General features: G+C 34.6%; 3 protein-coding genes, 1 non-coding gene and 1 pseudogene across 7 annotated transcripts; 2 read left to right on the plus strand and 3 right to left on the minus strand.

Annotated features, from left to right (window-relative positions):
- Positions 1–14509: 14509 nt before the first annotated feature.
- On the minus strand, positions 14510–22067 carry LOC107610174 (uncharacterized). Of its 4 annotated transcripts, XM_088495156.1 has the most exons (5): positions 21446–22064; positions 20749–21069; positions 18972–18991; positions 15835–15900; positions 14510–14727 (listed from the first exon to the last, which is right to left on the minus strand). In XM_088495156.1, the coding sequence occupies exons 2-4, from the start codon at positions 20963–20965 to the stop codon at positions 15853–15855; spliced, it is 285 nt and encodes a 94-aa protein (XP_088351282.1). In that variant the 5' UTR covers positions 20966–21069; positions 21446–22064; the 3' UTR covers positions 14510–14727; positions 15835–15852. The 4 variants fall into 4 exon arrangements, 3 of the variants coding, with proteins under 3 accessions (XP_088351282.1, XP_020961870.2, XP_016167753.1); XM_021106211.2 differs by lacking the exon at positions 15835–15900 and having other exon boundaries at positions 21453–22067; XM_016312267.3 differs by lacking the exon at positions 15835–15900 and having other exon boundaries at positions 21446–22067.
- A 910-nt stretch (positions 22068–22977) lies between these two features.
- LOC107610176 (cytochrome P450 CYP82D47) lies at positions 22978–31830 on the minus strand. The gene is made up of 2 exons (XM_016312274.3): positions 30832–31830; positions 22978–23768 (listed from the first exon to the last, which is right to left on the minus strand). The coding sequence occupies exons 1-2, from the start codon at positions 31750–31752 to the stop codon at positions 23145–23147; spliced, it is 1545 nt and encodes a 514-aa protein (XP_016167760.1). The 5' UTR covers positions 31753–31830; the 3' UTR covers positions 22978–23144.
- Positions 31831–35745: 3915 nt separating this feature from the next.
- On the plus strand, positions 35746–36306 carry LOC148554032 (uncharacterized). Its single transcript, XM_088494953.1, has one exon. The coding sequence runs from the start codon at positions 35746–35748 to the stop codon at positions 36304–36306; it is 561 nt and encodes a 186-aa protein (XP_088351079.1).
- Positions 36307–48741: 12435 nt separating this feature from the next.
- LOC148554033 (small nucleolar RNA R71) lies at positions 48742–48845 on the minus strand. Its single transcript, XR_015893777.1, has one exon. It is a non-coding gene; the product is annotated as a small nucleolar RNA R71 (small nucleolar RNA).
- Positions 48846–69696: 20851 nt separating this feature from the next.
- The window catches only part of LOC110265123 (uncharacterized), a 6186-nt pseudogene continuing 3793 nt past the window's right edge, over positions 69697–72089 (plus strand).

Raw genomic sequence — 72089 nt, forward strand, 5'->3', positions numbered from 1 at the left:
GCATGACGATGTAGCAGTAGTTTGCTTTCTGGGTTAAAAATGAGGTTTTTTTCTTGGCTAGGTGGGTACATCGGGAGGAGACATCCACCAGAGTGTCGATACTTGGGAATGGATAAGGATCTTTTGGGCAGGCTTTGTTGAGATCGGTGTAGTCGGTGCACATCCGCCACTTCCCATTTGATTTTTTCACCAAGACGACGTTAGCTAGCCATAGTGGGTACTTAACTTCTCTTATAAATCCTGCCTCCAGTAGAGCTTGTACTTGCTCTTCCACAGCTTGGGATCGTTCTGGTCTGAGCTTTCTACGTCTCTGCTGTACTGGCCGAGATCCTGGGTAAACTGCCAACTTGTGGCACATTAACTTAGGGTCTATACCTGGCATGTCTGCGGCCTTCCATGCAAAGAGGTCGGCATTGTCTCTTAAGAATTGTATGAGTGACTCCTTTACGTTTCCTTTTAGGATTGTGCCAATATTGGTTGTTTTGTTTGGGACATCTCCGATCTGGATTTTTTCTATTTCGCCTTCGGGTTGTGGACGAAGTTCTTCCCGCCCCCGAACTCCTCCGAGTTCGATGGTGTGGATTTCTTCTCCTCTGCCTGTAAGGTTTAGACTTTCGTTGTAACAGTGGCGCGCCATCTTCTGATCTGCTTTTATCATAGCTATTCCTTCTGTGGTTGGGAACTTCGTGTGGGGTCGAGACTACTGCGTCGAGCTGATTTAACGTTGTCCGACCTATTAGGGCATTGTAGGCTGAACTCACGTCGACCATGATGTAGTCTATGTTGAGTGTCCTTGACCAGTTTCCTTTTCCAAAGGTTGTGTGTAGTGAGATATATCCAAGAGGTTGGATTGGAGTGTCTCCCATCCCGAATAGGTTGTTTGGATATGCTCTGAGTTCTTTTTCTTCCAGGCCAAGTTTGTCGAAGGCGGTTTTGAACAAGATGTCAGCCGAGCTTCCCTGGTCTACCAGTGTGTGATGGAGATTAGCATTGGCCAATATGATAGTGATGACCATGGGATCGTCACGTCCCGAAATGATGCCAGCTGCGTCCTCTTTAGTGAAAGTGAAAGTGATAGTGGGGATGTCGGGTGCTTTTTCTCCTCCCTCAACATGATAAAATTCTTTAAGGTGTCTTTTGCGAGATGATTTAGAGATTCCTCCTCCCACAAATCCTCCGTGTATCATGTGGACATGTCTCTCTGGAGTACGAGGTGGTCGTTCAGTTCATCCGACATCTTCGTCCCTTCTTCTTTTTCTTGGTTCGTCTGCTCGGCTGGCTAAGTACCGATCTAGTTTTCCCTCTCTTACCAGTTTTTCTATGACATTCTTCAAGTCGAAACATTCGTTGGTGGAATGTCCATAGATTCAGTGGTATTCACAATATTCAGTCCGATTTCCTCCTCCCTTTTTGCTTTTGAGCGGGCGAGCTGGGGGTATCTTTTTAGTATAGCATACTTCTCGATAGACATCTACAAGAGACACCCGAAGAGGGGTGTAATTGTGGTATTTGTTGATCTTTTCTCCATGCTGATATTCTTTTTTCTTGGACTCTTTGTCCTTATCCTGGGAGGAATAGGAGAATCCTGATTTTGAGGTCTTTCCTAGTCGAGGGTTTTCCTCCATGTTGATGTATTTCTCTGCTCGTTCTTGCACTTCATTCAGGGATGTGGGATGTTTTTCGATATTGAGTGACTAAAAGGTCCCTCTCGTAAACCATTAATGAGACCCATAATGGCGACTTCAGTTGGCAGACTTTGTATGTCCAGACATGCTTTGTTGAATCTTTCCATGTAACTGTGGAGACTTTCCCGATCACCTTGCTTGATTCCTAATAGACTTGGGGCATGCTTAGTTTTGTCTTTCTGGATGGAGAATCTGGCTAGAAACTTTTTGGCTAAATCGTCGAAGCTTGAGATGGACTTAGGGGGCAGGTTGTCGAACCATCTAATTGCTGTTTTTGTTAAAGTAGTCGGGAAGGCTTTGCAGCGGACTGCATCTGAAGCATCAGTGAGGTACATTCGACTTCTGAAATTGCTAAGATGATGGTTGGGATCTGCTGTGCCATCGTATAGAGTCATGTCGAGAAGTTTGAAGTCCTTTGGAATTTTGGTCTTCATGATCTCTTTGGTGAATGGGTCTTGGTCCTTACGGGAGCTATCTTCGTGGCTAGATCGAGTAGTTTTGGCCTTGAGATCAGCTTCGAGTTTTAGGAGCTTGTTCTCTAACTCGCGACGTCGCCTAGCTTCTCTTCGTAAGTCTCTTTCGGCTTCCCGTTGATACTCAACCTCTTTTTCGAGTTGTTTCAGGCGATCCTGAAGTGCCTCCATGGCTCCCGTGCTTAGGGAGTTCTTGTCTTTGTTAGGTTGAGAAGTATCATCCGGTGTAACCTCTGCATTCTTATGTGGCATTCGGTTTTCCAAATCAGAGTTGTGGTCGATCTCGGACGAGATCTTCTGTGCCGGTCGGTGCTGATATATCCGACGTGTGGGTGGTGGCCAGAGCCGCTGTGTCTGACTTGTTGGACTTGTCGGTGATGCTGATCCTTCGTCACCAGAGGGTGAGGGTATCTGCAAGGGACTCCGATGCTTAAGTTAGCAAGGGTATTAAGCAGGTTTTTTAGTAGAATCAGAGTATGAGTTATACCTGGGTGCTCTAGTGTATTTATAATGGCGTGGAGTGACCTTTCTGGAGATAAGATAGTTATCTTATCTTATCTTTGAGTGAAGTCATCTTATCTTCAAGGGAACCACCCTTATCTCTCTAGGCTTTGAGCTGCCTTTGGATTTGGGTCGTGTTCCTCTGTTTGGGCCCTTATTTGGGCTTTTCCTGGTGACTTGGCCGAACTCTTTAAGAAGAGGTCGGATAGTCCTAACTTGAAGAGGTCGGTCGACTTGTCGCCAAACAACCCGGATCGGAGAGCTCGACCCAGGGTATAAACAATATTAAAAAAAGTGAGGAAAAAAATAGACAACTAAAATTTAAAATTAAAGGTAGTACTTATACAGCTGGTGCGCATTTAGCATTTGGTGACACCCTAAGTCAATGACACGTAACAATCTTGACACAATCGGATGTTGAATCTTTTGTTCAACATCACATGGTAGGGTAAGGCTGCTAATTAACTAAGGTCGCAAAATTGCTTTAAGATAACTAAGAAAAGAAGCCTGTTAGTATTTCGGTTTAGGTTGCGATTATCCTTTGTATTTATTCTCATCTTTAAATGGAACATAAAAAATGATAAGGGTTAGTACAAAAGCATTGAACAGAGGTTGAAAATAGATTTGGAGTGTTAAAAATGATGGAATCTGGTGCCTCTGAATTGCGTTCAGATGTAAAATAACGGCACAAAAAGAAAAAGGGACGAAAACAGGCCACGCACGATAGTGACAGCGGTAGTGACAATGAGAGAGGAGTGTTCGTAGAGGCATGGATGATGGAGTCACCTTCGACCTCGCTTTAGGTGGCAGTTGGAAGGAAAGATGAGAGGTAGTGATGAGGGCGATAGTGTAGGAGGTAGTGGCGGCAAGGTCACAATAATAACGGGTGAGAGGAAAGTGATGAGAATGGATTTATTACGATGGAAATTAGGTGGTGTTTTATTATTGATGGGGTTATTATCGTGAGAATGGTATTAGATACTTTAGGCCTTTAAGTTAGATTTTTTATAAGAGTAAATGTAACGCCCTAACTTTTAATACCTCATGATCGTACTAAAAGTTCAGGCGTTACTTATCTCTAAACCTTTTTATTTTATAATATCTTTATTTAATATTGAGCTTTCGCGAATATGAAATGGAATGCCAAGAAAACGAAGAGTTTGTACTTTAGACCATTTAATCACACACGAGGAAACGAAGAGTTTGTACTTTAGACCATTTAATCACACACACACACATACACACACACATATTCACATAGCATTATATACATATACTTATTTCAAGATCTTCAAATACAAGTCCTACCCCTCTAAAAACAAAATAATAAACGACGAGAGAAAAATAAAGTCTAACAACTCAACTTGTAAACATACTCTTCTATGCTCCTGTAGCTCTGCACTAAACCTTCGCACTTGTAGCTAAAAGGGGTGAAAATAAGGGATAAGAACTGGAGAGTTCTTAGTAGGGTCGGGGTTAGAAGTTTAGTTCGTTTCATTATGTTCACAGTCAATAACAACAGTCAAAAAATATAATCCAACTCAGCAATTACAAAACATAGAATCCATTCCCAAGCACACAAAATCATAGAAACACAATTACAAACAAATATGCGCAAAAAAGTATGATGCATGTCTAGTCCTATACAGGCCATGAGCTCATGTGTCGGTTTGTTGCCTGATTCCCGACACTGGTCTTGAGATAAGCGTTTTGTACCGCCGTCCTTATCTCAGCCAACGTCCCCTCCATGAGCGTTACGCATCTCCGTCCTCATGGGAGAACCTTCCTTTCGGTCTCCAGTGAGCGTTACGCATTGCCGTCCTCACTGAGCCGTCCCTATAGTATCAAGTGAGCGTTACGTATCGCCGTCCCCACTAGACACTTAGCACTAAGGCCCAAACAGCACTCAATTTCTTTTCAATCTTTGCTCTCTACTCTACTGCGGTAGAGACCCCTTTAATTAATACCTTCTTTTCTATCTACTCTACTGTGGCAGACGTTTATTAAAATCTTTTGTCACTGCTCTCTGCTCTTCTGTGGGAAAGAGTATTTTACTTAATACATCATTCTCTTTTTGTTCTTTTTCTTTTCTTTTCTTTCTCATCTTTCTCTTTTATTTTCTTCTTTTCTTTCCCTCTTCGTTTCTTCATTCTTTTAATTATTTATCATAATTCAACTTCACAATCTTCCCTCGCTTTTCTTTAATATCTTATGAAAAAGAATCATAAAGTTCTTAAATCAACTGCATCCTCTAAAGCTTTTAAGAGTTGTTCTGTTTGCTCTTCTCTGACTTAAATATTCTTAATAAAATGATAACAATAATATAAATAAGATAATTTAAATGGTAAATAAATAATATTTATAGCTTTTCTTTAAAAAACTTAGTTTCGTAAAGCTTTTATTCTTAAACTCATATTATCTACGTTTTAAACTTCAAACTTTTATATATTTCATTTTTAACCCAATATTTTTATAAAATTATATTTGAAACCTCACTTATCTCAATATTTATAAAAGTAACCCTAAACTTTTACAAAATACTCATTTTTATTCTTATATTTTATTTATTATCCAAAATACCCGAAAACTTATATAATTACAAATAGTACCTCGATTTTTTATATCCAAATACAATATTACCCTCCAAAAATAAAATTTAATTACTAATCTTTATTTTATATCAAAACCGAAACTCTTAACCTTTTTCTCTTAAAATATTATTTGTGCTATAATCCGTTCTCGAGTTTTTTTATTACTGATTCTTCGTAACTTTTAATCTTTTCTCTTAGCCATCAAACCTTACCAAATTTATCTCAAAATACCACACCACAATAGCCCCAAATTTACCAAAACACCCCAGGTGACTGTTCATACATAGCCGACCCAAATCTCAAGCGAACAACAATAATTCAACATAAACTTAATCAAACTCAAACAGTAATCAATCAAACCAACATTCACTCATCCAATTCACATTTAATTATTATAAAATTATCAAACCCTACCTTTGTACGAAATCAAAATAAAAAAAACTCTGGAGAAGCTTTCTGACCGAGTTGCTCAAGAAGAAAACGTCAGAAATCGCCTGTACCTCCTAGAACACCAATTCGCCGAACTCAAGGGGAAGGGGAGTTACGTCACCGTCGACTTCTACCAAATAAAAGTGATGCCAATGTGTAGAGGAGGAGGATACGAACACTTTTATCAGATTAGATTTTTTATTGGAGTTACAAATCGTAAGAAATCGAAGTCGGAAGCTCTCGGGTTCCATGGATTTTACGTTCCCTCTCTCTCTCTCTTTTTTTTTCTTTCTTCTTGTAACGTTAAAGGAAGAAATGAGATGCTGATGATGGTGATTAATAATGATGAGGATGATTTTTAATGGTTTGGTGACACGTAGGAGGTGGTTGGGTGTCACGAAACCAAATTGCTGAGTCAGCGATTCAAGTTATAAATATCTTAATGGATAATTATGAAAATCGGATATATTAAAACACAAGTAATAATATATATGAGTTACTAATATAAATGACATTAGCAACATAATGATAAAAGATATATGGTGAAGCATTAGCAAAGCTAAGTTCACCGAAGAGTACCGATATTTACTCATCGACGGATATCTAGCTCGATAATAAATTATTAACTAAACTTTATTTTTAAAATTACTCAAATTAATATATATATATATTAATTTTCATTATTTATAAAATACTAAAATTATGGTTTTAAGTATGTAAAATATTTTATCATAATAAAAATATATATAAGAATCTGAATTTAATTGAACTCAAATAGTTATAAAATTAATTTAATTATTTTTAATAAAATAATTTTTAAAAATAAAAAACTTCAATTAATAAAATAAATTATAACTTATTTATATTTAGATTTTAAAAAATGTGGGTCATTATACAGTAAGATTGTGAAATTATAATTTTTTGACTAGATGTTGACTGTCAAGATATTATCAATAGGGATAAAAGTAAAATTATGTCAAACATTAAAGACAAAATTGATTCAAATTAAACATTAGCAGTAATTTTAAAAAATTTTGAACACTTTAAGAATAAAAGGTATATTTTAATTTATTCTAAATTATAATATTTTTAAATATAAAATTTTATAGGAGAAATATTTTAGTTTAATAATTTAAACCAACCAAACTTTTTTTTTAATAAGAAAATTCACTCTTTTTTAATGTAAGAATAATTTTTTATCTAATATATTAGATCTATTTTAGATAAACAACTTAATTAATTTTTTTTTTAAATAAGAGCTTAAACAATAAATACTTATATTAAAAGTAGCTTATAAATAAGTTATTTTGTATTTGATTTTTTAGTACTAGAAATGCTTATTTTAAGAGAAGAGTGATGAAAACTTTTTTATTATAAGAAAAGTCATTTTTTTAACTTCTCCATAAGCACTTAAATAACTTTTTAGAAAATTATAATTTAATTTTAAAAATTGTACCAAACATTAATACTATACTTTTTCATAACTAAAAGTTAAAAAAATTAATGATCTAATCTTGCTAGTATATATATCAATTATGTGTTGTTTTGCTTAAATCATGAATTGTTAATTGAAATCCTCAATTACTTCTTTTTCCTTGAATGATGGCCAATCTTTAAGAATGAAATTTTTTTCTTTAATGTCAAATTTTTCTTTTCTTTTTTCTAATTATATCATCAATTTTAATATTTTTATATGTGAATGTAAGATATATATAATTTTCTTATAAAAATGACCAATATCTGACTACAAGTGAAAATTTTATTTTAATATAAGTATAATATTTTTTAAGATTAAAAAATTATTGATTAATTCTATAATAAAAAATATCAAAATAAAATTATATCCAATACATTAGGAAACAAAATATCAGTATAACAATCTAAAATAAATTAATCACGAGATTTTTATGCATTAATAAAATTTAAAATATTATTCTATTCTCAAAATTTAATTTAAAAATTATGTATGTTTAATAAATTAATTCGCTTAATTAGAGTATATTCATTAGAATTATTTTTGGAACAACAACCAATGAAAATAAAATTTAATCAGGAGCAAGTCTAAAATAAAATACTAGCAATTAATGTGAATTTAATCAAGTACTAAAATAAAATTATGATAAACTATTGTTGAATTAATATAGTGACATCATGAATTTGATTTGTTTATAGATTTGTAACTGAGTTAAGACAGAGCATTAGTCAACTCAAACTTGGTTCGTTAACACTTTGATAAGTTAAAGCCATGATGATGGAGATGGATTTTGAACTATAATTTGAACTTATATATTAATGTGAAGTTAATATACTACTAAAAAGAAATTAAAATATTTTTTATGACGTAAAATAAAGTCCAAGTAAGAAAATGAGAAAACAAAAAAGTTCTAGCATATGTAGTCTCTGTCTTGCTAAGAGTAATTACATGAAGATTTTTTCAAAAAGATATACAATATGTATATTTAGCTACATTAATTTGTTTTCTCTCTTTGCAAGCAAATCAAATATATAATTTACCTTTTCTAACATAAGCGCTGATGAAGACAACGGCGGATATTATCCGATCCGCATTATCACCGGATCGGAGAAGATCCACACTCTAAAAGGATCGGTGTGATCGTAGGATGCGACTATTTTTTGTTGGTCTATGATAGATACCAATTTAGAAAGATCATTTTATCAATGCTCCAATGATATATTTGTCTCTTGAGTATGATAGAAAATTAGAGAAAAAATATGTTTAAAAGAAAGAAATAAATAAAAAATTAATCTAAAAATATATTTGTTTTTTTTTTTACAAAAAGATTAATATATGTAAAAAATAAAAATAAAAACAAAAATAAAAATACAAGATTTTATTATATGATATTCTTTTAAAAAATAGTAATAGGTTTGCTTCTGGTTTCTAAAATTAAAGATTTTTAATTTATTAGCATCCTCTACATTATATTTTAATGACACCAATATATATTCAAAGTATAATTATTTAAGATTTTTATTTCTCTATGCATGACTGAAATTAGAGCTTCTGTCCATTTCTATCACTAAATTCAAATTTTTTGTAAGATTTAGTCTAAAAAAAATTACTCTAAAAGACTATTAGAGATATTTAATTATTAAAAAAACTTTTAATATAATAATTATTAAGTAAGATTAATTTTTATAATATTTATAAAAATTAATTTTTTGGAATTTGGAACATATGTAAAGTATAGCTCATTTTATATGAACATGAAATATATTATTATTATTTCTTCGTTATCATAATTATTTATAAATGTTTTTAAGTTAATTTTGTTATTTTTTAATAAGGATTTAAATTTGATATTGTTGTTAGATAGTGTAAATCTTTTCTTTGTTATTAACCTTGTAAAATTGAATTTGATTATAGAATTTTACGATGACAGATAGAATTAATACATTATAATTGAATTGAGCTTTTTTTCATAATTTCTAAAAACTAATAAATAAAAATATATATTTGAATGTAAATTTTGAATTAAAAAATACTTTATTTAAAATTATAAGTTTTAAATTTTATTATAAATATATATACCAAGTTATGAAGCTACCCACACTACCATCTTCATTCTACTATCATTATATTTTTCATTAGTATTTAACTCTAAATTATAATATGATTATCTTTATTTGATTTTAAAATAAATGTATAATTAAAAAATATATTAATCGCTATGTTCATTTATCAGAAACCCTAATACTAAACATTTCATTTCTACACTCCATGTTTCTCTTTTTTCCCTTTCCCTTAACATACTTTCTAGATCTCTCAATCCCCAATCTACTCATTTGTATGCTACTTTGAGGCGCATTGTGGTTTTATTAATTTCAGCAAAGATTCGGATGAGTTTGACAGAATTTGTGCAGAAGAAAAAGGAACAAAGTGAATGTTATTAACCCTGACCTCCTCTCATTCCAACGAGCATAACTTGAACTATAGAAGTCCAATTGACGCAATTCTAGTAGCATTAGAAAGCCAACTTTCAGATCTTTCTAACGATATATAATAGTCTATACTATTCCTTCGGCATCACGGCACTAAATGCCACGACTCAGCGTTTACCGCCAGGTGCCTCGTAACCAGCACCCAAGCCATTGCCTCATGGGGCGCTAAATGCCGAGCCTGGCATTTAGTTCTAGGAAGACAGAAACCTCACTGCCCCAGGGGTGCTAAACGCTGAACTGGCGTTTACCGACAGTAGTGCGGATTTGGATCATAAAGAAGGGCTTCATGGCTGAAGATTTAGTTAATGATTATTTTATTTTACTTTCTTATCATTACTATTATTTCAAAAACAATCTTTTAGGTTTAGAATTTATTATTCTATTTTATTTTCAAATAAAATTAGGTTAGATATAAAAGAAAAAAAGATTTAGCCCTTCGGGCTATCATCTCTTCTCTCGGATCTCATTCTACACTTTCACACTTCTGAACCCTAGTTTTCTCTCTAAGTCATGAGAAACTAAACTTCCTTGGTTAAGATTAGGAGCTCTGTTTATTTTCATGGATTGATACTATTACCACTCTGTTTTAATTAATGTACTGGTTTAATTTCAAGAATTACTTTCGTTCTTCATCTTATGAAATTGAGTGTATTAGAAAATAACTCTTATTCTACATGAATTCTTGTTGATTCTTGGAAAAATTATCTCACCTGACTACTAGCTTGAAAGTAAATTCCTTCTAAATTGCTAATTACTTGGACTTAACGGGATACATGACATATAATCCTCTTATATTTGGGTAATTAGGGTTTTTGTAACTAATAAACTAGAATTGAACCTAACCCTCTAATCTACATTAAGTGACCAAAGAATTGGCGTTTGATTAGGTTAGAAGAGACTAGATCACTAAGGGATTAAGGTTTAGTCAATTATAGTTTGACATGAAATGAATCTTGCATGATTAAAATAGTTGGTAAGAAAACTTAATCTGGAAGAATAAACAACTCCGAAATCTTAACTATCTTCTCACATACTTTTCACACCAATTTCTCTGAATTACTGTTTTAATGCTTTTGAACCCCAAAACACCACTTTTTGCTTGCCTAACTAAGTGATTCATTCGACTATTGTTGCTCAGTCCATCAATCCTCATGGGATCGACCCTTACTCACTTAAGGTATTACTTGGTACAACCCGGTACACTTGTTGGTTAGTTTGCGGACTTTGAATTCTGCACCAAATTTTTGGTGCCGTTACCGGGGATTGACTGTAATTGACAACTAATCGTTGTTTGATTGCTTACATCAGGTGTTTTTAGTTTTTAAATTTTACTCATTTTTTCCTTTAATTTTCGAAAAAAATATTTATTTTATTTGAAATTTTCTCTTAATTTTTGAAATTAAGTTTGGTGTCCCCTTAGTTGTTTTATTTTTTTTCTAGTTAATTTACTTATTGAATTTGAATTTTATAGCCTTTTATACTCATTAGTTTGAATTTTCTGTTAATCTATTCAGTTATTTTATTTTATTTATTTTACATAGGATACCTTAATGGGAATTCTCTACAATCTGACGTAGAGATTCCCACCTTTTATTCATTTTCTGTTGTTTATGAGCAGGAATAGGGATAAAGAACCTCTTCTAGACTTTGATCCTAAAATTGAGAGGACCTTGAGGCGGCATTTACAACAAGATAGAGCTTACAAAGCCCATGAGAGTCTCAGAGATAATTTTGAAAAGGAAGTTGAAGAGCTCACTATAGATCCCAACAACAACAACCTTGTTAATCCGAATGCTCCTCATAGTCAATTATCTTCTTTGGCGACGTTCGGCCGCGCTCTTCTCTTCTCAGGTCGGTGGTCGTACTGCTCTCTTCGTCGCTTGACGGTTGCATTCAGACCTTCAAGGTGGTTCTTCTCTCCCTCGCCTCTGTTCTTCGTGGATTTCATCGACATTGTTTTTAGTAATTTGATGCAAGAAGAAATTATTTGTGTTGTCCATAACACCACAATTTGACGAAACAAACAAATTTTTATTTAGTAATTTGCAGCATTGCTCAACATAGGAAAAGAGAATGCATTATACATGTAATAATGAAAACAGCAAAATAAGTATCTTAAGCAACTACCTCATGAAGGATGAAGAATATGAATAAATATTAAAGTTATAAACCCCTCAATTTCATCTCACCTTGGGTGAAGAGGTTAACATATTGAAGGCAATGAAAAGCTTATTTCTGGTGAAAATTCTTGGGCTACTAATTATATTGGTCAGTTGGATGCTCCTAAAGCTGATGGCACGCCAGGATACGACACGAATGGTGATGATTCAAGATGCGACACTAATGGTGATGATATTACTTTTCAACTCCAACCAAAAGCTTGTCAACATGATGAACAACATATTTCTCAGGCATAGGAACCCTCAGGTTTAAAAGAAGATGATCTTAAAATGCAAGCTGATTCATAAATGGCTGGATCTGCTATTGAGACACAGAAGGTTTCCAAAAGCTGTTTGGAGCCACTAAATTTATCTCAACAAGGTAGAAATGTCACTTTTCAAAATTTAGCAGAGAGATCTAATGTATGTTTTCCAGCTGATGATGGAATTAGACAAGAGAGCTTTATACAACATCAAAAAGACGAGTTATCTATTGGTTCTACTTCATCGAATGGCTATGGGTCACCAAATTCAGTATTGCAGCTTCCAGAGGCTGACAATAATGCTACAGATACTAGTGCTACATTTGAACCACTAGACTATAAAATAGAATAACGAGTAAGTCTTTTCCAACTACGTGGATCAAAAGATGTCATCCAAGGACTATCAGTCCATCATAAACTGGGCATAGAGTACAGAGAAATGACTAAATTTAAGTCTTCCGTAATAGTTTTGTTTATAGTTTTTGCAATTTGCCTCTAATATACTTAAATTGCATATGTTAAAAGAGATGCCATATAACTAGGATATATTTCCTTTTACTGGTTGATGCAGTTTGCATGCGTGATTTATGAAATGTAACACTCTTACTATCAGAATATCACGCTTCCGGCTGCGCTACTCTGATAGCAAGAATTATTATGATGACTTCATATATTTAATAATAAAATAAGAACCTATGACTCAAAACCGTATCATTGTTTTCTTTGAAAAACTGAAAGCTCGTTTCACTAATACAAACATGCATATACATATATACAAAACTTCTTACACAAGTAACTTATAAATATTATTTATATACATGTCATTATAGTCACGACTCCTATCCCTCTTACAAGAATATAATAATAAAGACGAGAGAAAATCTATAACATATGTATACAAATAGAAACCGCATATCTAAGAACTTAACAATAACTCCGCAAGCTTCCTCGTCTGTCCTGAAAAGAGAAGTCTGTACGGGGTGAGAACATCGTCCTCGCTGATTTTCAGTAGAGGGTTTTTTAAAAATTGTTATAAGAAGATATTTTAAATAAAACCATTTTCAATCGCATTGATCGTCAGTTCATTATCCAAATTTAAAACTCATATTTTTTTTAATAAAAATTTCACGCAAAAAAATATTTCATACATTTCACCGCTTACTAAGAAACCATTTTAATAAAAACTTACCACTAATCCAACCAATCACAGCCTCTGACCCAAATTAGATCAACTTAGCCTCCGGCCCAAATCAATCAACTCGGCCTCCAGCCCAAATCAAATCAAATCACTATCAAAACTCAAACCTAAAACAGAATCAATCACAGGCACAAATAATGCAAGATAGACACAATCAGAGATCAATTACAGCAAATAAAACAGATAACAATTAGACAGAAATTATCAGCACTTAAGCACACCCAGAGAAAGCAAACAAATATAGTATGATGAATGCCTGTCCTACTGGCCGTAAGCTCACATGTCGGTTAAATCACCAGAGCCCGACACATTCGGTAGCTAACCCGGATATTGTCTCTAGGTTGCGAATCCCCAAGAGGAACACAAATGAAGAAAAGTGTCTTTCCACCTTCTCCTGGAGGAATTACGAAGGAGAGTGCATTTTCACGTTGAAGGAGTGTGCCTTTTCACCTTACAACCAGAGCAAGATGTGGGGAAAAACAATACGAAGGAGAGTCCCTTTCTACCTTCCCCACATCCATACCATGACAAGAGAGAGAATCCCTCATCCTCAACTCGCCAAATCCGTGAGCAGGACAAAACCACCGTCCTCACAACATCAACCATACTCACATTTTAATCTCAAGTATGCAAGCGGGATAAGACCACCGTCCTTGCCAATCACATTTCAATAATATTCAAAATCATAATCAAACTCAATTCATAATCATCACTTTATCAAAATTTTCCAAAGACTTAAAACATAATTCTTTTCTTAAATAAATCAAATTCAAAACATAACACTTTTCTTAATAAATAAAGCTCCAAATCATACTTCATTTCTTTTCTTAATAATTTGAAATCAAGTAATATAATTCTTGAATCCAAACTTTTTTTTAAATAACATTTCAAATCAAATCTCTAATTTTTATAAAAATTTCGGCAGCATCTCCTCTAAAACTCGGATTCTGCCACCATTTTCAGGTCCCACCCAAACATTCTTCAAACCCTTCTCAACCTTTTCAAAATATCAAATTATTTTCATTAATCAAACCAAATTCCAGTTTTGAATCTTTTCTAAAATCAAATCATTTCCAAAATTAAACTAAATTCCAAGATTAAATCTCTTCCAGTAATTCAAGAAAAAATCAATTTAATAACATCAGCCAACTATTTCAGAACATTCAACTTTCTCATTCGATCAATCAATCAATCAAACAATTTTATTCATCCAAAACAACTCAATTCAATCCATAAGACTTACGAAATTACAAAATTATACTTTTCACATTAATATCGACTTGTAACAATTCTTGAAATTAAAATAAGTTTAAGTAAAGCGCCCTTAACTCAAATAGTCTAACCCATAAAATCAAACGCATCTAAAAATCTTATTTCTCTTATCTAGCAACAACAGTAGCTCGACGGCGACGCTCCTCACGGTTGTGGTTATGGAAGGTTCAGCGGCTCCCTCTGACAACTTTTCCTGAACAAAAATGACGTCAATGTGAAGAGGAGGAAGATACAAACATTTTAATCAAATTAAATTTTTTATTGGAGTTACAAAGCTCAAAAAATCGAACGTCGAAAGTTTACGGTGCCATGGCTTCTCGTTCTCACTCACGGCTCTTTGTTTTTTTTTTTTCTTTCCTTCCCTTGGTTTTATTGGTTTGTTGAATGAGAAGAAGGAATGAAGTGATGATGATGAGGTATCATCAGGGCCGCGTGTTATGTTATGAGAGTGCTGTCAGCACTTTAAAACATACATATTTTAAACGGATAACTATGAAAATTGGATATATTAAAACACAAGTAATAATATATATAAGTTATTAATATAAATGACATTAGTAACATAATGATAAAAGATATACGATAAAATATTAACAAAGCTAAATTTATAGAAAAGTATCGATATTTACTTATACCGACAAATTTTGAATTTAATAATAATATTAACTAAGCTTTATTTTAATCAAAGCAGGTGATAATAATAATAATAATAATATTATTATTATTATTATTATTATTATTATTATTATTATTATAATTTTATCCTTTCTCGAAATATCTCATTATAATAAAAAAATTATATATATATATATATATAATTTAAACTTTAATAATTATAAAATTAATTTAATTATTCTTAGTAAATTAATTTCTAAAAATAAAGAACTCCAATTAATAAAATAAATTAAAATTTATTTATATTTATATTTTTTTCAAAAATGCGGTTTGTTATATTCTACCCACTTTAAAAAAATTTTTCTCCTCGAAAATTGATACATGATGGAAGAAATTTAAGCTAACTTTACCTTTGAACACATTTGTGACACCTTACCACACAGAGACTTACGCCTAGGTCGTAAATCAAAGGTGATGAGGCGCTACGATCCCTAAAAATAAAATATATACATATATAACAAGGATAATTTATCTAGGAGCCTTGAAAGAAAGAGCGTACGATCAAAACTAAACAGAATATGCACCGTTCACGAAGAAGAATAAGATAGAAAGCTTATACAGAAAAGTAAAGGACATAAATACATAGAGCTCCAACGGATAAGTATACTCAAGCTCTAGACTCGACCTGCGAAGGCAAGGCCGACTAGAAAGTAAATCCAGCACATTTAGCGAGGCGCGTCACGTCCTGCATCTGAAAAGCAACAACATGTATGGAATGAGAACCGAATGTTTTCATCATGGTAGAGGTGCCCACATAGATTATATAAGGTCTCGGAAAAGCTAGAGGTAATCCTAGAACTTCGACACTTGGATTCAAAACTTAGAATTATAATTTAAACCAGAAACAAGGTAAACTATCTAAGGTACTTAGTTTTTAATCAGTAATAACTCAACACCTCAGTTCTCATTCTCCTCCAACCCTCTAAAATCCAGTGGAACTATCCTCATCACTCCTTCGCTAGACGTGAGATCTCTCAGTTGCAAAGATATACAAGACAATCAAAGAAAACACATATAGAATGTAAGTACAAGAAGTAGAACAAATAGCAGATAAGCATGGAAGGTTCAGCGACTCCCTCCGACGACTTCTCCAGAATAAAAGTGACGTTAACGTAAATAAGAGGAAGATACGAATATTTTAATCAGATTAGATTTTTTTATTGAAGTTACGGAACTCAAGAAATCGAACGCCGAAAATTTACGGTGCCATGGCTTCTTGTTCTCTCTCACTCTCTCTCACTCACGGCTCTTTGTTTCTTTTCTTTCTTTCCTTGGTTTCCTTGGTTCATTGAATGAGAAGAAGGGAATGAAGTGATGATGATGAGGTGTCATAAGAGGCCACGTGTCATGTTATAAGAATGCTGACTTAGCGCTTTAAAACATAAATATTTTAAACGGATAACCCTAAAAATTGAATATATTAAAACACAAATATTAATATATATGAGTTATTAATATAAATGACATTAATAACGTAGTGATAAAAGATATACGATAAAACTTTAGCAAAACTAAGTTCATCAAAAAGTACCGATATTTGTTCATACTGACAAATTTTGAACTTAATAATAATATTAACTAAATTTTATTTTAATTAAAGTGGGTAATAATAATAATAATAATAATAATAATAATAATAATTTATCCTTTCTCAAAATCCCTCATTATAATAAAAAAATTATATATAAATCATAATTAATTTAAAATTTAATAATTATAAAATTAATTTAATTATTCTTAGTAAAATAGTTTCTAAAAATAAAGAGCTCTAATTAATAAAATAAATTATAATTTATTTATATTTATATTTTGTTTTTCAAAAGTGCACGTCGTTATATGAAATATCAACACATCAAAGCAATACTCCATCCAATGTTTTGAAAATCAGACCTGACCGATCGGTCGGACCGGTCCAAACCTAAAACGGCAGCTTTTAAAGTTCGGTTTTTAGGTAAAACCTCTAACTCAAAAATCGGCTACAAACTACTAAACTGGCCAAGAACCGGCTAGTCAGACCTAACCATAACCCAGCCGGTTCAAATGAAATGACGCCGTTTCGCTTAGAAAACATTCTGAAAGCATGTGCGTGCCCCCCCAAGCCCTAGAGCCCTTTCTCCCTTCTCCTTCCTTCTCCCGGTCCCCAAAGAAAAATGAAAGCCCTAGCCTCTACCACCGCCGCATCCGTTGTGCTCAACCCTAGCTTCCATCGTCGCTGCCATTCTTCTCATTGTCTTCGTCCCTGTGGTCCAGTCGTCTCTCCATGTCCAACCGGTCGCCTCCAACCCCTTTGTACACTCGCCTCACTTAACACCGCCCGTTGGGCTCAGGCACCACCGTCCGTCACGCTTAGGCACAACAGTCCAACAGTCCAACCCCTCTCCAACAGTCAGTCGCTAGTCTTCCTTTCGAATCCGAAACGACTCTCTTCGTCACCACCATGGTTCGCTTCACTCTTCTTCATCTGCTTCCAGTTTCTCTGCATCCCTTTGCTTCAAAGATTTTCTTTTTTTTTTTCTTTTAGTTTTTTATTTTTCTGATTTCGATTTGTTCTATCATGTTACGATTTGTGTGTGGTGGTGTTGTAGCAGCAAGGAGATCACATAAAATGTCACAGAAAGTAATTTCTGCTCCATGGAACTCTCGCTCCTTGCGATTTGCGATATGCTCGTCCTTGGTGTTCTTGCTCCTTCTCCCTCAATCGCTGCTCTGAAATCCTGAATCTTTATTTTTTAATTATTTTTTTTGTAAGTAATTTCTTGCGGATCTCTGTTTTGAATTTTCTTAGATTTTTTGAATCAATATAATTTAGTTTGTTCGTTCATTATCAATGATTTAATTGCAGAGTGAGTTCTATTACTGGTGATGAGTAATGAACATTATTGAACTGTTCTTGTTATGAGTAATGATTTTCTTAGGTTCTCTGTTATGAGTAATTTATATTATTTTTTTACAGTAATTATGGAACTATTCTTGCTATTCAGATGTTGTATTTTTTTATTTAATTATCTAGTATTGTGTTTATTGTTGTTGCTGATTATTGGTGTTTGTTCTTGATAGTTCTGATTGTTGATTTTTGTTCACTGCTGATTTTGTTCTTATTATTCTTGATTGGTAGTAGTGGTGGAGCAGATGGAGCTTGTAGGGGTAGGGAGCTAAAGTCGCCACATTTGGATTTTGGAAATGCTCCTTTGAGGATCTTGCAGTATATTTTGCTCATGACTGATGATATTTTCTGCCTTGCATTAATTTGAAAATTTGATGTTTATTTGTTGTGCTACTGTTTCTCATGCTGTTTTTGCATTCTCATGCTTTGTGCAGCATAATTTTTTGCCTTTTCTGTTTGTGCTTTGATTATTTAATTAAAGAATTGCTCCTAATAAAATTAAAAGAGATGTTTGAGAGAAATGAATGAATCACCATTGAGAGTGTGTGATCCAACAAAGTAGAAGTAGTTGAAGGTTTTTGAATATGGCTATTCTCTTTTGATTTTGATGATTAATAACAAATTTTAATGTCTTTGATATTTGGATATTTATTTAGTTTGTATTTAGATGAGATTATAACACTTTGGTGATATAATATTTTTAATTTGGGTAACATTTTAAGATTTATGTTAGAATATAATTATATTTTGGTATGTTTATTTATATTTTATTTATTATTTTATTATAAAATGGTTATTTCGGTTGGACCATAGTTGAACTGGTTGGACCAGTAAATCAGTAAACTAGTAGTTAAAGCGATTCAATGACCAATTCGAACCTTGCTCCTACCTGTAGCATCTGCATGTCAAGCACAGTTTTGACTAAGCAATAGCAATAGCAGTTCAAATAGGAAGTTTGTAAACTACAAATCCTTTAAATTTCAATACATTCAAAATCTTAACAGCAGCAATAGTTCAGTTTACAAATAAATTAACCTTACAATACCCTACAAGCAACATTGTGCATTTGTTCTTCAATGAATAAGCATATCATTAAAAATAAAAAAGGACCCTTGTGAATTCAAATTGACAATACTTAAATACCAACCGTTATTCAGCAAAAGGGCAAAACTAAGATATCAAAGGCTTTCCAACTACATAGGGTGTGTTTGGATTTGCGTTGGAGAAGAGAGAAGCTCGTTTGAGTTTCTTGAAAGCTTCATCTTTATGTTTGGCAATATTTTTATGCTGTAAATGCAGAAGTGATTTCTGCTTTCAACCCAGGTTTACCAAAAGCTAAAAATTCTAGCTTTTCCGTTTTTAGATTGAACTTTAGGTTCTATGTACCAATTATGTCCTTCATTATTCATATGTTTATTTTTTTTATAGTACTTTTTTCTAATACTCTCTTATATATATTATTATTTTTTATAAAATTTCTGTTTTTTTATATAAGTTCTTTTACTGTTATTGTTATTTCTTTTTTGTATGGAATATTTTTTTTATTCTGTATTATAATTCTATTAATTCTATTAGAGTACTAAAAAATATTGAGAGTACTACAAAAATATTAAAATTTATTTAAATATTTAAAATAAAATTATAAGATAACATAAAATAATTATTTAAATTCATGTCCTTTTTTGTAATTTTTTATCTAAAAGTGATTTTGAATAATGTAATCCAAACAATATTTAGTTTACTATAATCCATTTTGAATAAGAATTACCAAACATAAACCACGTTAATACTAACTCACTTTTGATCAAAATTAATTCTACAAAATCAATTTTATACAAACCTCAGTTTACAAACCGTAATCCAAACACACACATATATGGACACATCAGATATAAGGGAAAACTTACTTCGATGCCAACATCTATTACATGTTGAGATGCTATTGATATAATTACAAAATTACAAAAGGGAAGCAGGACAGAATGCCATGATACTGAGAGCTAGATATCTTCAGAAAGAATTTACGCATATTATACCCAAAATCAACAACAATATTCTAATTAGATGAATACAAAAGAGGCCTATTCTAACCAAACAAATAAGCAAGTTTATTATCCTAAATCATGCTTGTGCAGTAACAAATTCTAGAAGGTAGATTGTCATTTTAGAAAACTATAAGTTAATAACTAGGAATTGGATAAACAACACATTGAACGATAAAAGATATCTTGTCTGAGTGAAATAAATAGATTTAATTGATTCCTTGAAAATATTCTATCATCCTCAATTCACTACTAATTAAAATCCAAAATTTAAATAACAAATTCAAAGTACAATCACTAACAAATTTAACTCAATGATGATTTTCAGCAACAAAATGATTTAGTTAAGTAATTATTTGAGTTGAACAGCAACAAATTCAAAATTCAGCTAATGTTATCAATAACAAATTCATCTCAATGATTTTTCAGCAAAAAAAAAACTAACTCAGTGAATTTTCATCAACAAATTATTCAAGGTTCATAATCAGTAACAAATTCATGTCGATGATTATTTTCAACAACAAAGAAACTAATTCATTGATATTTGCAGCAACAAAATCAAAGACAGCAACAAAACAGAAAAGAAAAAAAAGGAAAATTTGTTGAAACTCACCTAATTGGGACCAACTTCTGGTTGTGCAAAGGAAGCTGACGGCGAGGAGGAAGCGCTGGGACCTGCTGCTTCTGTCGCCGGCGACAACGAGGGCAAGAAAGGCGCGCGAGACCGTGAGAGAGACCCGATCTGAGAGAACGACGACGAGCTTGATGGCAATACCAGAGACAGTGACAGAGACCGGAGCCGAAAGATGAAGGGAGTTTGGGTGCCACATCAGTGACCAGTGAGCTACAGTGACAGGGATGAGAGTGCTCCATCTTCAGTCTAGTGCGTTGAGAGACGAAGGTGAGAATTCAGTGTTGCCAAACCACATCGTTTCTGAAAATGAAAAAAACCCAAAAAATAAATGATCCAATCCGAACCATGTAAATTGGCCAAATTGGCCAGATCGAGGCTAGATAGACCGGATCTGATAACTATTAAATTTACTGTTGTTGTTATAAAAAACTAATTTTATTCTGATTTATTAAAAAAATTAAAGAATAACAATTCATTAATACATCTCATAATAATATTACATGTAAGTATCTTTAAAAAAAAAACATATTTTTGAGCCTTGTAAAAAAGTACAAATACAATATATCCAACTTGAATTCCGCGGGGAAGGAACTAACAGAAACTAAGTAGAGAAAGAAGCTAATTAATCCCCGAAGCTAATATACAAACTTAGAAAGATTGTTGGGTTGGAAACTACAAATTACAAGGCGGCAAATGGATCGTCGAGCCACTTTCTATGGTGGTCGGTGGAGAAAGGTGAGCTGAAAAAGGAGCCCACAGCGGCTCGGACCTTGTTGACCCTTCTCCGGTGACGAATTCGCCGCAGAACCACTTCTTTATCCATATTCCCAGGCTTCTGGTTCTCACTGGGTTTCAAGAACAATTTGCTTGTCACAGTGGGCACCGACTCTTCCTTCTCGAATTCTGCTTCATCTTCCTCTCTGCCCTTACTCACTTCAACTTTATTGTCGTTGGAAGACATTTCTTGTTTTCTCTCGTTGTTTCTCTAAGTAGCGTAGTAGTAGTAGTACGGAAACTGATTCAGATCGCGAGCTATAATATTTTGGGCTTTAGAAGTGTTTGGTTACTTATATAGATGGTAGGGGTGGGGGTGGCATGTGTGATGTGGCACCTTCTTTTGGGAATTACATGGTTGATTTTATCTTTTGAGAAAAAGGGAAATATAAAAATGAAATGCAGGGGGGACATGGGGCGGTGGGATGCCATTCGAGGTGCAATCAAGAATCAGAGTGCCACAGATACCCATAATTCTCCCTTGGTTTCTGCAAGTCTCTGGTTTCACATAATTTTTTTTTTTTTTGTGAGCGGGGGTTTCACATCATTTAAGCAGAATCGGATTCCATTAACAATAAACAATTGAGAGTGCGCCTTAAAATAATTTTTTCAAGGCCTCAGACTTCATGGTGGGCTCCATGACCCAAATTTTGGCTTCAGGTCGTCTGGCTTAGTTATAGCACGCCGAAAAAAATAAAGTTGAACCTTTAGCCCAAAAATAACTTGTGTCATGAGTACGACAAAAAGGTGAAACTTACAACTTAGAAGGGTGTGTCCTGACCAAAAAAAAAAAAAAAAAAAAACTTACTAGGGTGTGGCAATATTAGCCTGTTCCAAAAAAGAAGTAGATTAGTTACAGTTTATATAAAAAAAATTATTATTAATTACAAATTATGTGATAATTAATTTTTTTCTTTACTAATTCCTTTAAAATGATAAAATTTGGAAGAAGTAAGAAGATAGGTTAGCCATGGAGGGTGATATGAATCCAACAAATTAAAGGTTCTAGTGAGATTTAATCGGACAAATTAAAGAAAGAACGAATGCTATCACAGTCAAAGTCACAAAAGAACAAGTTAGAGTAAGGAGGCATGAGGCACCGTCGGTAGCAGTGAAGTTGGTTTTGATGACTCAGATTCGATGAAAACTTGCTTTATGTGGTTTTGTCTTTTGTTTTAAAGAGGTGGTTTTGTCATGTATTTTACAAGACGCACAAATTAAACTCTTTAGGTTGACATCAAATTAGAATATGTTCTAACAATGATAACAATAATAATAATATTAATAACAATAATATGCTGTGCGTTAAACTTTTAGGACTCTGTATTAGAGATGCCACAGGATTCAACATATTATTATTATTATTATTATTAATGGTGACTTTACACATGAAATAGTCTTCCTATAAAGATAATACATGAGAATTATATATTAGCTAGATAGTTTAATATATTTGATTAAATTATCAATTTTATACGATGATACTTTTATATGGGTAGTCACTGTTATTAATAATTTTATAACTGACAATATTTAACAGAAAACAGCAAATGAAGTAGTATTTTTCTCATAAATTGTGTTGTGCGTGCTTTCCTTCGATCTTAAACATAAGCTTGGGTAGAGAGACGTGGTGTAAGAATTACTTTGAGCGGATTGGCTTTGACATTGGTTATCCCAGCATGTTCAACCATATCAACTGGTTTTCCATCGGCTGTTGCAATATCAAACCCATGCAGCACATTAGCAAGTGTTAACTGCACCATTTGAAGACCAAATGACATTCCAGGACACATTCTTCTTCCTGCACCAAATGGAATCAATTCAAAGTGCTGACCCTTAAGTTCAATGTCTTTGTGAGTTGTCAGAAATCTCTCCGGTCGAAACTCTAATGGATCAGGATATAAAGCAGGATCTCGTTGCATTTTTGAAATATTAGTCCAAAGTTGTGTGCCAGCAGGGATATGGTATCCACCCACCACACAATCATCCATGGATTCGTGAGGCAAACTGAGCACCGCCGGCGGGTACAAGCGGAATGTTTCTTTGACAATGGCTTGAAGATACACAAGACTGTTTAGATCCGTTTCTATCACCATTCTATTAGTTCCTATATGTCTGTCTAATTCATGAACAGCTTTATTTAGAACTTGGCGATTATTCAAAAGTAAAGCAAGAGCCCAACCAAGTGTCCCTGTCGTGGTGTCTGTACCACCCAAAATTAATGTCTGCAAAGAAATTACAAAGAAGCATGTTATTATGTGCATGATCATCACTAAGATAGATAGATCGATGTATAAAGACATAGAAAACGCCTTTTTTTAAAGATATTTTTTTAATAATTAAAATTTAACATATATAATCATTTAAATTATATTATTTTTGTTAAAATTAGGTCAGACAAATTAATTTCACCGAAAAATAGTGAATCAAATTTTGAATCTGTCTAAATTAATATTATTTTTTCATAAAAAATTACTACAATACCCCTATTATATAAAATGACTAAAATACTCTTATTATATATATATTAATTTTGAGAATTATAAATTCTAGCCCTTTTCTTCTCTATGGTTATAGGGTTAGAATTTAAAGTTTTCAAAAATATATATATATATATATATATATATATATAAAATACAATTTATACTAGTTTAAAATTTAATTTATTAATTTTTTTGCTAAACTGATTTATCTAGTCTAATTTTAATAAAAATAATACAATTTAATTGATTATATATGTTAAATTTTAATTTTTAAAAAATATCTTTATAAAAAGACATTTTTGACATCTTTATCTAAGTAGCTCCCAAAGGAAATAGGTAGGTACCAGGCATTAGGGGTGTTCATAAAATAATCAAATTGTGGTTTACCGATTAAAAAATTATAATTATATTTTGGTTAACCAATTTAATAAAATAATTTTAAAAATTATATCCATATTATTAAAAAGTAGTTAATTAAAATCAAATTTTAAAAATTAGTTTTTAACCGATTAACCAAAATCAAAAGTAAATTTTATACAATTCTTATTTTTAAATTGGTTAATCGAGTTTTTTATAAAAATCGATTTTTAACCGATTAAAATATGTTGAGTTTGGAAAACTTCAAATTATTATGATGATCAAATATTGTTAAAAATTATTATTAGGAATTGTTAATTTGATTTTAGCTTCAAAATTATTTCATTAATAATTTCTGTTTTGTATGTAGAATTTTGATCATTGGGCATAAGCAACAAAAAGCCCAAAATATTGAGAAAACATTTGGCCTTCGGTACAAAAATATTTTTTTTAACATTGTGGCTGAATTATTCTTATGTTGATTAGGCCAGGAAATTATGGAGCAGTCCAAAACCATTGTGTTGAAAAACCAGCATCATCATGGTCCGAATTTAAAAAGCAAAAGAAAGGAAAGAGAAGTGGTTTGGTTACCTACTCTCTCTTTTGGTGGAATTCAAATTCAATTAACTTGGTTTAATTGCATTAGTAACAGGAAAGAGAAAGTTTACATTGATTTGATAGCTTTCAATGCCTCACACGTTACTATGCATAAAGGATGGGAAGTGGGTTTTAATTGATTTTAATTAATTTTAATTTCATTCATTACTTCCAAAGTTTTCTTTTTCTTCTCTCTCTTGTTTTCGTGTGTCACTTCCATCAGGAAAAGAAGATGGAAGAAGCTATCAAAGGTAGAAGCAAAAAAGCTAGGAAGAAGCAAGCGGCCAAGGTAATGATGGCCTTTGCAAAAAGAAGATCTACAGTATGGCGTGGCATGGCTTTTTCCCACTAAAAGTAAGATGTGGTGAAGAAGCTTCAAGATCCCTATGCCTAAAGTAAAAATAATCCGATTCGGTCAAAGAAGAAGATCTCTGAGGTGAGACTCGTTTCCACTTTTGTTCATCCATCACAGAAGGTAGCTACAGAAGCTATGTGGAGGAAGAAGCAAAAATGGAACAGATGGAGCTGTTAAGGATCAAGAGTTCATCAAGGGTCAGAAATCCTTCTTGGAGACCAAGTCAAGATGGAAGGCTCAGATTGATGAAGCTTGATGAGAAGGGATGAGAGAGAGGTAATTGCATGTTGATTTTGCTTTCGGTTCCCTCTCTTTTCTCTCTGTCCGAACCGGTTTTGATGGTTGAAGAAGAAGAAGGTGGCTTGGTTCAACCAGTTTCAACCTTGGAAGCTTCCCCTTCTATAATAAGGGTGAACGGCCAAAGCTTGAAGCAAGGAGAGTAAGCACAGAGTTCTCATAGCTACCCAAGCTAACAGAAGTTCTTTTCCTTCAATGTGTTTCATTTTGTATTCTTTTCTTTAGTTTTGTCTGTCTGAGTCTCATGGTAAAAAAGGCAAACAATGTGAGGTTTGTAAGAAAAAGGCAGTGAGAGGTAAAAGGCAGAGGTACAAAATTAAAGAAAAAGCCATGAGTGAAATCCGAAAAGCAACTGGCTGATATTTTCACAAAACCTTTGTGTGAAGATAGGTTCTGTTCATTAAGGAACAATTTGGGAATGTTAGAGTTGAATTCTATTAAAAATTTGTGATTTTAATGATTTTGTTTGTTTTTGTCTCATAGGAAGTAAGGAGACAAATCTGGGTTTATGCTAAATAAGCCATGAAGCAGGGGGAGACTGATCCTGGGTGTCACTAAACTTGAGCCCAACCATACTCTTTTGGACCCGCTCCATGACTCTGGCCCATTTTTAGTTTTTTCATCATATTTTCATTAAAATAATTTTTGGGAGGCTATCACATCATATCTTTATAGAGGGAGTTCATGTCAAATCAAATCTTCTCCCTTATTCTCTCCCATGTTTCAAGGAAAAGATCTTTCAGTTACTTTTTAATTTTAAATTTTCCTTGATTGATAACCGCTTCATTAATGTCCATTATTTTAAATGATCCTCTCTCCACTCAGCATTTAATGTAGATATAACCCCTTCCCACCTTCCAATTTATTCGACCATCTCTTCATCTTCTCACTCTCTTCTTCATCCTTTTTCATCATGAAAAAGAAGTTGGCTCCTAGAAAAAGCAACCGAACCCCCTCTGCCAAAAAACCTTCATATGCTCCTCAAACTCACACCCATATTCATATACACTCATCTTCTTCTCCCTCTTCTCACTCAACCGGCTCCATGAGAAGGAAGGTAATTGCTCAAAGAACCTCTTCACGCAAGAAAGATGCAAAAGAAAAGGGGCCAATGCCTGAGGAAGAAGAAGAGTCTCTGTCCTCACCTCCACCTTCCCCTCCTTGGTGCTCAACTCCCCATCCTTCTGGCCGAACTGCTCCTTCTCAGCGTCCGAAGCGCTACATCCTCCACAACACTCAAGAGCCACCAAACTTGGACTCACTAGACTTTAAAAATAAGTTCAGTAAGAATCATTCTCACTTTGATCCTGCTCGGTTCACATCTTGTGTTGCATTTGAGTTTCATTCTCAAGTTTTAGTGAACCGCCATTTGTGTGCCTCATATGTTGTCAATCTGGAGAATCTGTCTGACAAGGGTATTGATTTTTCTACACTCTTTGATAACCTCAAATGGACTCCTCTGTTTAAGATTCGCAAGTCGGTCTACCCAAATCTGATTCGCGAGTTTTATGCAAACATGATGTACCATGATGGAGCTTTACATTCTTATGTCAAAAAGGTGCATCTGACTTTGAACAGAGAGGCTGTTAGTGCTGCCTTAGGGTATGAAGATGAAGGTGCAAGAGCATATATATCCGGCAAATGGGACTCCCAGGTTGGGATTTCTCTTCAGACTGCTTTGTCTCGGGTTTGTGAGAATTTTTCAGCTCTTGATGAAACTACTCTAACACACAAAGCTCTCGGCCCTGTGAGAGCGCTACTTCATGCATCATCAACCACATTTTGATGTCCCAGAGCGGTTCCTATCAAAGAGTAACAGTCTGTGATACTTTGGTTTTATTTGCCATTCTTAATTCTGCATCTATCTCTTTTGCATATATCATGGTGCGACACATGTGGGACTGTGTTCGCAGCGATAAGAAGGCTAAATTACCTTATAGAATTTTTCTGACATGCATCTTTGAATATTTTCATGTTGATCTAATCAATGAGCCTGTAGAAAATAGGGTTCTACCATAAAGGGTGGTGGAGTTCCTGAATCCATGAAAAATAAAAAGGGAAAAAGCTCAATGGAATTTGATAGCGAAATTGAATATCATCCCTCTAAATCTTTCAAAATATCCGAATCTGTCAAAGATGTGTTGAATGAGTTCTCTCATATGTCCAATCTGATGATCAAATATTTCAAAGAGGCCAGAAAACAAGCATATGAAAATGAAAAAGCCTGGACTAAGTGAAATGAGAGAATCAATTTGTTGCTCAAAAGCCTGGAAAAAGACATGGCTGATTCGGATGAAGAAGATGATTCCCTTGGCTCAGATATCAATCTCTCTGATGCTTGATGTGCTCTTTGCTACTCACACCTTTGAACTCTGTTCTTTTAATTGTTCTTTTATTTTAGTGTCTTGTGAACTGTTGGATAACTGTACTCGTCTACTTTGAACTCCTTTGTTTTGTTAATCAAATATTTTGTATATTCATCATGCTGGTTTTCTAACTATTTTGCAGGTTTCCCTCTTGATGATAAAAGGGGGAGGAAAGTAGAAAAGGGACTGATCTAATGATACTCTACTCTGATATCGGTTTTCTAATGATTATTGCCTGCCAATTTTTTTTTATTTTTTTTATGATGCTGGATATTTTTGCTTGAATGAAATGTTTGGCAGGAAATATTTTGAACATCTTGATACAAAATATGTTGAGTCTTAGTTATTTGTTGCAATGTACTCAGAAAGTACTCAGGCATACTTTATGTTTATCTTAGTGAGCAGAAAGCTATCTAAAAGATAACAAATCAAGTTTTGATTATCATTATACATCTGCTCAAAAATTAAGTTATTTAACATTTTATTAATGTTCCTTATGTTGAATACATTATACTTTATTTTGAAACTGTATTAAGCTTGTTTTAAGCATGTTACAGGTAATGCCTCCACTGGAAAATTGCATACATTAAGGAAGAGCTATGTGACAAATGAAAAGGGGGAGGATTCAAAATTCTCAAGGGAGTTCTCTTAATCCTTAACCTTTTTCAATTTATTTTTAATAATGTTTGTCATTAAGGGGGAGATTGTTGAGTTTGGAAACTTCAAATTATTATGATGATCAAACATTGTTAAAAATTATTATTAGGAATTGTTAATTTGATTTTAGCTTCAAAATTATTTCATTAATAATTTCTGTTTTGTATGTAGAATTTTGATCATTGGGCATAAGCAACAAAAAGCCCAAAATATTGACAAAATATTTAGCCTTTGGTACAAAGAAATTTTTTTTTTTAACATTGTGACTGAATTATTCTTATGTTGATTGGACCAAGAAATTATGGAGCAGCCCAAAACCATTGTATTGAAAAACCAACATCATCATGGTCCGAAATTTAAAAAGAAAAAGAAAGGAAAGAGAAGTGGTTCGACTACCTACTCTCTTTTTTGGTGGAATTCAAATTCAATTAACTTGGTTTAATTGCATTGGTAACAGGAAAGAGAAAGTTTATATTGATTTGATAGCTTTCAATGCTTCACACGTTACTATGCATAAAGGATGGGAAGTGGGTTTTAATTGATTTTAATTTATTTTAATTTCACTCATTACTTCCAAAGTTTTCTTTTTCTTTTCTCTCTTCTCTCTCTTGTTTTCGTGTGTCACTTCCATCAGGAAAAGAAGATGGAAGAAGCTATCAGAGGTAGAAGCAGAGAAGCTAGGAAGAAGCAAGCAGCTAAGGTGATGATGACCCTTGCAAAAAGAAGATCTACAGTATGACGTGGCTAGGATTTTTTTCCACTAAAGGCAAGATGTGGTAAAGAAGCTTCAAGATCTCCATGCCTAAAGTAAAAGCAATACGATTCAATCAGAGAAGAAGATTTCTAAGGTGAGGCGCGTTTCCACTTTTGTTCATCCATCACAGAAAGTAGCTACAGAGGCTATGTGGAGAAAGAAGCAAAAATGGAACAGATGGAGCTGTCAAGGATCAAGAGTTCATCAAGGGTCAGAAATCCTTCTTGGGGACCAAGTCAAGATGGAAGGCTCAGATTGATGAAGCTTGATGAGAAGGGATGAGAGAGAGGTAATTGCATGTTGATTTTGCTTTTGGTTCCCTCTCTCTTCTCTCTGTCCGAACCAGTTTTGATGGTTGAAGAAGAAGAAGGTGGCTTGGTTCAACCGGTTTCAACCTTGGAAGCTTCCCCTTCTATAATAAAGGTGAACGGCCAAGGCTTAAAGTAAGGAGAGTAAGCACAGAGTTCTCATAGCTACCCAAGCTAACAGAAGTTCTTCTCCTTCAATGTGTTTCATTCTGTATTCTTTTTTTTTTAGTTTTGTCTGTCTGAGTCTCATAGTGAAAAAGGCAAATAGTGTGAGGTTTGTAAGAAAAAACCAATGAGAGGTAAAAGGCAGAGGGTACAAAATTAAAGAAAAAGCCATGGGTGTCCTAGAGGTCCTTTGTATATCTATGTGTTGTGTATCATGATTCTGTGGAAATCCCCTTACAAGTTGGGTTAGCACTTAGCAGTTGAAAGCTTGGTAGGTGACCAAGTCAAGTTCAGTTTTGGGTATAGATTCTGGACTTGTCCCGATTAGGAAGGGTAGTTCCTAGGGAGAATTGGTGTGTGTAATCGGATGATTATAGTGCAATTCCGTCACTATTGTGATGGAGACTGGATGTAGGCTGCATTGTACTTAGCAGCTGAACCAGGATACTTCTTGGTGTGATTCTCTCTTTCTCTTCTACTCCATTTCAGTTTCTGTTGCATAGGAGACAAAATCGAAAAACATCTCCTGACTGGTTACGAGGCAAAATGAAAATGTCTCTTGACGGTTATGAGACAAAAAGCAGAAAAATCTCCTGAAGCTATTTTTTAAAGGCAAAAAGTAATACTCAGCAAAAAGGTACTAAGATTCAACCCCCATTTTCTTAGCCACTGATTATTATTAATAAAATCAATTTTTAATCAGTTAAACACAAATTTTTTATTTTTTTTAAATCTAATTTTTTTATGTAAAAAAAATCAATTTTTTTAAAAAATTGATTATTTTTTAAAATTGATTTTTATTTTTATAATTCACTAAAAACTAATTTTTAAATTTTTTAATCAATTAATAACTAATTTTATCACATAAAACCAATTTGATTAATTAATCAAATTATATTTTTGACTAATCTAAAAACAGGTTAATTTAACCAAACCATGATCAGCCTACCAGACATGCAGCTTTGATTAGAGTATCAACGTCGTGACCGCCGAAGCCTTGATCGAAACTGGAAATAAGCTTGTCCATGTAATCACGCTCTGCGCCATGATTTCTGCTAAGTCTGTGTTCTTCTAACCAGTTCTGAACAAATTCATCCAACTCTTTCGCCGTTTTCTTCATGGCCTTCTCTCCCCCATCCAAATCCAACCATCTCAACCACGGAATTGAATCAGCAACCACAAACGACGCACCGAGATCAAAGAAATCCCTCAGCGCTTTCCGGATTCGTTCGTTCTCTTCACTGTGACCGGTGAAACGCTTTCCCACCACCAACCTGAACATCACGTTTAGGCTAATCTCGCCAAACCATTTATCCATCTCCGTAACCGCCATACTCTTGTTGTTGCTATTATTGTAACTATCGTTCATTGCGGTTTTCACCTCCGATAACATCACGTGACTGTTCATATGTATCTTGTGGCCGGAGAGGACTTCCAAGATGGCCATCTTGCGGAGGTTACGCCAACTGGGGCCATAGGATTTGAACGAAAATATGGCATAGTCGTAACCTAGAATTTCATAGGCTATCATTTTAGGGCGGCCAGCGAAAGCTTTGTCGTTCACAGTGAAGCACTCTTTAGCTATCTCGCTGTTGCTCACGACTAATAAATTCTTGCGGCCTATGCGTATGGTGAAGATGGGTCCATATTTGTCGGCCATGTTGCCCAAGGTGACGTGCGGTGGCTGTTGGCCACCTAAGAGGTGGAGGTGTCCAATTAGCGGCCATGCTCCACCAGCTTCTGGTGGTGCTTTTCTTGCTCCGGCTTTGTGGATGTGCCTTTTTGATTGAAATGAAAGAGCAAAGAGAGAGAAGAATAGCAGAGCCATGGTGAATATGGCTGGTTGGGAGAGGAGGTTTTCGAAGTCCATGGTGTTGGTTCGAAATTGAAGATATTACTCTCCTTTATGATGATTACGCTCTATGTTAATTGGTGCATCATAATGTATGAGCTTCTTGATATACAATTATACATATAAACACTGTATTTTCCCAAATTGAAATGAAAAATGGTGAGATATTAAAATTTATTGTTTTTTTATCATTATTTATTTATTAATTTAATTTTTTTAGTTTAGTAATTTAATAATATAATTTATTTTAGGTGAATATTACAATAAAAATTTTATAATTATCTTCATGTAAAAATATTTTTTTTTATTTTTGAATAATAAATTGTAGGGTTACATTTTGATATTTATAAAAATATTGTCTTTATTTAAAATATATATGGTTAAATAAATAAGTCACACTTTTAAACAAAATATCTTTATAAAAAAATATTTTTATTATCTTCATTTGAGTAATTATCTTTATTTTATACTTTTAACATTGATAACTAACAATAATCAAATATAATAAATTCTAATAAGTAATAATACTCTAATATTTATCAACCGGAATATATTAAAGCAACTTGTTCTTTGTCAATAATGTTCGGTGTCAACCTACTCTTCTTAGTTTATTATTATTATATGACGTGCAAATACAATCTAACAATAAAACAATGAAGTGTGAGTGTCTGTCCTGGGTAGTTAATAATGTTTAGCATGTTTCAATTATATATATGATTGTGGATCTATCTATCTCATTTAAATTATAGGTCCTTTACTGTTACCGTTTGAAATTTCGAATCTTACAGGAATAGATGATTTAATTAGATCTCATGATTTAGCTATAGATGATGCCTGCGCGCGGAAGCCAGGCCATAGAGATGGGCTGAAAGCGTCGCGATAGGTTGAAGACAATGACTATGCTTTAAGAACGTGACAATAAATCTATATCAAAGGCCATGTTTTTTACAAAAAAAATGTGACCAAAAAATTAGCCAACTGATTCCAAAAAGTGTGGCCATAGAAAATTGATCATGACCAAACTGGTGATCTTTTGAAAAGCGTGGTAATTACTCAAAAAGCGTAGCCAGTTTATATGACCATGCCGTTTTCAATTTTCAGCACACTTTTAAAGCGTGACCAAAGACAAATTTTCTTGTAGTGATTAACCAATATGATTAATATACACTTTAGCAAAATCAGATAATGCTATGATAAGAAGCTGTTGCACCATGATATCAAGTAACAGAAGAAAGATTTTCTTTTTCAATACTAATGGTTACAGTCTTAAAGAGTGCAACAGCTAGTTTACGTAAAAAATAAAAGGATTCCTACATATATTGAAGAGGATATCAAACTCTGTATATGATAATTTGTTCAAGGAAAAAGCAACTAATTTGAGCTTAATTCAAATCATACACATACAGCTTTGCTGAGATTATTTCTTCCTTCATATCGAGTGTGTTCAATTTTTCTATTGTCGAGATTAGGTTTATTATTATTCAATTGAAATATAAAGTATTAATTAAATATAATAAATATACGTTAAAAGTGACATAATAATAATTATAAAAATTTTCAGTTACAAATATTGAAATTTTATAACTTATATATATTAAGACTCTTACTACTATATTATTTGGTAAGAGTGTTCATAGTTGAACTAACTGGATTTAATTAGACCCGGACCCCCGACTCTAAAAGAACATTGACCCGATTTGAAAGTGATCTGAAATAAACCGAATTAAATTAAATCAGATTGGTCTGATATAAAATTAGTATATATAAATTTGTAAATTTTATATACTAAAGTAATAAAACTTCACTTTTAAAATTAAATTTAACAAATATTATATCATATTTGTAGCAAAATAAATTATTTTAAAGCAAAAACGATACCGTATAATATAAAAAATATTAATTGAAGTATAGAAGTATAATATGATACTACTCATTTCACTCTAAAATATATATTTTTACTATAATAAAAACTAACTTCATGCCAGACCAGGTGACCCGAAGCATAACTCAAATCCGACCCGAAAATGGTATGGGGCAAAAATAAGAAATTCGAATCCGGCAAAATATGCTTTGGGTCTGGGACGGATTTTAGTCGAGCCGGATCTTAAACACTCCTACTATTTAGTCTACTTATATAAACTACATAAAATTCGTACTACTACATTTCATTTCTTAACCTCTCGGTGACAAAAATTTTTCATGTAAGTTCAAATTTAACATAATTTTTTATTAGATATATTCAAATATATCATGATTATAAAGTTAATTCATAATTTATATTATATTTTTTGTATTTTTTATTTTCAGTCATTTTTTCTAACACAAGTAAGTTTAAATTTGACATATCTTCTTACTAAGTATATTCAAAAATATCATGAGTATAAAGTTAATTCTTAATTTTATATTATATTTATGATATTTTTTATTCTCATTCATTTTTTTAACTTTTTTCTTTAATTACTTGCAAATCAATACTATATGAAAAGATAAAGTATAACAACGAAAGCAAATATAAAAATAAAAGTAATAAATGAAAATATAATTTTATAAAATTCTAATATAAAAAATTTATGTCTTTTATAAAAATAAATAAATTTAAATTTTTAAAATAATAAACTATATTTCATTTTGTATTACATTTTAGTAAAATATATAATTATATGAAATTATATATAAATTATTAAGTAAATATTTTGTAAAATATTTTTAATATAAAAACTTTAAATTTAATATTAATTTATATATTATTTAATCAATCTCTAAATAATAATCTATCTAACCTTCTAACACACCAAACTTAGTAACCAACTAACTAACTTAACCACTCCTTCTAAGACTCTAACTAGTTAGCTATCTATCAGATAGAACATTGCCATCCAATAAATATTTATGTCTACCAAAAATAAATCACGTCGTTTTTAATTTCCTTGAAATGGCTGGGTTAAATATACGTCGAAGATTATTCTTTTCATGATCTTAAAAAAAAAAATTAAGTTCTAGACTTTGTATGTAGACTCCTAATGTTGGGTTTTAGATTTGAATTTAAGCATTAGCTTCTGGATGATTTATGTTTTTTAGAAAAATATTTAGTTTTGGTATTGGTTTTTTATCATATATTTTTAGGTTGGATAATCATTTATATTAAAGACTAATAAAAAAAAAAAGATTGGATTGACGCTTACATATTATTATTTCATAACTTAACTATTTTTAATAACAAACACTCAAGAATTAACAAAATTTATTATATTTTATTAGTATTTTATTTAATTTAATAATTTAATATTATATTTTTAATTTATATTTTTAAATATTAATAATTAATTATTGATAAAAATAATAAATTTTATTAATTTTTTAATATTCTTTATTCGTAATTAGTTCAACTTTTTCTCAAAGTGGATTCCGTAATTATTCAAAAAGATAAGTGCATACTATTGTGTATATGCATTTGGAAAATAATTATTAGATGCGCGTGCGTCATGTGTTGCAGCTAATCTATACTATATTTTTTTTTGGGTGTTTGCTTCGTCGGGTACGATGATTAATTAATATGTATTGATACGATATAAATTTAAACGAATAAAAAAAATCACATAAATTATATTATCTTGATTAATATTTAATTTTTATTTTTAAAAAAATATTATATCACCATATTTATTAAAATATTCTTATAAATAATTATAAAAAGATAAATAACAACGGTCAACATAAGTTATATATAGAAATGTCAATTAGAAGGTTTGGTTATTTATGTATATAATAATTTGTCATATATATTTTTGGTAGGAATAAATTAGGATAATAAATTAAGCGGTTATATTAGGAAAATATTTGTTGTGATTTGTTGATTAGAATATATATATATATATATATATATATATATATATATATATATATATATGTGAAAGTTTGTATCAAAGAGAAAAGAAGCCGATTACCATTATTTATTATGGCATCAGAGCCTAACTTGAGAAACACATAAAATAGAGGACGACCTGAGAAACTATGGCGGCAGAGTTAGAGAAGACCATCGTCGGAGACAAACCACACTCCTCAGGAGGAGACGAGAAGAAGACTCACTCACCGTACGACCTCAACGCGAGTGATAACCCAGAAAACATAATCACGCAGGTGCAATTGCGTGGGGAAAATTATGACGAATGGGCGAGGGCTGTGAAGATTTCTCTTCGAGTTCGGAGAAAGTGGGAATTCATTGACGGGACTCACACAGAACCAGGAAAGGATGCACCTGAACTTGAAGATTGGTGGACGGTCCAATCCATGATTGTTTTGTGGATTTTGAATACGATCGAGCCAAGCTTGCAGACTACCGTGGCTTATGCAGAGAATGCGAAGACGCTGTGGGAGGACATCAAAGAACGCTTCTCTGTTGTGAATGGACCTCGAATACAGCAGTTGAAAGCAGATTTGACAAGGTGTAAGCAAGAAGGTGCGTTCATGGCTGCGTACTATGGAAAGTTGAAAATACTTTGGGATGAACTTACAAATTGTGACCAGATTCCCAAATGCACCTATGGTGCGTGCAAGTGTTCAATTGGCTCTTAACTTGAGAAGCGGAGGGAAGAAGAAAAGGTTCACCAACTCCTCATGGGCCTTGATGATGTCAGCTATGCTACTGTGAGGTCGAGTATCCTTGCAACCGATCCCTTACATTCGCTTAATCGTGTGTACGCGATGTTAATTCAAGAGGAAAGGGTAAAGACAATCACCAAGTCGGCAGATGAAAGGGGACTGGTTGTGGGACTTGCGGCGCATGTCGGCAACAATGCTAGAAGGGAAGGTGAACATGGAGAAAAGGTCGTGACGTGTTTCAAGTGCGGCAAAAATGGGCATGATGTGAAAGAGTGTTTTCAAATAGTGGGTTACCTAGAATGGTGGGGTGACCGGCCAAGGCACGAAGGAAGAGGCACTGGCAGAGAATCAGGAAGACAAGGAATGCGCAACCGAGGGGCTCAAACGCGTGCTAATGTGGCGTGCACTGGAGGAAGTGGAAGTCGTGTGAATAACCTAGAAGAAAAGAATCTTGACATGACATGTTTAACTAGTGAGCAATGGAAGGTATTGGTTGATATGATCAGCAAACAAAAATCAGCTGAATCTGAGAAAATGACTGGTAAGAGAATTTGGGATTTGTGGATCATCGATAGTGGTGCTTCTAACCACATGACAGGTACCTTAAAAAATTTGTGTGAAAAAAGGACCATTCCAAGATGTCCAGTGGGGTTGCTTGATGGTGAGCAAGTGCTTGCTTGCAAACAAGGAACTGTGGTTCTTGACGAAGGACTTCAGTTGAAAAATATCCTTTATGTACTAAAATTAAAATGCAACTTGCTTTCTGTTTCACAATTGACTGATGAAGAAAACTGTGTTGTACAATTCACTGACAAACTGTGTATTATGCAGGACCGCACTTCGAGGAAGATGATTAAAGCGGGTGAACGGAAGGATGGGCTCTATTGGTATTGTGGTGTGCACAAGGCTCAAGCAAGTCATGTCAAAGCTGAAAATAAATTGACTCTGTGGCATAAGAGATTGGGACATCCATCATTTAAAATTGTGCAAATGATCCCCAATGTGAGTGACAAATGTACTAGCGAAGAGGTGAATAAAATTTGTGAAATTTGTGAAAAATCCAAACAAACAAGAAATAAGTTTTCATTAAGTGATAGTCATGCTTCGAGTATTTTTTATTTGATTCATTGTGACTTGTGGGGGCCTTATAAAACTCCGTCGTCATGTGGAGCCTCATATTTCTTAACCATTGTGGATGATTGCTCACGAGCCGTTTGAATATATTTGTTAAAAGAAAAGACGGAAGTGTCTGTTACATTGAAAAATTTCTTTGTTTTGGTTGAAAAACAATACAATAAATGCGTCAAAATGGTGCGATCCGATAATGGAACAGAGTTCATGTGTTTAAAGTAGTACTTTATGCAACAAGGAGTGATTCATCAAACTTCGTGTGTCGGAACTCCACGAGAAAATGGAAGAGTAGAGCGTAAGCACGGGAATATTCTAAATGTTGCCGGTGATAAACCCTCTTTGTAGGGTTTATCTTGTGCTTGATTTTAGGGGGTTTTATGACCTTTTACCCACATTTATTCAATAAAATAGCATGGTTTCATGATTGTCTCTCAATTTGTGCTTAAGTGTGAAAACATGCTTTCTAGGTCTTTAATTAGCTAAATTTAATTCACCTTTGATTCCACTAGATGCCTTGATTTGTTTGTTAAGTGATTTCAGGTTGAAAAGGCTAGGAATGAATCAAAGGAGTGAAAAGGAAAGCATGCAAAGTGGAGAACACATGAAAAAGCCAAAGATTTGGATATCTTCATCCACGCGCACGCGCACAGTACGCGCATGCGTGGATCGCGAAAACCTCAAGGGACGCACACGCGCACTGTACGCGTACGCGCCGGTGGGCGCACGTGGTTTTTTAATAGAAAACGTGCCCAGCAATTTCTGAGAGCTGTGGGGCCCAATTTGCAACCAACTTTGGCGCCAAGATGCATTTAAAGGACCAAGGATTGAAGGGAATAAACACTTAACATCTTTTACAGTCATGATGATTAGTTGAGAGTAGTTTCTAGAGAGAGAGAAGCTCTCTCTTCTCTCTAGAATTAGGATTAGGTTTAGGTTTAGTTCTTAGATCTAGATTTCAATTAATGCTTTCTTCTACTTTTGCTTCTCAATTCTTTGTTGTTGCAATCATTACTCTTTTATTCTTTTGTTGTAATTCTCTTTGTGTTGTTCCTATACTTTGTTGTAGATCTACATTTATTCTTCAATGCAATTGGTAAGTTCTTTGTTATTTTATAATTGTTTTCCTTTTTCTATTGTTGATCTCTTGTTATTCTAGTTAGATCTCTCTCTAATTCTTGCACTTCATGTTGTTTACTTTTATTGCCTTTTATATGTTTGATGAAATGCTTCTTCTAGTTATTAGTTAGATTTGGTTCCTCTTGGCTTTGGTAGAGTAATTAGTAACGCTTGAGTTATCTAATTCCTTTGTTGATTGATAATTAGAAGTTGCTAATTGATTTGTATACCACTAAAGCTAGTCTTTCCCTTGGGAGTTGGCTAGGACTTGTGGAATCAAGTTGATTCATCCACTTAACTTTCCTCCATGGTTAGAGGTTAACCAAGTGGTAGCAATGGACAATTTGTGGTCACAATTGAGGAGGATAACTAGGATGGGACTTATAGTTCTCATATCTTGCCAAGAGCTTTATTAGTTGTAGTGTACTTTCTTGCCATTTATCTTTCTCGTTTCTTATAAAAAAAAACCCCAAACATAACTCATAACCAATAATAAGAACACTTTGTTGCAATTTCTAGGGAGACGACCTGAGGTTCTAATACTTCAGTTTATAAATTTAGGGGTTTGTTTTAGTGACAAACAATCTTTTGTATGAAAGGATTGATGTTGGTTTAGAAACTATACTTGCAACGAAGATTCATTTGTGAATTCTAAATCGTTAAAAATCCAATCATCAAAATGGCACCGTTGCCGGGGAGTTGCAATGGTGTTATGTTATTGGTTATTGTATATATGTGAATATTGTGAATATCTTGATTTTTGGATTGCTTGTTAGTTTTTGCTAATTTTAGGACTTTGTTTCATTATTTCTTGATAGCTTTTGTTTCTTATTTTCACTTTTCACTATGAATTCTCACTTTGGCTATGAGTTTGGTTCTCACTATGTTGTAGGTAATTGGAGCTACAATGAGAATGTGTATCAAGGATGGGATAATCAAAGGTGAGAGGAGCCATATGCATCTGATTAATCTTCATGGCAACAACCTCCACCAATGCACTATGAACAAGAGTCATTCTATGATGCATATCAATCCAATGGCTATGGTGAATCCCCTTGTGACTTTCAAGAACCACCACCATATGCCTATGAGCCACATCCTCAACATAACTCTCAACCATACTCACAAGCCCCTTCTTACCAACCACCTTCATATGACCCTAATCCATACCCACCATCCCAACAACCATATGAGCCAAATATTGAACCACCCTTCCAACATCAACACTTTCAAGAACCACTCCTTCCATATTATTACCAAGATGAACCACCTCCAATGTGTGAAAAATTTCAACCACAAGATGAATACTACTTTCCACAACAACCTCTGACATTGGGATTTTTGTCAGTAAAGAATGTCATAAAAACAGTCGCGTTGTAGATATAGTCTCTAAACCGACAAAAATCCCTTCGCACAAACGTTTTTGGTTGTTACAAGTAACAAACCCCTTTGAAATTGATAACTGAGTATTCGAACCTCGCGTCATCTTCTCAAGGAATTGCAGGGAAGTATGTTCTTATTATTGGTTATGAAGATTGTAAATTGGGGGTTTTGGAAGTAAGGAAGCAGTATGCTGAATGATAATAAAAACAAAATAAATAACTATAAAATAAACTCTTGGCAAGGTATGGAGAACTGGAGGTCCTATCCTAGTTATCCTTATCAATTGTGATGAGAATTGGATTCTTCCCCCACCTTATTAACCTCTAACTATAAAGGTAAGTTAAGTGGACAAATTAATTCCAATTTTCAATCAACAATGAGTTTGATAACTCAAGAGTTACCAATGTCTCAACTAAAGCCAAAAGAGAAAAATCCAAATTATTTATATAATAAAAAGGAGCAATCATAAGTCTGAAATACCTCAAGAAATATATTAAATAGAAAATCAATCTAAACATAGAGAGTCATAAACAAAATTGAGAAAAGCAATAAAAGAACATTGAACCTGGGATTGAGAGTCACTCCTAAAACTAAGAGAAATCCTAAATCCTAATCCTAAGAGAGAGGAGAGAACCTCTCTCTCTAAAAACTACATCTACTCCTAAAATTGTGAATTATTTGAGCCTCTAATCTGTATTTTCTGGGCCGCAAACTGGGTCAGAAATAGCCCAGAATTCGCTGGTTGCAAATTTTGCCACGCTGGATTTCCATCACTGCGACGCGGCCGCATGGATCACGCGGTCGCGTCGCCTAGCGTCAGGGGAACTATAGCATATTATATATCAAATCGAAGCCCCAGACGTTAGCTTTTCAACGCAACTAGAACCGCGTCGTTTGGATCTCTGTAGCTAAAGTTATAGCCGTTTGATTGCAGAGAGGTCAGGCTGGACAGCTTAGCAATTTCTCCAACTTCTTGCATTCCTTCCACTTTTGCATGCTTTCTTCCCATCCTCCAAGCCATTCCTGCCTTATAATATCTGAAAACACTTAACACACATATCAAGGCATCTAATGGTAATAAGAGAGGATTAATAATAAGCAAATATAAGATCAAAAAAGCATGTTTTCAATCAAAGCACATAATTAGGAAGGAAACATAAAACCATGCAAATAGTATGAATAAGTGGGTAAAGAGTTAATAAAAAACCACTCAATTGAGTACAAGATAAACCATAAAATAGTGGTTTATCAACCTCCCATGAAGAATACTCATGTCCATCGATCCAAGAGCCGTATGATCCCAATCATATTATCCAAGAGGAACAAGAGTCAAGGGATTGTCTCAAGGAAACATTGGATCAACTTCAAGCAACCATGGAGCGCGTTGTGCAACAAGTGGAAAAAGTGAAAAAATATTGAACCACCATAACTTTACCAAGAAGAACCACCTTCCTACTATGAATCCTTCCCCCAAATTGATGAACCCTTCCATCCACCCTAACCTCCAATGGATGACATCCTTGATGTTCTTGTTCAAGGACAAGAGGAGATGAAAAGGGATGTGCAACAATTCACGGCCGCCTTGGACGAGGTGGTAAGCCGGTTAGCATCCCAATGCTTAAATACTCAAGAAACTCCCATGGCCACATATGGAGAATCAAATGAAGAGCATAACATAAAGGAGAGATTGGTGGAGAATGAGAGAAGTTACTTTATATTGGAACAATTGGAGGAAGCTACAATTGTTGAAGAAGAGGAAGAGATGGTTGAAGACTTAGGAGATGCGGAACCTCCTTGGGAACATAAAGTTGAAGGAAATCCCTCCAAGAAGATTGAATTCGACGCTAAGGAAGAATGTGCACAACTTCCAAGGCATATTCCATATGAAGACTTGGATGGGATAGAGCAAGAATTGAGTCCCCTTGGTGATGAAGACCAAACATCAAAGCTTAGTGGTGAAGAATCCTTTGAGCATGAAGAACCTTCTCCCGTTGGATTTGAAAGCGTTATGGAAGTAAAATTTTCTCACCCTCCCATTTATGATTTGAGTAAGGGAAAGGGCTTAGATAGAATTGTTGAACAAAGGATTACATTTGAAGAATCTTGTGAATAGGTGGAAGTCCTTAGAAAAAGGAGGATGGAAATTGAATACGCTTTGTCAAGATCTTTGGAATCGCCTTTGCCTAGGTTGCCATCTACTCCTTCATTTGAGTGGGTGAAATTCATTTCTATTAGCTTTATTATCCCACTTGAATATGGTTTGCTTGAAACGGATGGCTGATACATGAATTTATACCGGTTCGGAATTCCACAAAATAATTCCGTTGTTAGTATAGTCCAAACTAATACTCAATTCTCAAATCAAATTAAATTTGGTTGTCACAAATAACAAACCCCAAATAAGAATTAACCGAAGTATTTAAACTCCGGGTCGTCTCACAAAGAATTGCAATGAAATGCTTTATTATTGGCTATGAAGGAATGTTTTGGGATTTTTGTAATAAGGAACAAGAAATGTAAAATAACAAGAGTTAATAAAAGAAATGAAAAGAACTCTTGGCTAGACATAGGTAATTGAGATCACCATCCTTGTCTACAAACCATATATTGATAATTATGAGGAACCAAGTTCATTAAGTTTACTTCTATACTTGAAGTATATCAAATGGCTTGATCAACATCAACCCATAAGTCCCAACCTATCTACTAATTAGAGTAGTAGTGGGTTAGTGTCAATGGATATCAAATTGACCACCAAGGGTTCTCAAATCACCAATTCAATGAGACCCAATGACTCAAGGTCACTCAATTTCCTTAGCCTAGGCCAAGAGTCAAGAAAACTACTAAAAAACTAGTGGAAGCATTTTAACAAATACCTAGAGTGCAAGAAAAGTAAACATCACCAAATGTAAAAATTAACAAGATCCATAACTATCATCAACAAGAAATCAACAATAACAATGGAGATAACATAAAAGAGACTTAGAAACATAAGATTGCATTCAAAGAAATCAAAATTCAACAATAGTTCATACACATAAAAGAGAGCAAAATGAGAAATTAACAAGTAAAACTAGGAGAACAAAGATGTAATAACAAGAAATTAGAAGGAAAAACTAAATCAAAACAAGAATTGAAAGAGAAAATTGAGAGAGATTAACCTAAACTACCCTAAATTCTAGAGAGAAGGGAGATATTCTCTCTCTAGAATTATACCCTAAAACATGATGAAAAATAAACTATGACTACTTGTTTCATTCTCCCTTCAATCCTTGGGTTCAATAGCATCAGAAATGAGTTGGATTGGACCCAAAATGAGCTAGAAATCGCCCCCAACGAGTTGCCCAAAGTGTACCCACGCTGCTCCATCGGTGCGCACGCATACAGTGTGCATGCGCATCCCTAGACATCAGGAAACTATGGCAAATTTTATATCATTTTGAAGCCCCGAATGTTAGCTTTCCAACTCAACTAGAACCGCCTCATTTGAACCTCTGTAGCTCAAGTTATGGTCGATTGAGTGCGAAGAGGTCAGGCTTGATAGCTTTACGGTTCCTTCATTTCTTCATGAGTTCTCCCACTTTGCATGCTTTTCTCCTCACTTCTTCCATTCAATACTTGCCTTATGAACCTAAAATCACTCAACAAACATGTCAAGGCATCGAATGGAATTAAAGTGAGTTAAATTTAGCTATTTTAAGGCCTAAAAAGCATGTTTTCATACTTAAGCACAAATCTAGGGAGAATTACAAAACCATGCTATTCCATTGAATACATGTGGGAAAAGGTGATAAAATCTCCCAAATTAAGTACAAGATAAACCACAAATTGGGGTTTATCAATGGCCAACTTAGGAAACTTTGTGGGATGAAGCGTAAGCGAAAAAGGTTTTGTGGTTGGCGTTGAAAATCAAGGCTCATTATGGTTGATGCATCAAACATGAGATATAAAGGTTGGAGTAGTGCTCAACTAGATGGGTCTAGGAGGATTGTTGGTCACTTTATTGAGAATTCACCCTACTTGCCACCCGGATGGATTAATGATGATCAATTCAAGGATGGGTGTGAAAACAAGATATGGGATCCGGGAATACATGAGGATCACCTTTGGGAGCTCATAGCTTGTGAGAAACTCCATCAAGACTTGAAGTTATTGACTTTGAAGAATGGAGCTTATTGGAGACTCAAGCATTGGTGGATGTTCAAGGATAGCTTTAAGCACAAGCCACCTTGATGAGGAGATCCCCATAAGTCCAACTTAAGGACAATAAACAAAAGTGCTAGGTGGGAGACACCCCACCATGGTAAATTCTTTTTATTTTTTTCTCTTTTGTACATACTAATAGAATTGGCTTAATTTCATGTTTTGTTGAGTTTGTTGAGTCTAATTGGTAGTTTAGTATGTTAAATAAGGTTTTATGGTGTTTTGGTAGCTGTTTGGAGGTTTGGAATACTTGGATTGGTGCAAAAACATAGAAAAATTTTGAAGAAATAGAGCACCATCCGCGCGTATGCACACTGCGCGCGTACGCATGCATCAAGCATTTTCGCCTACCCGCGCGCACTCGCCATGTACGCGTACGGGTGGATTGAGAAATTCCACCTCGAGCCAAAAACCTGAGAGTTGTACGAACGTTGCACTAGCATTGTGCCTTTCGCACAAACCTACTTGCGCGTATGATGAGCGGATAATTTATACCCTTTTTGGCATTGTTTTTACATAGTTTTTAGTATGTTTTAGTTAATTTTTATTATATTTTTATTAGTTTTTATGAAAAAATCACATTTATGGACTTTACTATGATTTTGTGTATTTTTCTGTGATTTCAGGTATTTTCTGGCTGAAATTGAGGGACCTGAGCAAAAATCTGATTCAGAGGCTGAAAAAGGACTGCAGATGCTGTTGGATTCTGACCTCCCTGCACTCGAAGTAAATTTTCTGGAGCTAAAAAAGCCCAATTGGCATGCTCTCAATTGCGTTGGAAAGTAGACATCCTGGGCTTTCCAGCAATATATAATAGTTTATACTTTGTCTGAGATTTGATGGCTCAAACTGGCATTCAATGTCAGCCTAAAAATTCTGGCGTAAAACGCCCAAACTGGCACCAAAGCTGGTGTTTAACTCCAGGAACAGTCTAAGCATGAAAAAGCTTCAATGCTCAGCCCAAGCACACACCAAGTGGGCCCCAGAAGTGGATTTCTGCACTATCTGCACTTAGTTACTTATTTTCTGTAAACCCTAGTAGCTAGTCTAGTATAAAAACTACTTTTAGAAATTTATTTTACGTCTTCGACCATATTATTCTATCATAGACCATTGTACACATTTGGAGGCTAGCCTCACGGCCATGCCTAGACCTTTCACTTATGTATTTTCTATGGTGGAGTTTCTACACCCCATAGATTAAGGTGTGGAGCTCTGCTGTTCTTCATGAATTAATGCAATTACTATTATTTTTCCTTCAATTCACGCCTACTTCTTCTCCAAGATATACTCTTGTTCTTAATTCAGTTAAGTCAGAATGAAGGGGTGACCCGTGACAATCACCCAATCTTCATTACTCGCTTAGCCAGGATCCGCGTGCCTGACAACCATAAAGCGGTCTACATGATGTTCAACGTAGTCATTAGACTACAGCCAGAGTATATTCTCTTGGGTCCCTGATCAATGATTCACATCGTCTCTCCTGACAACAGAGCATCTGAATCTGAGATTAAAACCTTCGTGGTATAAGCTAGAACCATTAGCAGCATTCCTGAGATCCGAAAAGTCTAAACCTTGTCTGTGGTATTCCGAGTAGGATCTGGGAAGGGATGACTGTGACGAGCTTCAAACCTGCGAATGTGGGGCGTAAGTGACAGTGCGCAAAAGGACAATGGTCCTATTCCGACGCTTGCGGGAACCGACAGATGATTAGCCGTGCGGTGACAGTGCATATGGATTTGTTTTCATCCGAGAGGATCATACAGCTTGCCATGGAAGGAGGTAACGCATGATTGGAAGAAGGCAATAGGAAAGCAGAGGTTCAGAAGCAACAAAGCATCTCTATACGCTTATCTGAAATTCCCACCAATGAATTACATAAGTATTTCTATCTTATTTTATATTTTATTTATATTTTAATTATCAAAACCTCATAACCATTTGAATCCGCCTGACTGAGATTTACAAGATGACCATAGCTTGCTTCAGACCGACAATCTCCGTGGGATCGACCCTTACTCACATAAGGTTTATTACTTTGACGACCTAGTGCATTTGCTAGTTAGTTACACGGAGTTGTGAAGAAGTGTTGAGATCACATTCGCGCGCACCAAGTTTTTAGCGCCGTTGCAAGGGATCACAATTTCGCGTACCAAGTTTTTGGTGCCGTTGCCGGGGATTGTTCGAGTTTGGACAACTGACAGTTCATCTTGTTGCTCAGCTTAGGTACTTTTATTTTATGTTTAAGCTTTTTAATTTTATTTTCGAAAAATTCAAAAAAAAATTATTCTATGTTCTTCATAATTTTTAAGAATGAATCCGAGAGTTTCATCATGATCTGTTGAAGCCTGGCTCGCTGTTAAGTCATGTCTAATTTTTTTGGACCGAGGCTTCCACTTATCATTACAGGAGCCTTTTGATTCCCATCAAATTGGCTGTTGTATGTCTGATTTGTATGCTGAAGCTTGGCTGGCCATTGGCCATGTCTAATCTTTTGGACCGAAGCTTTCATATAAAGCTTGGCTGGCTATTTAGCCATATCTAAAATTTTGGATCGAAGCTTTAGACTAACATTGCATGATTCCTGGAATTCTTATTAAAAATTTTGAATTTCTTTATCTTCTTTTTCCAATTTATTTTCGAAAAATCCAAAAAGAAAATAATAAAATCATAAAAACAAAAAATTTTATGTTTTTTGTTTGAGTCTAGTGTCAAATTTTAAGTTTGGTGTCAATTGCATCTTTTTAATCTCTCTTTAAATTTTCGAAAAATTCATGCATGTGTTCTTCATGATCTTCAAGTTGTTCTTGATGATTGTCTTTGTTTGATCTTGTGTTCTTCTTGTTTTGTGTCTTTTCTTGTTTTTCATATGCATCTTTGAATTCTTATTGTCTAAAGTTTTAAAAATTTTTAAGTTTGGTGTCTTGCATGTTTTTTTTTCTTAAAAAATTTTCAAAAATGTGTTCTTGGTGTTCATCTTGACATTCAAAGTGTTCATGCATGCATTTTTGTTTTGATCTTAAATTTTCATGTTTTGTGTCATTTTTATATTTTTCTCTTTCCTCATTAAAATTCAAAAAATCAAAAATAATATCTTTCCCTTATTCTTCTCATAAATTTCGAAAATTTTTAATTGATTTAGTCAAAAAGTTTTAAAATTTAGTTGTTTCTTATGAGTCAAGTCAAAATTTTCAATTTAAAAATCCTATCTTTTTCAAAAATTAAATCTTTTTCATTTTTCTGCTTAATATTTTTGAAAATTTTAAAATTGATTTTCAAAATTTTTTTCTTATTTTACTTCATATTTTCGAATTTATTACTAACATTTAATGTTTTGATTCAAAAATTTCAAGTTGTTACTTGCCTATTAAGAAAGGTTCAATTTTTAAATTCTAGAATCATATCTTTTAGTTTCTTGTTAGACAAGTAATCAACTTTAATTTCAAAAATAAAATCTTTTTAATTTCCAATTCAAATCTTTTTCAAAATATCTTTCAATCATATCTTTTTTTCAAACTTAATTTTAAAATCTTTTTCTAATTTCCTATCTTTTCAAAATTGATTTTCAAATCGTTTTCAATTAACTACTTGACTTTTTGTTTGAATTTAAAAAGTTTACTATTTCTTATCTCTTTCAAAACTACCTAACTACTTTTCTCTCTCTAATTTTCGAAACTCCTCACCACTTTTTCGAAATTCCTTTTTAATTAACTAATTATTTTAAATTTTAATTTATTTTTATTTCTTCTCTTAATTTTCGAATACTAACTAATATTTAAAATAAAAATAAAAATATTTTTATTTTATTTTAATTAATTTTCGAAAACTCTCTCTCTCTCTCTCTCTCATCTCTTTCTATTTATTTATTTAATCACTAACACTTTTCTTCTTAAAATTCGAACCTTCTCTCCCTCTCTGTGTTCGAATTTTTCTCTTCTCACTCTTCTACTCTTCTCTTCTTCTACTCACATAAAGGAATCTCTATACTGTGACATAGAGGATTCCTATTCTTTTCTATTCTCTTTTTTTTTTTATATGAGCAGGAGCAAGGATAAGAACATTCTTGTTGAAGCTGATCCGGAACCTGAAAGGACTCTAAAGAGGAAGCTAAGAGAAGCTAAAGCACAACACTCTGGAGAGGACCTAACATAAATTTTCGAAAAAGAAGAAGAGATGGCCGAACCCAATAACAATGGTGGAGATGTGAGGAAGATGCTTGGTGACTTTATTGCACCCTCTTCTGACTTCTGTGGAAGGAGCATCTCAATTCCTGTAATTGGAGCAAACAACTTTGAGCTTAAGCCTCAATTAGTTTCTCTAATACAGCAGAATTGCAAGTTTCATGGACTTCCATTGGAAGATCCTCATCAGTTCTTGGCTGAATTCTTGTAAATCTGTGACACTGTTAAGACCAATGGGGTTAATCCTGAGGTCTACAGACTTATGTTTTTCCCCTTTGCTGTAAGAGACAAAGCTAGGACATGGTTGGACTCACAACCTAAAGAAAGCCTGAACTCTTGGGAAAAGTTGGTCAATGCTTTCTTGGCCAAATTCTTTCCACCTCAAAAGTTGAGTAAGCTTAGAGTGGAAGTCCAAACCTTCAGACAGAAGGAAGGTGAATCCCTCTATGAAGCTTGGGAAAGATACAAGCAATTGATCAGAAGGTGTCCTTCTGACATGTTTTCAGAATGGAGCATCATATGTATATTCTATGATGGTCTGTCTGAATTGTCCAAGATGTCATTGGATCACTCTGCTGGAGGATCTCTTCATCTGAAGAAGACGCCTGCAGAAGCCTAGGAACTCATTGAAATGGTTGCAAATAACCAGTTCATATACACTTCTGAAAGGAATCCTGTGAATAATGGGACAACTCAGAAGAAAGGAATTCTTGAGATTGATACTCTGAATGCCATATTGGCTCAGAACAAAATATTGACTCAGCAAGTCAATATGATTTCTCAGAGTCTGTCTGGAATGCAAGCTGCATCAGGTAGTACTAAGGAAGCTTCCTCTGAAGAAGAAGCTTATGACCCTGAGAATCCTGGAATGGAAGAAGTAAATTACATGGGAGAATTCTATGGAAACACTTACAATCCTTCATGGAGGAATCATCTTAATCTCTCATGGAAGGATCAACAGAAGCCTAATAAAGGCTTCAATAATAATAATGGTGGGAGAAATAGGTTTGGCAATAGCAAACCTTTTCCATCATCTTCTCAGCAACAGACAGAGAATTCTAAGCAGAGCCTCTCTGACTTGGCAACCATAATCTCTAATCTATCTAAGACCACTCAAAGCTTCATGACTGAAGCAAGGTCCTCCATTAGAAATTTGGAGGCACAAGTGGGTCAGCTGAGTAAAAGAGTTACTGAACTCCCTCCTAGTACTCTCCCAAGCAATACAGAAGAGAATCCAAAGAGAGAGTGCAAGGCCATCAATATACCCCACACGGCCGAACCTATAAAGGAGGAAAAGGCAGTGAATTCCAGTGAGGAAGACCTCAATGGACGTCCACTAGCCTCCAAGGAGTTCCCTAATGAGGAACCAAAGGAATCTGAGGCTCATACAGAGACCTTAGAGATTCTACTGAACTTACTATTGCCATTCATGAACTCTGATGAATATTCTTCCTCAGAAGAGGATGAAGATATTATTGAGGAGCAAGTTGCTCAATATCTAGGAGCAATCATGAAGCTGAATTCCAAGTTATTTGGTAATAAGTCTTGGGAGGATGAACCTCCATTGCTCATCAATGAACTGAATGATCTGGTTCAAATGAATTTACCTCAGAAGAAACAGGATCCTGGAAAGTTCTTAATACCTTATACCATAGGCACCATGACCTTTGAGAAGGCTCTGTGTGACCTGGGGTCAGGGATAAACCTCATGCCCCTCTCTGTAATGGAGAAACTAGGGATCTTTGAGGTACAAGCTGCTAAAATCTCACTAGAGATGGCAGACAATTTAAGGAAACAGGCTTATGGACTTGTAGAGGATGTCTTAGTGAAGGTTGAAGGCTATTACATCCCTGCCGACTTCATAATCCTAGACACTGGGAAGGATGAAGATGATTCCATCATCCTTGGAAAACCCTTCCTAGCCACAGCAAGAGCTGTGATTAATGTGGACAGAGGAGAGTTAGTCCTGCAATTGAATGAGGACTACCTTGTGTTTAAGGCTTAAGGATCTTCTTCTGTAACCATAGAGAGGAAGCATGAAAATCTTCTCTCAATACAAAGTCAAACAGAGTCCCCACACTCAACTTCTAAGTTTGGTGTTGGGAGGCCATCATCAAGCTCTGAGTCTCTGTGAAGCTCTCTAAGAGCTCACTGTCAAGCTATTGACATTAAAGAAGCACTTATTGGGAGGAAACCCAATGCTATTTAATTATATTTATTTATTTTTCATTGCTATTTTATGTTTTCTTTAGGTTGATGATCATGTGAAGTCACAAAAATAACTGAAAAATAAAAAACAAAATGAAAAATAGCATAAAAAATAGCACACACTGGAGGACAAGCTTACTGGAGTTTAAACGCCAGTAAGGATAGCAGAATGGGCGTTTAACGCCCAGCCTGGCAGCATTCTGGGCGTTAAACGCCAGAATGGGCAGCACTCTGGGCGTTTAATGCCAGAAAAGGCTGTTTGGCATCTGGCTGGCGTTAAACGCCAGAAATGGGCATCTGGCTGGCATTTAATGCCAGAAACGGGCAGCAGAGTGGTGTTTAACGCCAGAAATGGGCAGCAGACTGGCGTTTAACGCCAGGAAAGGTAGCAGAGCTAGCGTTAAACGCCAGATTTGGTGCAGAATGGACGTTTGAATGCCAGAATGGTGCAGGGACTTAAATTCCTTGACACCTCAGGATCTGTGGATCCCACAGGATCCCCACCTACCCCACTTCTTCTCTCTCCTTCACACATTTCCATAACACTCTTCCCCATACACCCTTGACTAATCACCTCAACACCTCTTCCCCAAACACCATTCACCTATCAAATCTTACCCTCTTCTCCATACTCTCTTCACCACTCACATCCATCCATCATAAAACCCCACCTACCTCACCATTCAAATTCAAACCATTTCCCTCCTAAACCCCCCCTTCTTGACCGAACCCCCCTCTCTCCTATCCTATAAATACCCCTCCTCACTACCTCCAAATTTACACAACATACACACTACTACCCCCTTGGCCGAAACCTTCACTACCCTCCATCTCCTCCATTTCTTCTTCTTCTACTCCTTTCTGTTCTTCTTTTGCTCGAGGACGAGCAACAATTATAAGATTGGTGTGGGAAAAGCTAAAGCTTTTTATTTTACATAACCACTAATGGCACCTAAGGCCGGAGAAACCTCTAGAAAGAGGAAAGGGAAGGCAATTGCTTCCACCTCCGAGTCATGGGAGATGGAGAGATTCATCTCAAAGGTCCATCAAGACCACTTCTATGAAGTTGTGGCCAAGAAAAAGGTGATCCCCGAGATCCCCTTCAAGCTCAAAAAGAGTGAATATCCGAAGATCCGACATGAGATTCGAAGAAGAGGTTGGAAAATTCTCACCAACCCCATTCAACAAGTCGGGATCTTAATGGTTCAAGATTTCTATGCTAATGCATGGATCACTAAGAACCATGACCAAAGTGTGAACCTGAACCCAAAGAATTGGCTCATAATGGTTCGGGGAAATTACTTGGATTTCAGTCCGAAAAATGTGAGGTTGGCATTCAACTTGCCTATGATGCAAGGAGATCCTCACCTTTTCACTAGAAGGGTCAACTTTGATCAAAGGTTGGATCAAGTCCTTAGGGAATTTGTGTGGAAGGCGCTCAATGAAAGAGAGACTCAAGAGGCAAGCCGGTTCAACTAAGAAGGCTTGACCTCAAACCCGTGGCTAGAGGATGGTTGGAGTTCATCCAATGCTCTATCATTCCTACTAGCAACCGGTCTGAAGTTACAATAGACCGGGCCATCATGATCCATAGTATCATGATTAGAGAGGAAGTAGAAGTTCATGAGATCATATCCCTAGAACTCTACAAGGTGGCGGACAAGCCCTCCACTTTGGCAAGGTTAGCCTTCTCTCATCTCATTTGTCACCTATGCAATTCAGCTGGAATTGTCATAGAGGAAGACATCCTCATTGATGAGGACAATCCCATCACTAAGAAGAGGATGGAGCAAACAAGAGAGCCCACTCATGGACCTCAACAAGAGCATGAGGAAATTCCTCATCATGAAATCTCTGAGATGCCTCAAGGGATGCACTTTCTTCCACAAAACTATTGGGAGAAAATTAACACCTCCTTAGGAGAACTGAGTTCCAACATGGGACAACTAAGGATGGAGCACCAAGAGCATTCCATCCTCCTCCATGAAATTAGAGAAGACCAAAGAGCCATGAGGGAGGAGCAACAAAGACAAGGAAGAGACATAGAGGAGCTCAAGCACTCCATAAGATCTTCAAGAGGAAGAACTAGCCGCCATCACTAAGGTGGACCCGTTCTTTAATTTCCTTGTTTTTTATTTTTTCTATTTTTCAAAAATTATGCTTTATGTTTTGTCTATGTTTGTGTCTTTATTACATGATCATTAGTGTCTAGTGTCTATGTCTTAAAGCTATGAATGTCCTATGAATCCTTCACCCTTTTTAAATGAAAAATATTTTTAATTGCAAAAGAACTAGAAATGCATGATTTTGAATTCTATCTTGAAATTAGTTAAATTATTTTGATGTGGTGGCAATACCTTTTGTTTTCTGAATGAATGCTTGAACAATGCATATTTTTGAATTTGTTGTTTATGAATGTTAAAATTGTTGGCTCTTGAAAGAATAATGAAAATGGAGAAATGTTATTGATAATCTAAAAAATCATAAAATTGATTCTTGAAGTAAGAAAAAGCAGTGAATACAAAGCTTGCGAAAAAAATATATAATAATAAACGAAAAAAAATAAGAAAGAAAAAGAAAAAGCAAGAAGAAAAAGCCAGTAACCCTTTAAACTAAAAGGTAAGGGTAGAAAAAGGATCCAAGACTTTGAGCATCAGAGGATAGGAGGGCCCACAGGAATAAAATCCTGGCCTAAGCGGTTAAACCAAGCTGTCCCTAACCATGTGCTTGTGGCATGAAGGTGTCAAGTGAAAAGCTTGAGACTGAGCGGTTAAAGTCGTGGTCCAAAGCAAAAAAAGAGTGTGCTTAAGAGCTCTGGACACCTCTAACTGGGGACTCTAACAAAGCTGAGTCACAATCTGAAAAGGTTCACCCAGTTATGTGTCTGTGACATTTATGTATCAGGTGGTAATACTGGAAAACAAAATGCTTAGGGTCACGGCCAAGACTCATAAAGTAGCTGTGTTCAAGGATCAACATACTGAACTAGGAGAATCAATAACACTATCTGAATTCTGAGTTCCTATAGATGCCAATCATTCTTGAACTTCAAAGGATAAAGTGAGATGCCAAAACTGTTCAGAAGCAAAAAGGCTACAAGTCCCGCTCATCTAATTGAAACTAATTTTCATTGATAAATTTAGAATTTATTGTATATTCTCTTATTTTTATCCTATTTTATTTTCAGTTGCTTGGGAACAAGCAACAATTTAAGTTTGGTGTTGTGATGAGTGGATAATTTATACCCTTTTTGGCATTGTTTTTACATAGTTTTTTGTATGTTTTAGTTAATTTTTATTATATTTTTATTAGTTTTTATGCAAAAATTACATTTCTAGACTTTACTATGATTTTGTGTGTTTTTCTGTGATTTAAGGTATTTTTTGGCTGAAATTGAGGGACCTGAGCAAAAATTTGATTCAGAGGTTGAAAAAGGACTACAGATGTTGTTGGATTCTGACCTCCCTGCACTCGAAGTGGATTTTGTGGAGCTACAAAAGCCCAATTGGTGCACTCTAAATTTCGTTGGAAAGTAGACATTCTGGCTTTCCAAAAACATATAATAGTCCATACTTTGCTCGAGATTTGATGGCCCAAACTGGCGTTCAAAGTCAGCCTAAAAATTATGGTGTAAAACGCCCAAATTGGCACCAGAATTGGAGTTAAACGCCCAAAATGGCACCAAAGCTGGCGTTTAACTCCAGGAACAGCCTAAACACGAAAAAGCTTCAATGCTCAGCCCAAGCACACACCAAGTGGGCCCCGAAAGTGGATTTCTGCACTATCTGCACTTAGTTACTTATTTTCTGTAAATCCTAGTAACTAGTCTAGTATAAAAACTACTTTTAGAAATTTATTTTACGTCTTCGACCATATTATTCTATCATAGACTATTGTACACATTTGGAGGCTGGCCTCACGGCCACGCCTAGACCTTTCACTTATGTATTTTCTACGGTGGAGTTTCTACACCCCATAGATTAAGGTGTGGAGCTCTGCTGTTCTTCATGAATTAATGCAATTACTATTATTTTTCCTTCAATTCACACCTACTTCTTCTCCAAGATATACTCTTATTCTTAATTTAGTTAAGTCAGAATGAAGGGGTGACCCGTGACAATCACCCAATCTTTATTACTCGCTTAGCCAAGATCCGCGTGCCTGACAACCACAAAGCGGTCTACATGATGTTCAACGTAGTCATTGAACGACAGCCAGAGTATATTCTTTGGGTCCCTGATCAATGATTCACATCATCTCTCCTGACAACAGAGTATCTGAATATGAGATTAAAACCTTCGTGGTATAGGCTAGAACCATTGGAAGCATTCCTGAGATCTGAAAAGTCTAAACCTTGTCTGTGGTATTCCGAGTAGGATCTGGGAAGGGATGACTGTGACGAGCTTCAAACCTACAAATGTGGGGCGCAAGTGACAGTGCGCAAAAGGACAATGGTCCTATTCCGACGCTTGCGGGAACCGACAGATGATTAGCCGTGCGGTGACAGTGCATATGGATTTGTTTTCATCCGAGAGGATCATACAGCTTGCCATGGAAGGAGGTAACGCATGATTGGAAGAAGGCAATAGGAAAGCAGAGGTTCAGAAGCAACAAAGCATCTTTATACGCTTATCTGAAATTCCCACAAATGAATTACATAAGTATTTCTATCTTATTTTATATTTTATTTATATTTTAATTATCAAAACCTCATAACCATTTGAATCCGCCTGACTGAGATTTACAAGATGACCATAGCTTGCTTCAGACCGACAATCTCCGTGGGATCGACCCTTACTCACGTAAGGTTTATTACTTGGACGACCCAGTGCACCTGCTGGTTAGTTACACGGAGTTGTGAAGAAGTGTTGAGATCACATTCGCGCGCACCAAGTTTTTATCACCGTTGCAAGGTATCACAATTTGGCGTACCAGCATACGCGCACATGACGCGTACGCACCACTCTCGAAATAAGCCATGCGCGCGCGCGCCATGCGCGCGTATGCGCGGATGTCCTTCCTTCAACAGATCTCTTTTCTTCTCCTCTTTCCATTTCTTTCCTTCTCCTTTCTTCTTCCCTTCTTCTACCCCTCATCCAACACTCCCAAACACCATTGATAACCATTTATTTTAGTTAACTAATTAGTTAGTTAGTTGATTAGTTAATTTTAGTTAGTTTTCGTTTCATTTTCTCTTTTTCATTGTAAGTGTTGGATTGTTATTCTTGTTTACCATTAATTGCTGTTGAGTATTAAAAGGGATGTTATCTTAACGTCATTATGTTTATAATCTTTGTTGGATTTTATTGTTGAGGTTATATTTTGCTACTTGGTTTTGAGTTTTTCATGCTTACCTTTTAAGAATACCAAGTGATGAGAATTGCCTTCGAGCTTGTAACTCTTCTTGAATTGCATAATTTGGCCAACATGTAATTTTAATCCTTTTCCTCGATTAGGCAATCTCTTGATGGATGTTGTGCATTTACTTCAATGCATTGTATTCCATGATCATATGCATCCATACGCTTTTAGCTTGAGTGCTCTCATGCTTCCTTAATGCTTGTTTTACCTTACAAGCTTACTTAAAGCATCGCAAGCATGCTAGATTGAGTAAAGTGCATGCTTCTTTAGTGACATAGCTTTTATGCTAATGTGTGTTCTAAACTGCGTGCAATTTAGAATTCACACACTTATTTGTCATTAATGTCACACTAATTCACTCACTCAATCCTAGTTATTAGTACCTCATTCCAACAATGTATGCTTTCTTGCTTTTGTTTTCTCATCTTATGGTGTTATATTTTTGTTTTTCATGATTGATGCACCACAAGCAAAAACGGAAGCAAGACAAAGAACACGCAGCAACCGGTTTGACCTACTAGCTGAAGGTACAACTCGGAAAGTCGCCATACCCCCTTGCTCATCTTTGAGTGCACCGAGGATGGTGCAAACTTTTAAGTGTGGGAAGGTCGTCCGACCGGTCGGCGATTTTGGGTGACAAGTTTCTAATCTCAACACTTTTGCATTCCATTCTAGGTTTTTAGGATTTTTATTTGCATTTTCTTATTTTTGCATATATATACATAATAAGCTTAGTCAAAATAGTAAAATTTTTTAAGATTCCTATCTATAGGGCACACCAATTGATTTGAGTGAAAACTTTTCATAGAACTTGCTTGAATTATATATCTTGTGGATCATGTTTTTGAGCTAAGAACACAAGCAAGTGAGATTTGAGCCTAATTGTGTGGTTTCATCTTATAACTACTTATCTTCCTTCTTGTGTGCATTATTCTCTTTCTATGATTGTAATCTTTGATTTGTTTGATTCTTTATGTCCATTATTACTTGTATTCATGCATTTATATGATTGAGGCCATCATTTTATTTAGCTCACTCGCCCAAATAGCCTTACCTTTTATCTTCCATTGTTAGCCAATTTGAGCCTACAATTAACCCACTTGTTCTTAATTTAGCACATTACAAGCCTCAAAGTGGAAAACAATAAAAGTCCTTATTTGGATCTTTGATTAGCTTAGGCTAGTGTGTGGTGTAACATTCAAGTGTGGAAAATCTTGGGACATTGGTTGAGAAAAGGGTAGTTTTGTATTTTTGTTGCAAATATTGGGAATTGGATACATACTTATGTATTGATTAAATGTATAGACCTTATGCATTGATGTTCTTGTATATAGTTTGAAAGAAAGAAAATGAGAGGAAAAAAACAAAAGAAAAAGAAAAAAGAAAAAAAAAGAAGAGTATGGAAAAACATATGAAAAGAAAAAAAATTAGAAAGAAAAGAAAAAGAAAAAGAAAGAAATAAAAAGGGGACAAAATGCCCCAAAGTGAAGCTCAATAAGAATCAATGCATATGAGTTGAAATGAAAAAAAGAAATGCATGAGTATATGAAAAAGTGAAGAATGGGTAGTTAGGTTTGTTTAGAATTGTATAGGTTGCTATATAGGTTAGGTGGGAAGTCTAAGCTCCTCAAAGATTCGAATTTCAAGCTCACTTAACCAAATATGCATCCTACCTTGACCCTAGCCCCATTACAACCTAAAGAAAAGACCTCATGATAATTGTATGCATGCATGAAATAAATGTTGATTGTTAGATGAAAAACAAATCTTGGAAAACATGATTAGGAGAGAATCGAGTGAATCAACCCTAAACACTTGAGCGAATAGAGTGCAAACACATCCGGTGAGGGTTCGATTGCTCAATTACATGCTTTCACCTATGATCGTCTCTTTTCATGCAAGTTTGTAAAAATATTTAATAGCTCAATTCAATTGTGGTTTGGCATGGTTGTTAATACCCTTAGCCCTTGTGCATATATGTATTCTTGGGAATTGATTTATTTTGACCAAGCAATTGCATTCATGTAGATAGTTGCATATAGGTAGATTGCATTTAGATTAGTTTGCATTGAATAAATGTTGATACCCTTTACTTCCTTCTTGGTTTAAGCATGAGGACATGCTTGGTTTAAGTGTGGGGAGGTTGATAAACCCCCTTTGTAGGGTTTATCTTGTGCATGATTTTAGGGGGTTTTATGACCTTTTATCCACATTTATTCAATGAAATAGCATAGTTTTATGATTGTCTCCCAGTTTGTGCTTAAGTGTGAAAACATGCTTTCTAGGTCTTTAATTAGCTAAATTTAATTAACCTTTGATTCCACTAGATGCCTTGATTTGTTTGTTAAGTGATTTTAGGTTGAAAAGGCTAGGAATGAATCAAAGGAGTAAAGAAGAAAGCATGCAAAGTGGAGAACACATGAAAAGCCAAAGATTTGGATATCTTCATCCACGTGCACGCGCACGGTACGCGCACACGTGGATCGCGAAAACCTCAAGGGACGCGCACGTGCACTGTACGCGTACGCGCTGGTGGATGCACGTGGTTTTTTTAATAGAAAACGTGCCCAGCGATTTCTGAGAGCTGTGGGGCCCAATTTACAACCAACTTTGGCGCCAAGATGAATTTAAAGGACCAAGGATTGAAGAGAATAGGCACTTAGCATCTTTTACACTCATGAGGATTAGTTGAGAGTAGTTTCTAGAGAGAGAAGCTCTCTCTTCTCTCTAGAATTAGGATTAGGTTTAGGTTTAGTTCTTAGATCTAGATTTCAATTCATGCTTTCTTCTACTTTCGCTTCTCAATTTTTTGTTTTTGTAATCATTACTCCTTTATTCTTTTGTTGTAATTCCCTTTGTGTTGTTCCTATACTTTGTTGTAGATCTACATTTATTCTTCAATGCAATTGGTAAGTTCTTTGTTGTTTCATAATTATTTTTCTTTTTCTATTGTTGATCTCTGGTTATTCTAGTTAGATCTCTCTCTAATTCTTGTACTTCATGTTGTTTACTTTTATTGCCTTTTATATGTTTGATGAAATGCTTCTTCTAGTTATTGGTTAGATTTGGTTCCTCTTGGCTTTGGTAGAGTAATTAGTGACGCTTGAGTTATCTAATTCCTTTGTTGATTGATAATTAGAAGTTGCTAATTGATTTGGATACTACTAAAGCTAGTCTTTCCCTTGGGAGTTGGCTAGGACTTGTGGAATCAAGTTGATTCATCCACTTGACTTTGCTCCATGGTTAGAGGTTAACTAAGTGGTAGCAATGGACAATTTGTGGTCACAATTGAGGAGGATAACTAGGATGGGACTTCTAGTTCTCATATATTGCCAAGAGCTTTATTAGTTGTAGTTTACTTTCTTACCATTTATCTTTCTCATTTATTATATAAAAAAAACCCCAAACATAACTCATAACCAATAATAAGAATACTTTGTTGCAATTCCTAGGGAGACGACCCGAGGTTCTAATACTTCGGTTTATAAATTTAGGGGTTTGTTTTAGTGACAAATAATTTTTTGTATGAAAGGATTGATGTTGGTTTAGAAACTATACTTGCAACAAGGATTCATTTGTGAATTCTAAACCGTCAAAAATCCAATCATCATCCGGTCCTTGCGATTCCAAGGTAATCTCCTTATTGAGTTTTGGGGAGAATGTGTTTTAACTGTCGGGCACCTAATCAATCTCACACCGTCCTTAGTGTTGAAAGGAAAATCTCCATATGAAATTATTCATGGAAGAGCTCCCAGTTATGAACACCTGCAAGTTTTTAGTTCTTTGTGTTATGCTCATAACCAAAGTAGGAAAAATGACAAATTTGACAGTCGAAGTAGGAAATGTGTGTTTGTCAGGTATCCATTTGGGCAAAAAGGATGGAAGCTGTTTGATTTGGAAAAGAAAGTTTTTCTTGTCTCTCGTGATGTCCATTTCATTGAAGGTGTGTTTCCCTTTCATGAAGCCCAAAGAGCAAACTCAAGAGTTGACCAAATTGATCCCCCAATGCTGGAGCATGTTTTTGAAGAGGACACTCCAATTAGGTCAATTTTCACTTCCCCCATAGCTGAGCCCATTCCTCCAAATCAAAATGAGACTCTAGAACATTCACCCACTGCTCCTGACATCCAAGACAGGGGGGACATGAGCTCCGAGACGACCCAGACGAGGACGTCGTCATCCCCTCCAAAATCAGCGCCGAGGAAACGGTGCCGATCTCTGATTTGCCACCAGCCGCAACCGAAGCCCCCCTTGGCCGTGGACACCGTGTGAAAATGCCCTCCATCAAGCTGCGCAACTTTGTCACCACTGCCACTGTCCAAAAGAGCCCCTCCATCCAGAATCCGACTTCATCAACTTCCTCAGGTGTGTCCTATCCTATACAAAACTTTGTGAATTGTAACAATTTCTCTGATCAACACCGCATTTTTCTTGCTTCATTACAAGCCGAGCAAGAACCTCGATCCTTCTCCCAAGCTGTCATAGATTTGCGATGGTGAGATGCCATGTCCAAAGAAATTCAAGCACTGGAAGTTAACAACACGTGGAAGCTCATACCTCTTCCTCCAGGAAAGAAAGCTTATGGTTGTAAGTGGGTTTATCGAATTAAATACAATTCTAATGGGTCAATCGAGCGATTCAAAGCACGGTTGGTCATCTTAGGAAATCAACAAGTGGAAGGACTAGATTACAATGAAACGTTCTCTCCGGTGGCAAAGATGGTGACCATTCGAACAACTCTTGCCGTTGCAGTAGCCCGGGATTGGGAACTTCACCAAATGGATGTCCATAATGCCTTTCTGCATGGCGACCTTGATGAAGATGTGTACAAGAAGCTCCCACCCGGGTTCCAAGTGTCTCAGCCAAGCTTAGTGTGTAAACTTCAAAAATCCATCTATGGCTTGCGACAAGCTCCGCGTTGTTGGTTTGCAAAATTATCCTCTGCCCTTACTCGATTTGGTTTTCAGCAGTCACAAAAAGACCATTCCTTGTTTAGTCTCTGTAAAAATGATGTCCACCTGGTTGTTTTGGTGTATGTTGATGACCTTGTGATTGCAGGAAATAATGGTGATGCAATTAACAAATTCAAACAGTACTTGCACAAGTGCTTTCACATGAAAGACTTAGGGCGCCTGAAATATTTTTTGGGGGTTGAAGTTGCCCGATCTTCCAAGGAAATTTTTCTGTGCCAGCGAAAATACGCCTTGGACATCATTACTGAAGCAGGTTTGCTGGCTGCTAAGCCCGCAGCTACTCCGTGTGAGGAAAATCACCGGTTGGCATCTGCTGCTGGCCCTGTTATCTCTGATCCTAGCATGTATCGCCGCCTCATTGGAATACTCATATATTTGTGCTTCACCAGACCTGACCTCACCTATAGTGTTCATGTTTTGTCCCAGTTTATGCAGAACCCACGTACTGAACATTGGCAGGCCGCTTTACGGGTTGTTCGGTATCTGAAGGGACATCCGGGGTAGGGCATACTTCTACCTAAAGAAAATGATTTGCAACTCTATGGCTGGTGTGATTCTGATTGGGCTGGCTGTCCACTAATGCGCCGATCTCTTACAGGGTGGTTCATTCAATTCGGTACCGCCCCTATCTCGTGGAAAACACAGAAACAACAAACGGTCTCCGCCTCTTCTGCTGAAGTTGAGTACCGCTCAATGGCCAAGACAACCAGAGAATTAATATGGATAAAGGATATACTGTCCTCGCTGCACGTGTCGCATTCTGCTCCCATTTGCTTGCACTGCGACCATCAAGTGGCGCTTCACATTGCTAAAAATCCAGTCTTCCACGAACGTACCAAGCACATCGAAGTCGATTGTCATTTTGTCCGGGATGAAATTATACACAATCGACTATTACCTTCTTACGTTTCTACTCATCTCCAACTAGCTGATATTTTCGCCAAGGCTCTCAGGACGAAACAGTTTGGAAAACTCTTAGTCAAGTTGGGCATTCAAAATTTACACGCGCCAACTTGGGGGGGGGGGGGAGGGTAACAACGGTCAACATAAGTTATATATAGAAATGTCAATTAGAAGGTTTAGTTACTTATGTATATAACAATCTATCATATATATTTTTGGTAGGAATAAATTAGGATAACAAATCAAGCGGTTATATTAGGAAAAGATTTGCTGTGATTTGTTGATTAGAATGTGTATATATATATATGAAAGTTTGTATCAAAGAGAAAAGAGGCCGATTACCATTATTTATTAATAAACACACATCCCTTTAAATATTTTTGTTAAGAAACTAAATAATAAGTAACAAAAATATCATTTTGTAATAAAAAAAATTAAAATCAAATATCACTAACATAAAAATATTGGAGTTCATTGTTCATCTTCACCTTCTTCTCCTTATTAGGATCACCTCTCCTCGTCGTGTACCATTGCGTGGTCGTACTTTTCCGTCAAGTCATGGTACAAAACGCCAATAGCAAAAATTCTAGAAAACGCAAGAAGCTAGCAGTACGTGCTCTGCGTTTGTGTAGATCCCCTCATCTCCACCTTCATGTTGGACGTTCTTGCTTATCGGAGGAGATTGGCAGAGCTACTACGCCTCGTGCCGCTCGCGGGGAAGGTGGATCCCCCAATCTTGGTTCTCTTAACGTGATTGAGAGTGAAGCCATTGTATGGTGAGACCCCTGCCTCCAACAAATCGTCGTGAACGGCAATTTGCCAGGTGAAGAGGTGTGGGCGGAAAACGACTTAGCGCTCAACCCATTTGTAGGACTTGTTGACGAGCTTTAGGTCCCATGAGAGGTCGGAGCGGGTGAAGAAGTCCAAGTCAACGCTACTGTAGAAGCCGTCATTGATGGCATTGCTGTTGCCGAGGACGTGGTCGCGGGCATCAGATGGAAGAAGAAGAGGTGGTGGTGTGCGGTGGCGGCAGATAAAGATGGAAGAAGAGGATTAATCTGATTATTTGATTTTAATTTTTTTTAATTTTATAAGAATACATTTGTCCCAATAATTAAAAAAAAAAGATTAATCAGTCTTTAAAAAAGAGAAAATTTCACTTCTCTCTCTTGAGAGATGCTAAAATGATACTCTTCTCTCGTCTCTTTGTAAAATGTATATTCTCCTTCCTTATAACTTTTTAAAAAAATCTCATCTTTAATCCATTTTAAATTTTTTATGGTAACTAATGTTAAATTTATCTATTTTTCAAGAAAAATAAATTATTTTTTACAAAAATACCCTTTAGTAAAAATTTTATTTTTTGTCATTAAATTTTGCTTACCAAAATACTCTTTAATAAATTATTTTTTATTGATTAAATTGTATTTTCTCAAAATATTTTTTAAAAAAATTTAATAATTAAATTATTTTTTCTAAGATACCCTTCAATAATTTTTTAATTATTAAATTATGATTTTACCAAAATTTTTGTTAACAATTATTTTTATATTTTACTATTAATTTTCTGATATCAATATATATTATTTTAACATTAAATAAAAAAATCTTGGTAAGATTATTTTCCGATATCAATATATATTAATTGTTGGATTCGGCTCCTCTAAAGTTATAGTGTTGCTTTAGAGAAAAAAGTACACCATTAATCACTATTAAATTAAGATAGTGAGGCTCACAAATAATAAATATTGCAAATATGTCACTTAGACTTATAATAATAAAATTGTTGTTTTATTTCAATAATAAATATTTAATTTCAATACTTTTTAGTTCAATCTAGTTAAATATTAGAAGCAAACCTCTTTTTTAATTTAGTTTTAGAATTGTATTATTTGAATTTACAAATGAAAATATGCCACTTAAAGACTTATTGTGTTGGTTAGACTTTGTTGGTTTTATAATTACGTAAAACTTACTAAATATATATTATATTTTGAAATGTAATATTGATATTATTTTTTGGATTTTTCTATTTTTGAGATGTAGATCTTTGATATTGTAGTAAGTATATATATATATATATATATTAAGAGTAAAGTATTAGAAAATAATTTATATATAATAATTTATATATAGATATAAAAAAGAACGTAAAAAACAAAAAACAAAAATACCAAAAAAAAAATAGTGCTAGGAATATGCAGCGGTTACAAAATCGTCACAATAATTTTAAGTAGCTTCATAGACCCTTTGCGGTGATTAAGAACCGCAACAACATTTCTAAACTTTTTTTTTCTGGTGCGGTTACAAAACCGCGCAAGAACTCTGAGCTTCCACAAATGATGTGTAGTGGCGATTATTTTCTGGCATCTCTTGCGGCTGTTATTCCAGCGATTATTCAAAAGGGTTATGCCTAGATAATCAATAATTTTCTTGAATAATATGAACAACCACCAATCAAATTAAAATATAGTACACCTCCAAATTACCCACCTAAATCTTAATATTAGAATAACCATCCGCGCACCTAGTGAAATGAACATCCGATATATCCATTATTCACATTATTTAGTATTTTCATGAAATATGTCACTTAGACTTGTAATAATAAAATTGTTGTTTTACTCTTTTGTAATTTTATTTTCATAGAGCGAACTTTAACCTTGTCAAAGTTACGATTGCACGAAGAAGATGCCTCTCCAAAATTGTTAGAAGTAGATTGTATCCCTTGGGATAGACAAACACCAAATTTCATACTTTTAACACGACCCAAATGTTCTTTTTTAAATAACTTCACAAATGCGTCATCATTAAGAATACTTCCATCACTTTGAAGCAAAGCTAATTATTCCTATGTTAAAAAATTGAGAAAGGCATCATCATTAGGATATTTCATCATCATTAACAAACAAAACAGGATGCAACATGAATAAACTTCAAGAGTTTAAACCAGAGACTGCCAAAATCATATAGGAATTAAGTGAAAGAAATGAAGAAAAAGTTTGAACAAAACAATAAACAAAATGAACTATTATGCGGAAAGAAAATAAATCGATAAATCATAATTCACCTTCTGGGAAGGATTCCCAATAGACATTTTATGTAATTTAACATAACAAAATGAACTATCCTAACTATTAAGTTAGCTGCACTAGTGAGATTATGTTGATCCAAAACTATACACGAGAATTTAACAAACATAATTAATTACTCAAGCTTCATCAATACATTAATCCAAAACTATAGATAAGCTTTCAAAAGCTGATTTGCTGGGAAAATTGAGAAGGCTCTTTCTCTTTATCGTATAAAGAAAAAAACAGACAAGAACAAAATAGAAAATACTTTAAACTATAGATAGGCTTTGAAATCTACTTGGGATTTGGGAAAGACAACATTTTTCATGAACAATTAACTTAAATTACAAGCAAATCAACAAATACATTACCTATCTCCGTGCAAATTACAACTCGTTTCAACCTAACTAGCTACCATTGGGAGTATTGGAGAGTGGATCCTTTTTAGTGAAAAAAAAAATTAGATGGTGTCAAGTATTTAATCTCATTCTTTATTGTTCTCTCTCTCCTATTTATTTTTTGTCACACTTATAGAATTAAAGGTGAGAAATCACACTTTATTCTCTCAAGTGATAAGAAAAATGGAGAGAATCCATTTCCGAGAGTATCGTACAGAGGAAAAACAGAGATAAGATTTAAGTTGCGATTAAAGGGAGTAAGCTAAACTAATAAGTGATCCTTCTCAATTTAGGTGCACTTGAATAATAATTGAGTTGTCATCTTTAAAAGGTGAAGCATTTAATTAAAATCAAGGTTTAATTATTCTGTTGGTCCCTATAGTTTCGTAAAATTTTAAATTAGGTTCTTATACTTTTTTTCTTTTTAATTGGGTCTTTACACCAATTTTTTTCAATTAAGTCCCTCTTAGTAGTAATTGGCTTAATTTTATAGGGACTCAACTAAAAAAAAAGAATTGGTACAGGGACCTAAATAAAAGGAAAAAAAAGTATAGGGACCCAATTAAAAAAAAAATTGGTGCAAGGACTCGATTAAAAGAAAAAAAAAGTATAGGGACCTAATTGAAAATTTTGCGAAACTATAGGGACCAGCAGAGTAATTAAACCTAAAATCAAACGGATGTGGACAAGTCCCTTTTTCTTAGAAAAGTTTTCCACACAAAATCAAATCTAAAATTTTTCACACCGCCAGACACCAATACTCACTGATTTGTATAGAAAAGTATGTAATTTGCAAGGAAAAACAAAACAAAAACAAGTAAATAAACAAAAATATTAAACACAAAAAATTGTCAAAGGACTTACACTTTTTTCTTTAGCCTCATAATTAATAAAAGACCTATCTTTCTTTTTGTGACAAATTGGATACATGTCAGCTCTAGTAAAAGTTTGCTTGTTTGCAGTTTCCTACGGTTTATTTGCATGGATTGATATACTAGTAAATATTAATTCAATATATCAATGTAATAAATATCAATGATTCCATACAAATTCACGTGTCTTCCTAGCAAATTAGGGATGTACAAAAAAATAATCAAATTGTGGTTAACTGGTTAAAAAATTATAACTACATTTTAATTAACTATTTTAATAAAATAATTTTAAAAATTATATTTATATTATTAAAAAGTGGTTAACTAAAACTAAATTTTAAAAATCAATTTTTAACTGGTTAACTAAAACTAAAACTAAATTTTATACAATTCCTGTGATCAAATTTGTTAACCGATTTTTAATTTTGATTTTTAAAAAATCTAATTTTTTTTATGTAAAAACCATTTAAAAAAAAAACCGATTATTTTTTAAAATTATTTTTTATTTTTATAGCTGGTTAAAAACCAATTTTTAAATTTCCTAATCGATTAATAACCAATTTTATCATATAAAACCAATTTAATTAATTAATCAAATTATATTTTTTACCAACCAAAAACAGGTTTAATTTTTGGATTAGTGAAATCATGTATAAATCATGTATAGCCCTATAGCAAATGTCTTGTCAATAAATTTCGATTAGCTACGTTTTTGCCACACATTTTCTGTATATATATATATATATATATATGTCCAATTAGCAATTTGTCATACACATATTTTTGTGTATTAGTGCTTGTGCAATTATCTGAGTTTTTGAACTTCAGTCTATAATAAATAAAAATTGCCCATTGTTCCAAGGTGACTCCAACTTCTTGGACATGAGGCTAAATTTTGCTTCCTATTAAAGTTTTAATTATAATTGTCATGAAATAATTTGGATATATTATTTTCCACTTGTCAAAATTTTGTAACATATGTTTTTGTTGTTTTCCATCATCAACTTTAAAAAATTTTATATAATAAAAATATAAAAGTAATTAACTTAAATAATCCTAATATAGACATATACCAACTACTTATTTAATTAATTAATTCCCAAACAGACCAGAATTGCTTGAAGTGAGCTACTATATCCCTATGCAAAGAATCTAATTCACAAGCGGGACAAAGAATTACTATTACTATTACTAAACATACACCAACTAGTTTAATACATGCTCATATATATTGTTAGTAGGAGATACAGAAAAATAAGAAGAAAAAGACAAAATACATAAGAAATGATATATAAAAGAACCAGTAGTTTATAAAATGAAATGAAATTCAATAACAATTTATTTATTGCTAAATAATTAGGTAGGAGCAAACTTGAATAATATCTCTATAGACAACTTTTTTATGTGGCTCTTTTGAAATCAAAGACTATTTCTCATAAGTTATAAGAAAGTTTTTGAAATTTTCAGTCATAGCTCCCAAAATCAAGTCTAAAAGACCATCAGATTCACTAATTGATTAGTCATCTTTGTTCCGTCGTACAATAACTTTAGTCTCGTCGCATCCACACATCTTCAACCTTAAGTGACCCTCTTTGATTATCACTCCATTTGCATATATTAAATTATTCAAGTGGTATATTGTTGGAAACAAGTTTATTTGTTGAGCAGTAGTACTAAGCCTAACTGCTGCCCATAAATACTAGGGGTTAATTAATTTTTAGTCAGTTAGAAAATTATGTTCAGTTTGTTAGTTCAGAATAAGAAAATTCTCTTTAGAGTTGGTTAGATCCAACAATGTATTACAACAAGGGATTGTTCATCAATAAAATTTTCTAATTCTACTAGATCCTATCAAATGGTATCAGAAGCCCACGAATCCTGGTACTTGTGGTGAATGGTGCAACCACGATCGTGCAAAATGGAAGGGGGATTGGATGCGGTAGAATCGCATTTTGACCGATTTGAAGAACTGTGTCATGTGTTGCAGGAGATATTGTAGAGGATCGATGTGCGAATAGATTCTATGGAGTAGAGCGCTTCGATCTGCCATGACCGGAGTTTTCCGGCATCGCACGAGGCCATCGGCAGCTCGCAAGGAAACAGAACCACACTGAAGCAGTTGAGAAAACTGGAACTCCCAATTTTTCGTGGTGAGGATGCAATGACTTGGATCAAACATATGGAGCAATTCTTCCTTCTCAAAACGGTGTGGAAGAAGAATGGCTCGTGGTGGCAACGTTTGCTATAGAAGACTGCGCGTTCATGTGGTTTCGATGGTGGAAAGCATGTGCACCGAGGCTGCAATGGCAATCCCTTCGCGTGGTGTTACTATGTCACTTCCAGCCTGAGAGGTTGTAGAGTCCCTATCAATCGCTGCTGAAGCTGCGATAAACCAGCACCGTGAGGGACTACATTGACTAGTTTGTGTTGCACGCACACCCACTGCGAGGTTTAGCTCAAGAATTATTGATTGAAGTGTTCTTAAATGGATTGAAGTTGGAAGTGAGTGAGGAACGTAGGTTGTTCTCGTTCTAGACCATGGATGAGTTGATAGAGTTGACGCAAAAGGTGGAGAATCATAACATGGTACTACGGATTGCTCTTGGGTGTAGTGTGAGTAAGGGCATGTTAGAAATGAGAAGTACAAAGCTAAATGGGCACGAGGCGAATGCTTTTCTACGATAAACTATACTCAGCAGAGCATGTGTGCAAGAACAAAGAATTCAAATTACTGGTTATGGAACCTGAGGCTAAGGAGGAGGATTAGTTGGAGCACGAAGCCATCCTAGAAGCAATGGAGCAATTGGAGCTCTTTTCTGGAGATCTACCTTGAAGCCAAGGTGGTTGTCCAAGGGGGAATAATGATAGAAACAGGTTTGTTTGTTCCTTTTATGCTAGTTTAGTAGGTTTAGAAGCAGTAGCGCTAGGCCTAGCTACGGTCTATCATAAATATATAATGGTTAACTAGCTAAATAGTAAAATCACACACTATTTAGCATTGTTAGATGGTTTCTGAGAGAGTGACAGGTGTCTCACAAACTTTTTCTTTCTTTCCTCTTCGTGTTACGATGTTCAAATCCCGGGTGTATTCTACGTGCTGTGACAGGACAACGGAGATGGTATTGCCAAAGGATCTTGCTATCACCAAAAGAAGGATGTCGCATTGTTTTTCACAAAGTTTCTTCTGGTAATTCAAGCTCAATATATCCCTAATCCCGAAATCCTAATTTTGGAACACAGAATGAGCAGTCGTAGCATTTGATTGGCTGATAACATCATCAAGGGATCACCTTTCGTTGAGGAACCAAATGCTTAGATTCCCGAGTAACTCTCGAATTTGTTAAGTGAGATTATTTTAATTTATATTTCGCGATCTTGGTTGATTTGATGGATACGGATGTGTAATTTGAATAATTAATAGTGTTGCTAACAGCTACTATAAATACCTATCAAGGAAATTATTAAGTTGGTATTAGTTCTTCAACATTGATGGTTATTGTTTGTCCATGATCACTACAATCAGTTAGAGAGTTGGTCTTTTTGATACATCCTGTATGGTCATGGCTGAACCAGTTCCATCTAATATGCGAGATAATGGGGTTGATGCAGTTGCGGAAGTGAATCCGATAAAGTTGTCTTAATCTCTGGCGGTTGGAGTTGTGGGGCTGTATGAGATGCAAAACCAGTAGAACCTTGCTGAGGTTTACAGTGTGAAAATGGTGTTGCAAGATGAACGGGTATGTTACTGATGTCATTATTCTAAATTTTCTGGATTGGGTCATTAGATATATGCGGCATTAACTCTATATATTTACATTTTATTTTCTTTTGTTGCTATGCAATGGTGATCGAATTCATTGTAGCATACCAAAACAAAATATCGCTGTACGCAAGACTCTTATTCGGGAACATAGGATTTATTCTATGAAGAATTTCATTGTGGTAGGTTGGAGGAAAGGGGTTATGACTTGTGGTCACAAGTACAAGTTAAACTTTTATATTAAGATGTCAGTGTTACTACTAACAAGTGGGATGTTTCCCTTTATTCCCTTTTGTTTTGTATCTTATGAAAAGGTTCAGGCCATGCCTGCTAGAAATGAAAATCATCTCATAGGTATTTTGAAAGATATTAAATAGTTATTTTTTATGGTTTCAACTTATTCTGGGTAAGAAAATTAGTTTTTTTATCATTTCTTATGAATGAGATGTTTTTAATGTTGTGCAGACTGTATTGGACATGTTGTAGGTAAAGAGGATGTAATAAATATGGTGACAAAATCAGAAAGGGGGTATAAACTTCTGGCGGTCTATTTGAAGGATCTGCAGTACGTTTGCTACCTAAATTATAATTTCCAACTTCTTATATAAAACTATTTTCATATTGTATGTAATATATGTGACATGGAATTTTTGTTGACTTCCTTTTAATCACTTTTATGTTGCTATCTGTTGTGTTTAGGAAGAATCGGTTGAAGTGTATCCTGTTTGGTAACTTGGTTGACAAAGTTAAAAAACTGCTAGATAAAGCTTATGGTCAGCCCTTGGTGATGGTGACTCAGTTGTTCAAGCCTCATTTGTATTTGAATGAAATTAATATTCAAAATAGTTTTCATGTGTCTCGGATTTATATTAATCCTAACTTCTTCGATGTTGTTATATTTAGAGATAGGTACGCAATACATTCATGTCATGAACTGGAAACGTTATTTACTTATTTGATGTATGTTTAAATGTAACGTGACTGCGATGTTGTTTCATGGAATATTTGGCATGAGTCAGCCCGATGAAGGAAGGAGATCTATGCTCACAAGGGATCACTCACATTCAAAGTCGGCCACCGCTTTCTGTGTCCGATGAAATCAACTGAGACTCTAAGTTGAGGAAATTTTGAACATGAGGGAGGTGTGTTGGCAATTTAAAGATGGTTTATGTGTAGCTTATTTAAGTTATATTTACACCGATATGTTATGTAGTGATAAGTTTTTGTAATTTTAGGAATCTACATGTTGGGTGGTTGGCACTATAGTTTCTATTGAGCATAGTGTTTGAGATTGGTGTTATGCTTCGTGTGAATCCTGTCCCAGGAAAATTCAAATTAATAAGGATAGGTATTGGTGTGAACATTGTAGGAAGGGCGAGTTCAATCCTTCTCTTAGGTAATAAAGTCATCTTTTTCAAGTAACTTGATTTTATAATTTGGGTGAAATAGTTGGTGTTCCTGTGTTCTAAAAAAAGAGTATTGAAAAAAGAGTACTTAATCAAAAGAATACTAAATTCTAACTCATAAATTTAAGTTCTTTTGCCTTAAAGAATTTTAGTACTTTTTTTTTAGTTAATTTGATCTTTCTAATAGAATACATAATTTATATTATAAAAAAATAACCATAGTAAACAAAGTACATACTAATTCATATACAGTAAAAATTATACAAAGTCAAATAAAAAAAGAAAAATTATAAAAAATATATATCAATAAAAAATATTAAAAAATTTATATGAACAATGAGTACCAAAAATTCAATCAAAAAATAAGATACATCATAGAACATAAACCTTCAAACTCAACACTAATAAAATACATAACACTCTCCACTACACTTTAACTCACTTTTATAAAAAAAAAAAAGAAAATACACTCACACAATCACTATTTTAATGAATTTAGAATTCGTAAAAAATATAGTTCATAGTAATTGTAATGCCATTATTAACATTTTTTATAATTGGCTTCGCTTGGTAGACAACTCTGCCTATGCTATATCTGCGGTACATAGACAGTCCTAAGCCCGGATAAAGGAAGAGGGTCGTATTAGGCCTTCAACAGCTAACATAAAAACTTAGTTGAATATTCATGACATGGATTAAAGACGTTATTGCGCTAAAGCTAGGTCGTTACCTGGAAGCAACACGCTGTATGGCTCGCGTACAGTGTCAAATAAGCAAGAGCCAATGC

Source organism: Arachis ipaensis, chromosome B7, assembly GCF_059453495.1.
Source record: "Arachis ipaensis isolate K30076 ecotype BB chromosome B7, ASM5945349v1, whole genome shotgun sequence".
Classification (NCBI taxonomy): domain Eukaryota; kingdom Viridiplantae; phylum Streptophyta; class Magnoliopsida; order Fabales; family Fabaceae; genus Arachis; species Arachis ipaensis.

Coding starts and splice junctions, on each gene's coding strand:
- LOC107610176 (XM_016312274.3), bottom strand. CDS start 31,752: ATGGACTTCGAAAACCTCCTCTCCCAACCAGCCATATTCACCATGGCT. Junction 23,769..30,831: donor TAATCAAAGCTGCATGTCTG/GTAGGCTGATCA, acceptor ATTTCTTTGCAG/ACATTAATTTTGGGTGGTAC.
- LOC107610174 (XM_021106211.2), bottom strand. CDS start 20,965: ATGTGGCACCCAAACTCCCTTCATCTTTCGGCTCCGGTCTCTGTCACT. Junction 18,992..20,748: donor CAGAAGTTGGTCCCAATTAG/GTGAGTTTCAAC, acceptor CTTGACATGCAG/ATGCTACAGGTAGGAGCAAG. Junction 14,728..18,971: donor ATGCTACAGGTAGGAGCAAG/GTTCGAATTGGT, acceptor ATTTTTGTTCAG/GAAAAGTTGTCAGAGGGAGC.
- LOC148554032 (XM_088494953.1), top strand. CDS start 35,746: ATGGCGGCAGAGTTAGAGAAGACCATCGTCGGAGACAAACCACACTCC.